We start from the raw sequence: 72,089 nt of genomic DNA on the forward strand, positions 1-72,089 counted from the left end.
ACTAGTGACACTCTGTTTGTCTATGTCTTCACACATGTACTAAGTTTCCGGTTAATACAATTCTAGCATGAATAATAAACATTTATCATGATATAAGGAAATATAAATAACAACTTTATTATTGCCCCTAGGGCATATTTCCTTCACACTAGCCCGTGGAGGCTGGAGGAGGTCGATGGTGGAGATGAACAATAGCCCGTGGAGTCCCGTTTTGCGGTAAGTCAAACCCCTCCCGATGAACAGGATCCCGTTTCGACCATGGCCGGTCGAACACAAGGTCGTTTCCTCTGTGGTAGGAGTAGGATGAAGATGGTCTCTCTCAAACAACCCTGCAACCAAATAACAAAGAGTCTCTTGTGTCCCCAGCACACCCAATACAATGGTAAATTGTATAGGTGCACTAGTTCGGCGAAGAGATGGTGATACAAGTGCAATATGGATGGTAGATAAAGGTTTTTGTAATCTGAAACTATAAAAACAGCAAGGTAACAAATGATAAAAGTGAGCGTAAACGGTATTGCAATGCTAGGAAACAAGGCCTAGGGTTCATACTTTCACTAGTGCAAGTTCTCTCAACAATAGTAACATAATTGAATCATATAACTATCCCTCAACACGCAATAAAGAGCCACTCCAAAGTCACTAATAGCGGAGAACAAACTAAGAGATTATGGTAGGGTATGAAACCACCTCAAAGTTATCCTTTCTGATCGATCTATTCAAGAGTCCATAGTAAAATAACATGAAGCTATTCTTTCCGTTCAATCTATCCTAGAGTTCGTACTAGAATAAAACCTTAAGACACAAATCAACCAAAACCCTAATGTCACCTAGATACTCCAATGTCACCTCAAGTATCCGTGGGTATGATTATACGATATGCATCACACAATCTCAGATTCATTTATTCAACCAACACAAAGAACTTCAAAGAGTGCCCCAAAGTTTCTACCATAGAGTCAAGACGAAAACGTGTGCCAACCCCTATGCATAAGTTCACGAGGTCAAGGAACTCGCAAGTTGATCACCAAAACATACATCAAGTGGATCACGTGATATCCCATTGTCACCACAGATAAGCACATGCAAGACATACATCAAGTGTTCTCAAATCCTTAAAGACTCAATCTGATAAGATAACTTCAAAGGGAAAACTCAATCCATTACAAGAGAGTAGAGGGGAGAAACATCATAAGATCCAACTATAATAGCAAAGCTCGCGATACATCAAGATCGTGCCAACTCAAGAACACGAGAGAGAGAGAGATCAAACACATAGCTACTGGTACATACCCTCAGCCCCGAGGGTGAACTACTCCCTCCTCGTCATGGAGAGCACCGGGATGATGAAGATGGCCACCGGAGAGGGATTCCCCCCCCCTCCGGCAGGGTGCCGGAACGGATCTAGATTGGTTTTTGGTGGCTACAGAGGCTTGCGGCGGCGGAACTCCCGATCTAGGTTTCTTTCTGGAAGTTTGGGGTTATATAAGAGGTGTTGGAGTCGAGAACAAGTCATGGGGGTCTCCGGGCTGTCCACGAGGTAGGGAGGCGCGCCCAGGTGGGGTGGGCGCGCCCCCACCCTCATGGGCAGCCCGGGACTCTTCGGGCCCAACTCTTTTACTCCATGTCCTTCTTCTGGTCCAAAAATAAGTTCCGTGAAGTTTCAGGTCAATTGGACTCCGTTTGGTTTTCCTTTTCTGCGAAACTCAAAAACAAGAAATAAACAAAAACTGGCACTGGGCTCTAGGTTAATAGGTTAGTCCCCAAAATCATATAAAATAGCATATAAATGCATATAAAACATCCAAGGTTGATAATATAATAGCATGGAACAATAAAAAATTATAGATACGTTGGAGACGTATCATACGCCAGGCCTCATTTCAATCGGCTGTTCTGTCCAAGCCAGTTAGCTCCCGATGAACATGACGATGCAGTTTCTCCATTCCAACTGATATAGGGTGGAACCCTAAGTGGAGATCTTTCATGAATTGGAGGGGGAATCCCCAAGAACAAGATGAACACAAGAGGGAAAACACTCAATTGACTAGATCCAATCACACATATGCTAGATCCAATCACACAAAGAGAGATACAATGATTCAAAGACAACAAAGGAAAGATACAAAGGCAAAGTTCATCCCAATCCTATGAGGAATGAGGTCTTGGTGATCCTATGATGGGGATCTATCCACTAGGGATCTTCTCCCTTAGGAGGTCTTGAGGTTGGTCACTCCAAGAGGAGGTCTTGATCTCCTAGTGGAGTGGATCCATGGAGCAAAGCTCTCATATGTCTATCATATCCTTTACTAACCCTAACAAATGGTCTAGGTACGGAATATATAGGTGGTTGGAGGTGAGGGACGAGGTGGATGAAGAGGAGGCCCAAACAGCAATCACAGCCGTCCGTCCTGTAGGGCCCGTGCGCATGGGGTAAGTTGGGCCCGTGCACACGGGGGTCCCGTGGGCACGGTACAGGCCTGTGCGCACGGGGTGCTCCGGTGCCAGCTCTCTGTGTAGCCCGTGCGCACGGGGTCTTCGTTGCCCATGGGCACGGGGTCGCCTGGGAGGTGCAGATTTGATCTTCGTGCACTCCTTCTTCTTCCTTGTGGCCTTGGGGTCCTTCTCCTTGGCTTCCGGGAAGCTCCTTAGCTGCTTGGCGGCGGTCGCTCTCGTACCTAATGATGCACAACGTTCTGTGGTGAGGTAGCGACCAAGTCCCATAGATATTCATGTAAATCTTGAAGAGGAGCGGGTTCACCTTAAGTCCGGTAGGTCCACTTTGGGCTTGATGTGCTATGAAGGTGTACATGGAGATGAACGTAGGATGCTCCGCATCATCTACCCCCCCCTTGGGAGAGATCCGACCTCGGATCATGATCCTCATCACCATGGAAACGGTTGTCGTCGACGGACTTGAAGTTGGACGGAGTTGAAGACATGGCGCAATCCAAGTACTCCAAGGTGTCTCCGTAGTGGTAGACATGCAAAAAGAGAAAACACAAGCGACACTCGGAAATACAATGCTTAGCGCACACAAAGTGTCCATCAAATAAGCATAAGTCCGTGCGGCAAGATTGTTTGTGACAAAGCGCATGAAGCTTATCAAGATGATGTAAAATGACATGTAAAGCATTCATGGGAGGAAAAACATTCATTGTGCACACAAATGTATTGTGAATGTGATCAATGCAACCACGGTGCAAAATGATGTCATAGTGAGACGGTTTATCAATAGCATGAATATGGTAATGGATGCTCAATGTGATATGATCATGCAATTGATGGTAGGAAATAAGATCATGATGTATGAATATGCCATCAAGAAAGATCACAACAAATTTGCTAAGGAAATGCACAAGCTCATATATCATGGACGACATGGAAATAGGTGCAACAAGGCAATTATAATGTGAGTCAATCCATGCATAAGATGCAAATTTGTTATGGGTGGTGTTGTACCATAGCTCAATGTTGTGGTAGAAGTGGTGGTCCGATGGTGAGTCCACTAAGTCCGAGCGCTCCTCAACTTGAAGGTTCATGGGTTCCATCTCCAATGTCAGTCCTCCATCCAATAGATGTAAGATGTAGACAAGAAGAAGGAAACAACAATGAAAGAGTGACCCATCCAATATGCATATTTGAGGATGATTCAAAGGGAAGGAGTTCACCTTTAGGAGATTCTCGCAAATGTTGGTGTTGCACATCGTGTATGCCTTCACATGACCAAATTGTCTCATGACGGTATCGCCTTGTGAATCCTTCAACATGAAGGAACATGACAAACACTCGGAAAAACAAATGAGGTTAGCGGAGATGCAAAACCTATCATTCGTGTGGTAAAATACCCAACAAGTGGATGCATCATGCTCATCATAAGAAAGTACAAGGGAGCATTTCATAGTATGGAGGCATATGATGCGAGAACAACCAAATACAATAGGCTCAATCAAGCAAGCATGCATCACAAGTAAAGTGTCCAAGTCTCCACGATCAATAGATGCAACAATTGGAGGCCAGTGACAATGAACAAAATATATCATGTGAGAGGCATGAACATATACGTCATCAACCCAAGAAAGCAAGTAAGAATGGAACATGGGTGATGCGACAAAACAAGCAATCATAGAGGTCAAATGTAACGCCCCGAGACCGATGTGCCAGGTGTCATCCAGTTATTCGCTGTTGTTTGCCTTGTCATTGCTTGCGTGTCATGCATTGCATATCATGTCATCATGTGCATTGCATTTGCATACGTGTTCATCTCATGCATTCGAGCATTTTCCCCGTTGTCCGTTTTGCATTCCGGCGCTTCGTTCTCCTCCGGTGGTCATTTCTACCTTTCTTTTGTGTGTGGGGATTAAACATTTCCGGATTGGACCGAGACTTGCCAAGCGGCCTTGGTTTACTACCGGTAGACCGCCTGTCAAGTTTCGTGCCATTTGGACTTCGTTTGATGCTCCAACGGTTAACCGAGGGATCGAGAAGGCCTCGTGCGTGTTGCAGCCCAACAGCCTTCCAAAGTGGCCCAAAACCTACCTAAACCCTCTCCATCATCTAGAGCGTTCGATCATGATCGCGTGGCTGAAAACCGCACCTCATTTGGACTCTCCTAGCTCCCTCTACCCATAAATATGTGGCCATCCCCGAAATTTTCGCGGATGAACCCTAGTGTCTTTCTCCTCGCGCCGCTGGACATGTCCGACCGCGTCGGACATGTCCAGCCTCCACGTCGCTCCGGCCAATCACAGTGTGCCAAGTCATCCCGCCGCCGCCAACCAACCGGAGCACGCCACCTCACCTCCCGCCGCCCTCTCTCTCTCCTTCCCGCCGCCGAAGCCCGCCGGCCCAGATCCGGCCCGCGCGGGGCTGAACCGGGCCAGATCCCGCGCCGCCGCCCGAGTGCCTCTTCCTCCCCGCTGCCTCTTCGCGCCGCCCGTCGCCGCCGGAAGCCGTCTTCGCCGCCGCCTCGGCTTCCGCCGGAGTTGCGCCGCCGTCTCCGCCGCGTGGCTCCGCCGCCGTCGCATGCGCCTCCCCGCACCGCCATCGGGGTCCGCGCCTCGCCGCCCGGGCTCGCCGAGCTCCGCCGCTGGCCGAACCACCTCCGCCGGCGCCCGCCTCGCCACTGCCGTCCCTCGCCGGAGTATTTGAGCTCGCCGGAGCTTCGCCGACCAGATCCGGTCCGGGTGGACCAGATCCACCGGGCCAGCCATCCAAACGACCTCACCTCGCCCGGATCTCCTCGTCCCGGGTCCTCCTCGTCCCGGTTCCCGCGAGGTCTAATTTTTCTACTAAGTCCCCGAATTCCCAGATCCATATGCCCATGTTCATCATGCTGTAACTTTGCATCCGTAGCTCTGATTCATGCATATAGCATATCAAAATGTTCATCTCAGAGAGCACATCATTTCATTCCATTGCATCATTTTCATTTGAGTTCATCTTGATGCCCGAAATGCTGTTAGAAGAGAGCTACTTGAGTTAATTGTCAGATCTGCTACTCCATTTAGATATTTGTCATTTTTGCCATGATTATTGCGTGCATGATATGCCCATGAGCTCTACATATGTTTTGTTAAAGGTTTTGCCATCTTTCTAGAGGTGCAACCCATGTATTTTTGTGATGTGTGTGGTGTCTAGCACAAGCTTGCAAAGTGAGGCACTTGGTAATGCTGATTTCAGGGACTTAGCATTTTCACTAAGTCCTTGAGCTGTTTATCTCATATGGTCATATGTTCATGTTGTTTCCTAGTGATCCGTGCCTCTTTTGAGGATGATCAGTAAGGATGTTTTGTTAATCTTGTAGTGCTCTATCCATCAATGTCTTTGTTTGCAATTATGGAGCACCCTAGCTTGAGTAAATCGAGCTCTACTTTTGCTACTTCGTGAATCTGGGCAGATTGTCTACTTGTTAGCGATTTTGCCGATGATGTTGTAGTTGATCCGTGCATGCTATGTTATTGTTCTTGCCATGTCTAGCTTGTATAATGTGTATTCTTGATGGGTGTATGCTTAGATTGTCATGCCTTGCTCTGTAGTGAGTGCATCGAGCTCGTAAACATGCCTACTTGATATCTGTTTCAGCATGTTCCAGTTTTCACTAAGTCTGAGAACTGATTATGTTTTTGCCATGTTCACATGCCTGCAATTGTATTTTATGATCCCTTTTGGCTCAAGGTCACTAAGGGACTTTCGTTAAGCTCTTTGTGTAGCTCCATGCCATGCTTTAATTTGCCATGTTCAGACCCTGTAGCATATAGATTTCATGCTCCAAAGAGTGCTATCTGATCTGAAATTCCAGACAAGTGTTAATTTCACCAAGTCTGAAATCTGTTTACCATATGCATTTTTGCCATGCTTGTTTGAACCTGTTAATGGATGAATTGGCCGTAGCTCAGTGCTAGACTTTTGTTAAGCATCATGCAGGCATCCCTGCCATGTATTTTGTTGTCATGTTTGGGTGCTTTAGCATGTTCATCTCGTTGCATTTAGATGGCTACTTGCTGTAAATCGCAGACCGTTGCCATATTTGTTTTGCTTGCCATTTCCAAACCGTAACTCCGATTCCGGCGTTCTTTATATCGTTTTCCAGCGATTTCATCTCATCTTTCCAATGGCACACTTGGATTCCCAAGTTGAGGCCAGGTTCATGCATCCCTTGTCAAATCTTGCACATGCATCCTGCACCGCATCCCGCATATCATATCATGTTCATGTGTTGGTTGTTTACTATGTTGTGTGCTTCTTTTCCGGTGTTTGCTTCTTCAGGTTGGTTCCGATAACGTCGCGTTTGTGAGGATCCGTTCGACTACGTCCGTTTGTCTTCTTCATGGACTCGTTCTTCTTCCTTGCGGGATTTCAGGCAAGATGACCATACCCTCGAAATCACTTCTATCTTTGCTTGCTTAGTTGCTCGCTCTTTTGCTATGCCTATGCTGCGATACCTACCACTTGCTTATCATGCCACCCATATTGTTGAACCAAGCCTCTAACCCACCTTGTCCTAGCAAACCATTGTTTGGCTATGTTACCGCTTTGCTCAGCCCCTCTTATAGCGTTGTTAGTTGCAGGTGAAGTTTGAAGTTTGCTCCTTGTTGGAACATGGAGATGTTGTTCCTTGTTGGAACATGTTTTACTTGTTGGGATATCACAATATATCTTATTTAATTAATGCATCTATATACTTGGTAAAGGGTGGAAGGCTCGGCCTTATGCCTGGTGTTTTGTTCCACTCTTGCCGCCCTAGTTTCCGTCATATCGGTGTTATGTTCCCGGATTTTGCGTTCCTTACGCGGTTGGGTAATAATGGGAACCCCTTGACAGTTCGCCTTGAATAAAACTCCTCCAGCAATGCCCAACATTGGTTTTACCATTTGCCACCTAGCCTTTTTTCCCTTGGGTTTCGCGGACTCAAGGGTCATCATTATTTTTAATCCCCCCGGGCCAGTGCTCCTCTGAGTGTTGGTCCACCTGTCAGCTGCCGGTGGCCACCAGGGGCAACTCTGGGCTAGCCTACCCGTACCTAAGACAATCTGAGTGTGCCCTGAGAAAGAGATATGTGCAGCTCCTATCGGGATTTGTCGGCACATTCGGGCAGTGTTGCTGGATTTGTTTTAACCTGTCGAAATGTCTTGTAGAACCGGGATACCGAGTCTGATCGGAATGTCTCGGGAGGAGGTCTATTCCTTCGTTGACCGTGAGAGATTGTCATGGGCTAAGTTGGGACACCCCTGCAGGGATTTGAACTTTCGAAAGCCGTGCCCGCGGTTATGGGCAGATGGGAATTTGTTAACGTCCGGTTGTAGAAAACCTGAAGTTGACCTTAATTAAAATGAATCAACAGCGTATGTTACCGTGATGGTCTCTTTCCGGCGGAGTCCGGGAAGTGAACACGGTGTTGGAGTTATGCTTGACGTAGGTTGTTCTAGGATCACTTCTTGATCATAGTTTCTCGACCGTGCGTTGCCTTCTCTTCTCGCTCTCATTTGCGTATGTTAGCCACCATATATGCTAGTCGCTTGCTGCAGCTCCACCTCATACTTTTTACCCTACCTATAAGCTTAAATAGTCTTGATCGCGAGGGTGCGAGATTGCTGAGTCCCCGTGACTCACAGATACTTCCAAAACTAGTTTGCAGGTGCCGATGAGACCGTGCAGATGACGCAACCAAGCTCAGGAGGAGCTCGATGAAGATCTTGTCCTTTGTGTTGTTTTTCATTCTAGTTGATCAGTAGTGGAGCCCAGTTGGGGTCGATCGGGGACCTTGTCGCATTTGGGGTTCTTCCTTTATTTTGGTTCCATAGTCGGACCTTGATTGTATCTGGATGATGTATTGCTTTATTCATGTAATTGTGTGAAGTGGCGATTGTAAGCCAACTATGTATCTCTTTCCCTGATGTATTACATGGGTTGTGTGAAGATTACCTCACCTGCGACATTGCTTTCAATGCGGTTATGCCTCTAAGTCGTGCTTCGACACGTGGGAGATATAGCCGCATCGAGGGCGTTTCATCAAATCAAGCAAGCTAGTAGTGCGAAGATGCAACGTACTAGGAGGAATCATGGCAAACATGTCATGGGTGCAAATAGTGTGCATGAATAATTCACATGACATAGCACCAGCATGAAAGCAAGATATGAAGAAGGTATCATCGTTGTATTGGCAAGAAGTCCTATGTAAATAGCAATGGAACATCATGACTCTCTCAACACAAGAATCAACACTAGCATGAGGCACATGATAAACATGGCAATAGCAACAAGGATCTCTACCAAGCATGCAAATACACATAGGAGTAACATAATTGTGAATCATGGGTAAATGCAAGCAAGGGTCACAATTGCATGGCAAAGACATAGAAGCAAGCATAACATGCAAAGTGAACACGGTAAAACGAGCAAGAGAGCGGTATATAGCCCATAGCTGTGCGAGAGCCAAGTGAGGGAGATGCGCGTAGTCGTTGCGCGAAAGGAATGGTGGTACGGATAGTTCACGGGATCCCAAGTCATCTTTGCTCTCAAGAGCTCGTTTCATCAACTCTTGGGATTGAGAGGTTGACGAGTATACGTGAGTACCTACACAAAGCAAAGACAAAGGGAAAATTGTGTGTGCGTGGTAGATGTACACATCATCCATCATGATGCGCACGTTCTTGTGTTGGTTAGCACAAAATAGCCAATGCTCAAATAAATGGGATGCGTGATATAGAAACATGTCATCCATCATGATAGGTTTGATGTTATGTATAGCATAATGGAGACTCAAATTGTGTAATGCATCACAAGAAATATGTAGAGCATTGTTATTCATGGAATGCATACGGTGCAAGCAATTATGAGAATCATGCAATGTATGGAATGCATCAAAATCTCCTAATATGTATGAGGAAACTATGGGGGTCTCCTCATGAGCATTGATGGAAACATCACATGGAGAATATTGACAACATTCAAAACAATGCATATTTGGAGCAATGTGATCATGGCATGTCACAGTAGATGAATTGCGCAAATCGTGTAAAGGAAGTATGGCAATATCATCACATGAAAAACAAAAGCCAATGACCATCATCTCGTCATCTATGCCATAAGTGCAAATGGGATTGATTTTAATGGGGCATGCATAGTTACTATGTTGAGATTGAAAAGATGCAATATGGGATATCTCACTCATAGCATATGACAAGTTTAATGGATTGTCAAACATGATGTGACCAAAAGAATTTTCACATGATATCCTATGGAGCATAGCATCATAACTAGGCAACTCAACATGCTCATCGTCATATTTATCATAAATAGGTAAGTCATGACATGAAGAAGTCGCACTAGCATGAAACATGGGTATAGGTGTGTCAACATCATGCAAGCAATCATTCGTAAAATAGTCCACTAGTGGGACAAGAGAAGCACCATCACCTATGTTACCTTTGGAGCATCACTCATGTGTTGTAGGTGAGGTGTCGAAGACCAAGTAGTGGTCATCTTCATCTTGATGGACCATGTGGAGGGTGCATCATCGTCCACCATGGCCATCATCATCTCCAGTGGAGGTATGGACTCGTTGAGGGTAGGCATGTCGTCATGTAGGAGACCTAGCACCAAAGAAGAAAACACACTAGTAGTAGCGGTTAAGTCGTTAGAAATCAAAGTGGCCTCACATGCCATGTCAACTACATCACTCACTAAGTGTTGTGGATCACTCACTCCCTCTCGGATGCTCTCGCTCATATGGTTGATGGAGTCACTCAAATGGCTCTCAACCTCACATAGGATGTGTGGAATGCTCTCAAGTGTGGGGCTAGTGGTGGTCACACTCATCCTCTCATAGGAAATGCTCTCAATGTCACGTGTGGTGGAGTCACTCATGTCACTCATGTGGTGGTGGCTCTCCTCACATGGCAATTGGGGCATCTCGTCACATGTTGTTGTCGGAGAGATGTTGGTGCAAATGTCTCCATGCTCAATCATGTCGTGGTCGTAGCCGTGGATGAAGGCCGAAGATGGCACATCATCACTCTCCTCGAAGACCAAAGATAAGGTCTCATGAGCGGTCTCGTAGCTTGACTCGAAGTATGAGTCCAATATGGGCGCCGTCTTCATGTTGTTGAAGAGGTTCGTGCTCGTCGCCGTGGTCGAAGAGGATGGCCCTTGCTCGACCTTCTTGTCGCCGTCTTGTTGTTGGAGGCCCAAATGATGTGGCACCTCGTAGCTTGTCTCCATGACCGAAGGGAAATTCCCATGCTGGGCCATCTTCCTTGAGGGGCTTCCGAAGATGGAAGTGTCTCCCTCACTCGTAGTTGGTCGCCTTGTAGTTGAATATGTTGATGTAGGCAAACTCATGGGAAGTAGGCGAAGATGCCCTACGTCCGAAGGCGAAGATGCCTTGATAGCACTTGGCGAAGATGCCGAAGTGGTGGTTGTAGCCGTAGCGTTCTTTTGGTGGTGCTTGTCTCGCGGTCTTCTCTTGTGGTCATGAAGTTTGGACTTGGCGTGAAGTAGGGCTTGTTGGGACTTGTAGGTAGGCCCATCTCGAGCATCTTCATGTTGATGGTGGCGTTGTCGCACTTGAGCTCGTAGGAGATGTCGTTCGTCGTCGTCGTGCACATGTTGCTTGGAGGTGACATGCCCTTCATGACGAGATGGATCACGAACGTGATGGTGGTCGCCATGGAGATGTGGACGTGGACGACTTGCGCTTGTGTCGCTTGGGCGCTCCGGAGAGGATCGATGTGCTTGCCGCCTCCTTGAAAATGACGAAGGGGAAGTAGACTTGATCAAGGCCCGAATCTCCTCCATCCTTGCATCTTGCTCCTCCTTTTGTGAGGAAAGCTTGTTGTCGATGTAGTCCCTTTTCCTCGCTTCGGAGTGGCGAATGTCAATGGAGAGGTTCTCGATGCGCTCTCGCAATCTTGATTGTGTGCCTTGCATTTGTCGTTGTAGATCGAAGATTAACGCTTTGGTGATGTAGTTGTTCACGCCGTCGTTGTTGTCGAAGACCGGAGATGAAATGCCTTGCCTATCCATCACAAGACTCGCGCAAATATGAGTGAAAGAAAGGAAAGAACTAGACCAATGCACCTTATACAATGTTGAAAATGGATCAATGATCACTCAATAATGTATCAAGGAAATAGCACAATTGGTACCGGATCTTGTCAATTCTCACACCTACACAAATAAGGCTTATGGTGGAGCTCGGTGAGGATAGTGGCACAAATTTCATGCAAATTGAAGTCCAAGATATTGTAAATGTTGAAATAAATCCAAAGGACTCAAAATGCAAAGCAAGTGATCACAAATATAGAGGAGGGAAATAAAGAAACACACACGGTGGGATAATGGGGCTTGTGCAACTATAGGGATGAGCAATACAAAATTGCCTAACGAAGACTAAGCTCGTGTTGCACAAACACCAAGAGAGCACTAGCTTGATTGCACACTTGGGCACGATTCACCACTTGGCACCAACCTATATGCATGCAAGCTAAATGTTTCCTATTCCATGTATCCTCATGCACAAGTATCTCTTTTCATGCTCAACTCTCTTTTTCTTATAAGCTTATGATCTTTCTCTTTCTTGCTTAAAAGCTTTTTTTTCTCTTTTTTGCTCTTCTCTTCCTTTCCACTTTGCTTATTGAGCCTCAACCAAACATGAGATAAGTATCATAAGATATGCACGGGAGCAAGCAATTGCACAATATGATATATCTAATGATGCAACAATATGATATCGTATCACTATGGTGCACAAGTTTTTGCGAAGCCCGGCAATACTCGGATAGCTAGTCTCAATAGGTATGAAGGTATTCACAAAGATGGTGGGGCTATCAAGATGTAATGGCAAGGAAGGGAAAGTTTATGACGAAATGGATACCTTCGTCACACTTAACCTTTCACAAAGTCGGGGGGGGGGGGAGGGGGTAACCGGCCTTGCTTTCGGTTGAAGATGGTCTCAAAGGATGGATGGTCGTCGTCGATGTGGAAGCTCGTGGAGGATTTAGTTGATGGACCGATACAAGTCACCGGTGGTGGATGAATATGTAACCGTCCCTAAGTAGCCAAAACACCTTAGGAGACTCAAATCACAACTCAAACAACCACAAATACTAAAGGAACCAAAATGGGTTAGTTTGCGGAAGTTGTGTGTGGTGGTGCGGAAGCTATGGCGGAGCCTATGCAAAAGATGCAAAAAGGAAGTAAATTTGATGGAGTCAAATGGTGGTAAAACCAAGATGAGCATCTCGGGCACGTCACTAGCTTTCCAATGAGCCAAAGAACACCCAAATCGGAGTTCAGGAGTGGAAGTTATGAGCAAAAATGTGAAAAGCTCGCGGCTGCTGTAGGGGGGCCATGCGCATGGGGTCCCGTGCGCACGGTACACGTACCGAGGACACGGGGTCACCAGAGACTTCGTGGGGGCCCGTGGGCACGGGGTGGGGAGCCCATGGGCACGGGGTAGGTGGAAAATTCGCGACTTTCTTGTCAAATTCGATGGGGGAAAGAAAAAATTGGGGTATGGGGATGCAATAGGAGTTAGATCTACTTGCTAGACACCAGATCCACGGATCAAAATCAACAAAAACTCACAAGAAAATTCAAATCACAAAAAAATTGTTATGGCTCTTTTTGTGGGGAATTTTCGAAATTGGGCAAAAACAAGCAAAATTAGGCTAGAAAAACAAAGAGGGGGCTCCAATTTCGTGATCAACCATGGCTCATGATACCAAAATGATGTAGAGTGGAACCCTAAGTGGAGATCTTTCACGAATTGGAGGGGGAATCCCCAAGAACAAGATGAACACAAGAGGGAAAACACTCAATTGACTAGATCCAATCACACATATGCTAGATCCAATCACACAAAGAGAGATACAATGATTCAAAGACAACAAAGGGAATATACAAAGGCAAAGTTCATCCCAATCCTATGAGGAATGAGGTCTTGGTGATCCTATGATGGGGATCTATCCACTAGGGATCTTCTCCCTTAGGAGGTCTTGAGGTTGGTCACTCCAAGAGGAGGTCTTGATCTCCTAGTGGAGTGGATCCATGGAGCAAAGCTCTCATATGTCTATCATATCCTTTGCTAACCCTAACAAATGGTCTAGGTACGGAATATATAGGTGGCTGGAGGTGAGGGACGAGGTGGATGAAGAGGAGGCCCAAACAGCAATCACAGCCGTCCATCTATAGGGCCCGTGCACACGGGGTAAGTTGGGACCGTGCGCACAGGGGTCCCGTGGGCACGGTATAGGCCCGTGCGCATGGGGTGCTCCGGCGCCAGCTCTCTGTGTAGCCCATGCGCACGGGGTCTTCGAGGCCCTTGGGCACGGGGTCGCCTGGGAGGTGCAAATTTGATCTTCGTGCACTCCTTCTTCCTTGTGGCCGTGGGGTCCTTCTCCTTGCCTTCTGGGAAGCTCCTTAGCTGCTTGGCGGCGGTCGCCCTCGTACCTAATGATGCACAACGTTCTGTGGTGAGGTAGCGACCAAGTCCCATATATATTCATGTAAATCTTGAGGAGGAGCGGGTTCACCTTAAGTCCAGTAGGTCCACTTGGGGCTTGATGTGCTATGAAGGTGTACATGGAGATGAACGTAGGATGCTCCGCATCACCAACCCAGCCATGTACACGAGCCCTGGCCATACGTATGCGAGAGTAGGCATTCGAGACCCCGCCCGTATGTACGTACGTGGCTGTATTTACTTTCTTGCACCCTGGCTGTACGTACGTGTACATGCTACGTCCACGCCTCTACTACGACACGTGCCCTTCCTTACTCGGCCACGGTTCATTGCCGCAGCCTGCAGACAGACCAATCGACCAGTATGTATGTACACGTTCGCGACCAGAATGACAACGCTACGTACGCTTCGACCAGGTGGGTCCCGACTGTCAGGCACTTCCTTGCGTGCGAAGATGTAGCTGGTGGGTCCCAGCAGTCAGGGGGAATTTTTTTTTGTGAAATACGGTGGCCCGTCCGGTGGGTCCCTGTTGTCAAGTGGAAGAATCTTTATTTTTTGTGTAATAAGGACGCACTTGCTGCGGCCGTGGGCCCAGCTGTCAGCCTCTCCACGTACAGTACTCTTCCGATGGAAGTCGTTCCTTGACCACGTTGACCACGCTGCACTGAGAGCACTAGGGTGATGGAAGATGGCGAGTCCTAGGAAGGGGACGACACGGAGCTGGGGAAGACGCGACAGTGGATGCCCATGTGGAGAGGAGTACGAGGGTTCACTGGTTCGGCTGCGGTGTGAGACTGCCATCGCCGTAGAATAACAGGGGGTGTGGGTGAGTAGAGGGATGGCCTGGCCAGCGGTGGGAGTAGTAGGGGGCGGTGAGGCCTTCGCGGCATCACAGCCGGCCACGGGAGGTAGGAGCATGCGGCACGATCGGCCCTGGTTTGGGCGGCTGGAGCAAGAAGACCAGAGGTTGAAGAAGCACTACGGCCGTTGGATGGACATCGTACGGTCACTGGAGCTAGAATCGTTCATATTGACTAAGTTGACAAAGCCCTCCATCCCCGTCAACTTAGTAGGCCCACAAGTCAGCCTCCCACTATGGTGGGTCCTAGCTAGCAGGGGGGGTATTCATTTTTGTGTGTAATAAGGAGGCACTTCCTTGTGTGCGAAGATATAGCTGGTGGGTCCGACTTGTCAGTGGGGGGAATGTTTTTTCGTGAAATACAGAGGCCCTTCCGGTGGGTCCCAGCTGTCAGGTGAAGGAATCATTATTTTGCGTGTAATAAGGAGGCATTTTCTGTGTGCGGCCGTGGACCCAGCTGTCAGCCTCTCCACGTACAGTCCACTTCCGATGGATGTCGTTCATTGACCACATTGACCACGCCGCGCCGAGAGCACCAGGGAGGGATGAAGGAAATATGCCCTAGAGGCAATAATAAAGTTGTTATTTTATATTTCCTTATATCATGATAAATGTTTATTATTCATGCTAGAATTGTATTAACCGGAAACTTGATACATGTGTGAATACATAGACAAAACAAAGTGTCCCTAGTATGCCTCTACTAGACTAGCTCGTTAATCAAAGATGGTTAAGCTTCCTGACCATAGACATGTGTTGTCATTTGATGAACGGGATCACATCATTAGAGAATGATGTGATGGACAAGACCCATCTGTTAGCTTAGCATTATGATCGTTGAGTTTTATTGCTATTACTTTCTTCATGAGTTATACATGTTCCTCTGACTATGAGATTATGCAACTCCCGAATACCAGAGGAACACCTTGTGTGCTATCAAACGTCACAACGTAACTGGGTGATTATAAAGATGCTCTACAGGTGTCTCCGATGGTGTTTGTTGAGTTGGCATAGATCGAGATTAGGATTGTCACTCCATGTATCGGAGAGGTATCTCTGGGCCCTCTCAGTAATGCACATCATTATGAGCCTTGCAAGCAATGTGAATAATGAGTTAGTCACGGGATGATGCATTACGGAACAAGTAGAGAGACTTGCCGGTAATGAACTAGGTATGATGATACCGACGATCGATTCTCGGGCAAGTAACATACCGATGACAAAGTGAACAACGTATGTTGTTATGCGGTTTGACCGATAAAGATCTTCGTAGAATATGTAGGAACCAATATGGGCATCCAGGTTCCGCTATTGGTTATTGACCAGAGAAGTGTCTCGGTCATGTCTACATAGTTCTCAAACCCGTAGGGTCCGCACGCTTAACGTTCGTTGACGATATAGTATTATATGAGTTATTTATGTTGGTGACCGAATGTTGTTCGGAGTCCCGGATGAGATCAAGGACATGACGAGGAGCTCCGGAGGTAAAGATTGATATATAGGATGATATGGTTCGGCCAAGGGGTGAAGCCCACGGGGCTTTATACGTCGGTGCAAAAGGAGTTTTGAGGAGGCCAGGGGGCCAAACGCCGGAGACCCTGGCGTCTAGCCCTGGGCCAGACGCCGAGGCCCATTGCGTCTGGGCCAGACACCGAGGACAGTGGCGTCTGGGCCAGACGCCAAGGACCATGGCGTCTGGTCCTGGAAGTCCGAGAAGGTCTCTTCCTTACGGGCAAAACCGACTTTGAGGAGGCTTTTACTCCAAGTTTCGACTCCAGGGCTCAACATATAAATAGATGGGCAGGGCTAGCACCTGGAACACATTAAGAATCACCAAGCCGTGTGGCGGCAACCCCGTCCCCTCTATTTTATACTCTGTCATAGTTTTCGTTGTGCTTGGCAAAGCCCCGCGGAGGTTGTTCTTCACCAACACCGTCACCACGCCGTCGTGCTGCCGGAACTCATCTACTACTTCGCCCGTTGTTGGGGATATAACTATTAGGTATGACCCACCCAAGAGGGGCCGAGTTATACCTATGGCGATTCATGAAGCCCAAGACAACTCCAGAAGTTGGCGGTTCAGTCAAGGGCCCAAGCCCAAAGGCGACTCAAGGCCCGTAGAGATAAACCGCCATATGTGCATAACTTGTATTATACGGCAGGGATAGTTAGAGACCGAGCCGGACACTGTTTATCAGCCGGCCGGGACTCTGTGAGCCGCTGGGCGTTGACCTCTGCATATAAAGGGACGACCCAGCGGCGGTTGAGGGAAAGTAAGATCAGATCGAAAGCTAGGTCAAGCGGATTCACTCCCTAGTAATCGAAACATAAGCAATACCACGTCAAACTGGATTAGGCCTTTACCTTCACCGCAAGGGGCCGAACCAGTATAAACCCTCGTGTCCTTTATCCCGTTTTAACCCCTTTAAGCTTCCTAGTTGCGATGGCTCCACGATTAAGTCCTTTCACTAGGACATCTGCCGTGACAATTCCACGACAGTTGGCGCCTACCGTGGGGCCTGCGCACGGTGGATTTGAGTTCTTGAAGGGCAGCTTTGAAGGGCTCAAGGGATACGCTGTGGGCCGGATGACCAAGAGTCGTCGTGGCAAGCTCTACATCGACGACGTAGGCTGGGGCCCCGATGCCGGCTCAATTGAGTTCGGGTACTGGGTCCCCTTCTGCTGAATCCATGTCTTCATCGGTCAGATCGGCGAGTCGGGCCGTGAGCCAAACATCTACACCGACATCGTCGAGACGGCTCAGTGTGCGAAACCCTCCCGGGCTCAGCCCACCATGAAGCGTGCCTTCGCGGGATGCATCCATGGAGGGGAATTTTCTGAAGGATCTGGTCCTGGCGGTGAGGTGGCCATCTTCTCTGATGGTGAGTCATCCACGGGTGAGACGGATTCTTTGTATCAACTGCAGGACGGTGGGCTTGGGGGTTGTTCTGATGGCAGCAGTATTTCAGACCCCTTTGAGCCGCCAAGCAGAGTGGGGATCTTCATGGCTGGCATGCAACCCGCTCAAAACTCTACGACTGCAGCAGCGATAACCTCCGGGTCAGCGGCAGCCGGGGCAGGAGGTCCTGTGCGCCCGCCGGCTCAGGTGCTGATGGAACTCATGGATAGGATGACAGCCCTGTTAAGCACTGTGGTTAATCCGCCGGATCAGGCTCAACATGATGCAGAAGTGGCACGATTACGTGAGGAGGTAGCACAAGCCAAGGAAAACCTTGCAGTGAAGGACATCAGGATGGCCATAGAGCGGGCGACTTTGGATGCTCGAGCGCAGCAGATTCAATCAGAGGCTTTCCAGCTTACGATGGATTTGAATGCATCAAATGAGGTCATGAGGAGAAGGCACCAGAAGGCTCAATCCCGTCTGCCTCTGACTTATGATTCTAGAAACCTCTTCCGCACACCCGATGCAGGCCCCAGTAACCCACCGGAGGTAAACCGGGTTGTAACGCCCGGGGTTGGGACGCCGGTTCAACCACGGGTGATGGAACCTCCTCGTATGAATACTGCTCCACCTCGTTATGTACCAACACCACCGGGTCATTATTCTAACCCTTTGGAGAACATGATCGCTGCGACGGCGCGATTGGCGGCTCTCCCATTGGAGGGCGACTCTTCGACGGCGATTGAAACCCGAAGGGTCAGAGAACTTCTTCATATGGCTCTGGTGCAGCAGGAGGCATACTCTTATAGTCGAGACAGAGTTCATTCGACCCCTCGCCCAAGCCGGAGCCCGAGTTATAGCAGGCACATAGATTCAGCAGCCGTTTCAAGCAACGCCCGGTGCCGTGACCAGCCGTGCGGGCATGACCCGGCGTGTGATGGAGCTCCTAACTTGGTTGACCAGCATAGGATACGCTAAGAGGCTGAGCAAGCGGCTCAGCGGGCGGGTTACCAGTCTTTTCCGGTTTATCCGACGACTTCTATTGAGGTAGGCGTGACCACGAGGACTAGAGGTGTCCCTTGCTTAGTGTCGGCTCTGTGTAATGAGTGTTTGCCTAAGGATTTCAAGGGGCCTCGAAAGGTGCCTAATTACCCGACCAATTTATAGCCCAGAGCATGGATTGAAAGTTATGAGATGGCCATGGAACTACTGGAGGTCAATGATGCTGCAATGGCCAAGTACTTCACCATGATGTTGGATGGGACAGCCCGCACTTGGTTAAAGGGGCTGCCACCTAATTCCATTGGTTCATGGGCAGAGTTAAAGGCCCGGTTTATTCAGAACTTCAAAGACACATGCAAGCAACCCATGTCAATTGTGGATTTGACTAATTGCAAGCAAGAGGAAGGTGAGTCCACGACCCATTAGGTGCGCCGGGTCAAAGCCATAATACATTCATCTGATAAGATGGATGCCATCTCTGCAGTCTTAATGTTGGAGAAAAATTGCCGTTTTACGCCTTTGAAACAGAAGCTGGGGCGGCTCAAGCGCGATTGTAATGACATGGGCTAGCTAATGGCAGCTCTAGTCAAGTACGCTGACTCTGATAGTACTAAGGATCCCGAGTCTGGCGATGAGAATACAGGGAAGGGAAAGAAGAATGGCAATGCCAAGGGTCATCAGCATAACCCGGCGAATCAAGGAGGCAATAATAAACGTAAGGACGACGGTAGCTCGGAGTTTGTGGCTAACACCAATGCGCAGGGAAACAATCAACGACGTAAGGGGAGACCACCTCCTCGGTCTGGCGGGTCAGGTCCAACTCTTGAGCAGCTGTTAAATGAGCCCTATCCAAGGCACGATACTCAGCAGAAATCGGCCACTCACCTATGGAAGGACTGTATGATCATGAAGGCTTTCAAGAACTGTAACATGTTCGATGGCAATCATGGGCAGGGCAGCGGCTCAGGTGGGGGCGGTTTTCATGGCCCGGGCGGCGGTTCAAATTCCAACTTTCAAGGCTCTCATGGAAATCAAGGCGGCTATAATCAGCAATCTGGCCAGGGAGGTCAGCAGCAGCAGCAGTCTGGATATCAGAGCAATCCAAAGCAGTTGAATAGTGGACAGTATCATGTGTTCACCACCAGTTTGTGCAAACTAGACCAAAAGCTTCATAAGAGGGTTGTGAACGCCGTTGAGCCGGCAGTTCCTCGTTATTTGAGATGATCTGCGCAGCCTATTCTATGGAGTAGGGAAGATCACCCTCCCCGGGTTGACAATCCGGGTCACCTGGCCTTGGTGGTGGCTCCTCAGGTTGGTGGATATAAATTCACTAAGGTGCTCATGGACGGAGGCAGTAGCATCAACATCCTCTATTATGAGACTTTCCGTCGCATGGGGTTGACTGACAAAAATCTTAAGACGTCCAACATTGTTTTCCATGGAGTGGTGCCTGGTAAGTCGGCGTACCCAGTGGGTAAGATTGAACTGGAAGTAGCCTTTGGAGATGAGCATGATTCTAGGGCTGAGAAGTTAACTTTTGAGGTGGTCAAAATCAAGGGCCCGTATCACGCCCTGTTTGGACGGCCGGCTTATGCCAAGTTCATGGCATGGCCGTGTTATGTTTATTTGCAGCTCAAGATGCCGGGTCATAAGGGCACCATCACAGTGCATGGGAGTCGGAAGATAGCCTTGGAATGTGAGGAAGGCGATGCTGCTTACACTGAATTTTTTTGTGCAACAGAGGAGTTGAAGTTCTACAAGGACAATGTTGACCCGGCGGACATGACGTCTTTGAAGAAGCCAACCACAGAACATGAGCCGGTGCTGAAGTTTAAGTCGGCTGATGACACCAAGCTTGTCGATTTTGTTCCAGGCGACTCATCTAAGCAGTTCAGTATCAGTGCTAATCTGGATTCCAAATAGGAAACCGCGCTCATCGAGTTCATCCGTGAGAACTGGGATATCTTTGCATGGAAACCTTCTAACATGCCGGGTGTATCGAGAGAACTCGCTGAGCACACTCTCAATATTGATCCAAAGTTTAAGCCGGTCAAGCAGTTTCTTTGGCAGTTCAATGAGGAGAGGCGTAAGGCCATTGGTGATGAAGTGGCCCGGCTCTTGGCGGCCGAGTTCATTATTGAAGTTTTCCATCCATAGTGGTTGGCTAACTCGGTGCCCGTGCTTAAAAAGAACGACACCTGGCGTATGTGTGTGGATTACACAGACTTAAACAAGGATTGTCCGGCTGATCCTTTCGCTCTCCCTCGTATTGATCAAATCATTGATGCTACGGCGGGTTGTGAGCGTTTGAGCTTTTTGGATGCTTATTCTGGTTATCATAATATCAAGATGGCAATTAAGGACCAGGAGAAGACGACTTTTATTACTCCGTTTGGAGCCTTCTGCTATGTGTCTATTCCTTTTGGGCTTAAGAGGGCCCAGGCAACTTATCAGCGATCTGTGCAGAACTGTCTTCACAGTTAGATTGGGCGCAATGTTCATGCTTATGTGGACGACATTATGGTGAAGTCTAGAGAGAAGGAGACCTTGATAGATGATATGGAGGAAACCTTTGATAACCTCCGGGTCTAAGATGATGCTTAACCCGGCCAAGTGTGTTTTTGGAGTGCCAGCGGGCAAGCTTTTTTGGTTTCTAACAGAGGCATCGAGGCTAACCCGGAGAAGATCAAAGCAATCACTTCTTTGGCTAAGCCAGCGTGTATCAATGATGTTCAGCGTTTGGTGGGTTGTATTGCCGCTTTAAGCCAGTTAGGTGAGAAGGCCATACCGCTGTATCAGATGATGAAGAAGACATGTGACTTTGTCTGGAGTGATGCTGCTAACGCTGCCTTTGAAGATTTGAATAGACAGCCCGCTGAGCCACCGGTCCTTGCTGCTCCTATTGATAAGGAGCCATTATTGTTATATGTGGCTGCTAACACACGTGCTGTTAGTGTGGCCATTGTAGTAGAGCGCAAAGAGGCTGGCAAGGAATATCTGGTTCAACGGCCGGTTTACTACATCAGTGAGGTGCTTATTGAGTCAAAGTAGAGATATCCACACTGGCAGAAACTCGTTTATGGGGTGTTCATGGCAAGCCGGAAGCTTAAGCAATATTTTTAGGGTCATCCCATCACTGTGGTTAGTTCTGCTCCTTTAGGAGATATCATTCAAAATAGAGAAGCCATAGGACGAGTTGCCAAGTGGGCCATTGAACTTGGGTCTCATGGTTTAAAGTATGTGCCACACACTGCTATCAAGTCTCAGCACTGGTGGACTTCATCAATGATTGGACGGAGCTGCAGATGCCTGAAGAGAAGCCGGACAACACATATTGGACTATTCATTTTGATGGGTCTAGGCAATTGGAGGGCTCGGGGGCTAGAGTTGTTTTATCTTCCCCTCGAGGTGACAAATTTTGTTATGTGCTACGGTTGATGTTTCCCTGTACTAACAATGTAGCTGAGTATGAGGCCTTGCTCCATGGCCTTCGGAAGGCTAAGGAGATGAGCTTAAGCTGGGTAAGGTGCTTTGGCGAATCAGATTTGGTGGCTCAACAAGTATCAGGCAAGTGGGATTCCAAGGATCCGCTCATGGCGGCTTATCACCGTGAAGTTGATGCCATTGCTGGACACTTCAAGGGTTACCAAGTGGAGCACATTGATCGCAGAAAGAATGAAGCGGCTGATGCTTTAAGCCGGCTAGGGTCTTAGTGTAAGCCGGTGCCACCTAACACTTTCTTAGATATTCTGCATAACCCTTCTATCAAGTTGCCTACGGAGGAAGACTTGGCTATTCCAGACCCGAAAGCACAATTGGTGGCGGCTCTTCACGTCATCCCAGATTGGACAGTGCCATATTTGTCTTATATGACCCGGGGCGACTTGCCTGAGGATGAAACATTGGCTAGACAGATAACCCGGCGGTCTAAATCAATGACAATTGCCAATGGTGAGTTGCATCATCGTAGTGTCACGGGGGCGTTTCAATGCTGTGTCTCTCCTAAGGAAGGTCAAGAAATTCTTTGTGAAATCCATGAAGGAGATTGTGGCCATCATGCCGATTCAAAGTCCCTTGTAGCCAAAGCTTTCCGTCATGGATTTTATTGGTTGACGGCTCACGCTGATGCGGAGGATCTGGTCAGTAAATGCGATGGTTGCCAGAAATTCTCACGACGGGCTCATGTGCCGGCTCAAGAATTGAGGATGATTCCAATTACTTGGCCGTTTGTAGTCTGGGGGCTCGACATGGTTGGGCCTTTCAAAAGGTCCAAAGATAAAAAGACTCACCTTCTGGTGGCGGTTGACAAATTCACAAAGCGGGTTAGTAAATGTGACGTAGCCACAATAGTTCAATTCATGGAAAAGGTGATCTTTCGTTTTGGCTTTCCACACATCATTATAACTAACAATGGCACTAATCTATCCAAGGGTGCCATGGAGGAGTTCTGTCAACGTGAGCCACCCGGCGGGTCAATTCTCTTGTTGGCCTAAAGCTTCCGGATCAACCCTTTTCGCTCCTTCGTCCTGTGCCCTGTCCTGGAAGGTTGATGATGCCCAGTCAATGCCATTCAAAGCCTCAAATTCAGCTTCATCATCAATTAGTCTGGCTGGGTCAACTTCAGGGGCGAAGGTATGCTTACGGATTGGAGGGATCAGGCTGGTCACTTTATAATGCGGTGCTGGAATCCTCTGATTTTCCGCGTCATAACCCGGCTGGTATTTGGTGAGATCTACCTCATCAGCAATCAGGGTGGCCACAGGGCGTATTTCCTTCACACAAGTGGCAAAGTCCTCCTATTCAAATGATGTGACATCCTCCTTAAAGCTTGGATATCCAATGGCGATGTCTGCCGGGTCTAACAATGGTAGCCACGCCTTGGCCCGGCTTAAAGTAGCCACGGCTCTGGCTCTTGCAGATGATCACTTTAATTCATTAAACCGCCGGGTCAGCACAGAAAGCCGCTTTAGCACATCCACCAGGAGTGTGGGGACTTCGTTTGACAGGGCAACTGTGGCCGCTGAGATCCAGTATAAAGTTGTTCCACGAGCATGTAAATCGCCTTCAGCTTCACCAGCATGTCCTGGTTGAGGTTGGAGCTCCTGGGGCCTGCATAGCAATATCAGGTGAGTTAATGACAGTTCATATGATCACTAGAAAGATTCAATATTTGATACTTGCAGGGCGACTTACCAAAGATTGCTGAGACCATCTGAGATACATGGCGTTTTAAGCCGGACAATTCAGTAGTCACCTCTTCAAGAGCCGTTTCTACTGTTTCAGCTTGTTGGGATAAGGCAATTTTTTCTTCTTCCCAGGCCTTCTTCTCAACCCCAAACTCGGATTTCAATTTCTCTTGTTCAGCCACACTGAATTCAAATTTGGAATTGGCCTTTTGAGTTTCAGTCTCCTGAGCCTCCAGACGGTTCTTCAATTCAGACAGTTCTAATTAAAGTTGAGTAGTGGTGGCCTGTACAAATACCTGGTCAAAAATCATGAATATTAGCATATAATATTAAGTCCCAAGCCTTTTGCAAGCAAGAGTACTTAGCACTTGGGGGCTAATGCATATTGCTATTAAATCTACACAAGGACTATATTCTGCACAAGCATGTGAAGGACCGGCTCATTCATGTTGATTAACCCGACCCTTGGGGACTATGGAGTAAGCCGGATTTTTTACAGGTTTGACCAAAGGATATTACTAATGCTTATATGTTTATTCTAAGTCTACAACATATTCATCATAAGCAATAGACTTGGGGGCTGGCATAGTAAGGATAATTCAGTGAAGGGAAGAGTTTATACCTCAAATCTCTGGTGCATTTGCTTCACCATATCAACTTCGAGGTCACGGCTGCTGTGCACTTGGCTAAGATAGCCAGAAAAAACTTCCCCAATGCTCATGTGAGTATAATCAGCAATGTCAAATCTGACCTTACGGCGTTCCAGGTGCTCCTCTTTGGCAGAACACTTGGCTAGCACAGTAGGTCTCCCCGGATCAGTGTAGCCAGTCTTGGTGATTTCAACATCAGCATCTTGTGGGTCGTTTGTATTGGCCGGGCTAGAGACTTCAGGGTTTTCAAAGCCATCGGCGGCTTGATCAACAGGTGGGTCAGCGGTTGGCATTGGCATATCATGAGACGGTTCAAGCGGCGGCTCAGGAACAGAGGCTTCCGGTGTGGCCGTATGGAGTTCTGACTCATTGATGGAGGGCTCTTCGGCCGGCTTGCTTTTCTTCACCTTCTTGCTGGGCTTTGCTTTTCCGCTGCATAAAGATCAAAATATTAGTACAAATATAAAGAATTGAAATGAATATAGGATAAGTAAATTATCATTACCCCGGAGCGGTCTTAAAAGTCGGCATGTTGGACTGGAGTGAATCGCTGGAGGAAGGTGAAGTTTCCTGATAATTCGAGTCGGAAGAGTTGAGTGGTTGACGAGTAAGACCCGCCAAAGGATAAAAAGGGGTTAAGTCAGAGGTGACCTCGTTCCGGCGCTTCCTTGGTGTATTTGGTAAGCCGGAGGAGAGTTCTGCGTCCTTGCTGGTCCGAGTCTGCCTCCGGCTCTCATGAATCTGTCGCTTCAAAAGAAATTGAGGATCTTGAAAGCTAAAGGATGTGGAAATCTTACTTTCCGGGTTACTCTTCGGATTTTCTATGTTGGCAAAGGCTCGGAGTCGGAGGAAATAATAGTTACCTCTTCACCCACTCCGTGACTCGTTCATGTGTCCACCTGATGATAATCAGTGTCAATAAGGTGGTTAAAAAAGGAGCGTAGAGAATCAAGAGCTACCTCCGACTCAGAGGTATCTTCTAGTCGAAGCAAATCAGAGGCGCTGGTCTTATTTCCTATCTTCTTGGCAGCGGTTTTTCTGCCGGCTCTCTTGGCCTTCCTGGCTCTCTTTGCAGCTTCATGGTCGTACTTTGTCTTCCAAAATTTGTCCTTAGCCTGTGAAAATCAGCAAAAGTCTAAGTAAAGACAAAACATCAAGGATGAAGGTAAAAATGCTCAATTTGGCGGCTTACCGCTGGAGCCGGGTTAGCTTTGCAGAAAGGGCTTAAGCCCACTTTGCCACAGTCTACTAGGCTTTCGTTCAAAAGCGACTTTGTCATATCATCAATGACGTCGTCAGGTAAATTGTCAGGGCTGTGCTGCAGAGGATCATTCAACTCGCCTGTGTAGGCGCACATCAAACCAGAACGACGGCTCAATGGAATGATCCGCCAGGCAAGCCAAACCCGGAACAAGTCGATACCACTTAAACCATTCCCCAAAAGAGCCTTGATTTTAGCCATGGTAGGGGCGAGTTTCTGGTGATTAGCAGCGGACAACTTGTCTGGTAGAGGATGGTTAGACTCGACGCACAGGGCACGAAAGCCGGGCAGAGGGTTCTCATCAGCCGGAGAAGTGTCTTGGCAATAGAACCATGTCTGGTTCCAGTCTTTGGGGTGACTTGGTTGATTCGCATAAGGGAAAATGGCGTCTCTCCATTGTTGGATTGAGACCCCACCAAGTTCCAAGCTAGGCCTGTTGGCACATTCATTCTGGTGGTTCAAATAAAATAACTCTATGAAGAGTAGCAAGCTGGGCTCTTCTCCAAGATACACCTCACAGAACACTTGAAAGTTGCAAATATTAGACACGGAGTTGGGTCCGATGTCTTGAGGACGGAGGTCAAAAAAGTGTAGGATGTCTCTAAAAAACTTTGAGCTGGGTGGGGAAAAGCCCCAGTTCATGTGGTCAGTGAAGACGAATACTTCCCCTTCTTTGGGCTGAGGCTTTTCCTCGATTGGATTAGGTGCATGGTAGGACATGACTTCCTTCTTTGGCAGATAGCTAGTCTTCACAAAGTTGTCAAGTGTACTATCTGTGACGATGGACTTGACCCAATTGCATGAAGTGGGTGTTTTGGGCGGCATCATGAAGACGGAAGCCTAACAAAGAGTGAAATTGCCGGTTCAAACTTAAGACGGAGAGGAAATATATTACAGTGCATATTCAAGATGGCGGCTTACAAAGGGGCCTAATGGTATATGACTAAATTATGTCAGGTTACATAAACCGCCATGAGCAGTGCAAATTATTTAAGCCGCCATGATAAGTTGGATGATGTCTGTTGAGTATTTCAATTTAAGTCGGCAATTTGAGCCGCCATGGCTAGATGGATCTAACAAATGCAGTTTTTGCCTAAGTGTTACATAAACAAGTTTCACAAGCTGCAGCTTATTTTGGATCAACAGCTGTGCAGGAAAAGAAAAACAAATCTATACCTAAAAACCAGTACAGATGAGTTCATGAGCTTTCACAAGATTTTTCTTCCAGGAAAGGGGATCTACTGATATCAAAAAGTGGAAATAAAACAACTACCACATTGGTTGAACACCATTTTCAGATCAAAGAAGCTCGCGGTACAGCCTGGAAGATGAACTACAATGAACTACGAAGAACACAGAGAAACTCGCAAACCCTAATGCGGATCTGAGGTATGGGAAGGCAGAAACTTACAGCTACAGATCTACTGCGAAGGGTCGCCGCCGTTCTATGGATCGACTCAGGTTGATGCAGCGGCCGAGGTTGAAGAAGACGAGGTGCTCTACAGCGGTGGAGGAGCTCAAGCGGCAGAAGGGTTGTGAGAGGAAGAAGACGCTGGAAAGGGGGATACTGAGGAAAGATCGGTCATGCCTATTTATAAGGAAAGACTCTTAAGTGGGCGCGAAAAACGAGGAGGCCAAAAATATGGTTATCCGGCTACCAGGATGCCTCGATTCTCGGGATGGTCATTAAGATAAGGATCCGTTGAGATACGTTGGATAAAGTGTGAAGTAATGACAGATGACGTCATGGCGGGTTATCACAAATCCAGAAGATGACGTCATGGCGGGTTACAAATTCTCGCACAATGAGGAGCAGAAGAATTTTCTATAAGTGTTGAAGATTGACATGAACCAGTTCAAATCAATCTGGGGGCTAATGTTGGGGATATAACTATTAGGTATGACCCTCCCAAGAGGGGCTGGGTTATACCTATGGCGATTCATGAATCCCAAGATAGCTCTAGAAGATGGCGGTTCATTCAAGGGCCCAAGGCCCAAAGGCGACTCAAGGCCCGTAGAGATAAATCGCCATATGTGCATAACTTGTATTGTATGGCAGGGATAGTTAGAGACCGAGCTGGACACTATTTAGGAGCCGACCGAGACTCTGTGAGCCGCTAGGCGTCGACCTCTACATATAAAGGGACGACCCGGCGGCGGTTGAGGGCAAGTAAGTTCAGATCGAAAGCTAGGTCAAGTGAATTCGCTCCCTAGTAATCGAAACATAAACAATACCACCTCAAACTGGATTAGGCCTTTACCTTCACCGCAAGGGGCCGAACAAGTATAAACCCTTGTGTCCTTTGTCCCATTTTAACCCCTTTAAGCTTCCTAGTTGCGATGGCTCCATGATTAAGTCCTTCCACTAGGACATTTGTCGTCGCAATTCCACGACACCCGTCTTGATGGATCAAGAAGGCGAGGACATCATCGAGCTGAACGTGTGCTGAACACGGAGGTGCCATATGTTTGGCACTTGATCGGGACGAATCGTGAAGGTGTATGACTACATCAACCGCCTTGATAAACACTTCCGCTTAACGGTCTAAGAGGGTACGCAGACACACTCTCCCCTCTCGTTGGTATGCATCTCCTAGATAGGTCTTGCGTGAGCATAGGAAATTTTTGAAATACTGCGTTCCCCAACAGTGGCATTCGAGCAAGGTCTATGCATAGATGTTATATGCACGAGTAGAACACAATGAGTTGTGGGCGATAATAGTTATACCGCTTACCAGCAACGTCTTACTTTGATTCGGCGGTATTGTTGGATGCAGCGGCCCGGACCACCATTACATGACCGCGTTCATGAGACTGGTTCTACCGACGTGCTTCGCACACAGGTGGCTAGCGGGTGTCTGTTTCTCCAGCTTTAGTTGAATCGAGTTTGACTACGCCCGGTCCTTGTTGAGGGTTAAAACAACACACTTGACAAAAAATCGTTGTGGTTTTGATGCGTAGGTAAGATCGGTTCTTGCTAGAAGCCCGTAGTAGCCACGTAAAACTTGCAACAACAAAGCAGAGGGCGTCTAACTTGTTTTTGCAGGGCTTGTTGTGATGTGATATGGTCAAGACGTGATGATATATAAATTGTTGTATGAGATGATCATGTTTTGTAAAAGTTATCGGCAACTGGCAGGAGCCTTATGGTTGTCACTTTATTGTATGAAATGCAATCGCCATGTAATTGCTTTACGTTATCACTAAGCGGTAGCGATAGTCGTAGAAGCAATAGTTGGCGAGACGACAATGATGCTATGATGGAGATCAAGGTGTCAAGCCAGTGACAATGGTGATCATGATGGTGCTTTGGAGATGGAGATCAAAGGCACAAGATGATGATGGCCATATCATATCACTTATTTTGATTGCATGTGATGTTTATCCTTTATGCATCTTATTTTTCTTAATACGACAGTAGCATTATAAGATGATCCCTCTCTAAATTTCCAGGTATAAGTGTTCTCCCTGAGTATGCACCGTTGCGACAGTTCTTCGTGCTGAGACACCACGTGATGATCAGGTGTGATAAGCTCTACGTTCACATACAACGGGTGCAAGCCAGTTTTGCACATGCAAAATACTCGGGTTAAACTTGACGAGCCTAGCATATGTAGATATGGCCTAGGAAAACTGAGACCGAAAGGTCGAGCGTGAATCATATAGTAGATATGATCAACATAGTGATGTTCACCATTGAAAACTACTCCATCTCACATGATGATCGAACATGGTTTAGTGGATATGGATCATGTGATCATTTAGATCACTCGAGGGATGTCTATCTAAGTGGGAGTTCTTAAGTAATATGATTAATTGAACTTAAATTTATCATGAACTTAGAATTGATAGTATTTGCAAATTATGTTGTAGATCAATAGCTCGCGATGTAGTTCCCCGTTTATTTTTTGATATGTTCCTAGAGAAAACTAAGTTGAAAGATGATAGTAGCAATGATGTGGACTTGGTCCGTGATATGAGGATTATCCTCATTGCTGCACAGAAGAATTATGTCCTTGATGCACCGCTAGGTGAAAGACCTATTGCAAGAGCAGATGCAGACGTTATGAACGTTTGACAAGATCGGTATGATGACTACTTGCTAGTTTAGTGCACCATACTTTACGGCTTAGAACCGGGACTTCAAAAATGTTTTGAACGCCACGGAGCATATAAGATGTTCCAAGAGTTGAAGTTGGTATTTCAGACTCATGCCCGAGTCAAGAGGTATGTGACCTCTGACAAGTATTTTGCCTTCAAGATGGAGGAGAATAGCTCAACCAGTGAGCATGTGCTCAGAATGTCTGAGTACTACAATCGGTTGAATCAAGTGGGAGTTTATCTTCCAGATAAGATAGTGATTGATAGAGTTCTCTAGTCACTATCACCAAGTTACTGGAACTTCGTGATGAACTATAATATGCAAGCAATGACGAGAACGATTCCCGAGCTCTTTGTGATGCTGAAATCGATGAAGTTAGAAATCAAGAAAACCATCAAATGTTGATGGTTGACAAGACCACTAGTTTCAAGTAAAAGGGCAAGGGAAAGAAAGGGAAACTTCAAAAAGAATGGCAAGAAACTTGCCACTCCCATGAAGAAGCCCAAGCTAGACCCAAGCCTGAAACTGAGTGCTTCTACCGCAAAGGAAATGGTCACTGGAAGTGGAACTGCCCTAGATACTTGGCGGATAAGAAGGATGGCAAAGTGAACAAAGGTATATTTGATATACATGTTATTGATGTGTACTTTACTAGTGTTTATAGAAACCCCTCAGTATTTGATACTGGTTCAGCTGCCAAGAGCAGTAGCTCGAAACAGGAGTTGCAAAATAAAACATAGACTAGTTAAGGGCGAGGTGATGATGTGTGTTGGAAGTGATTCCAAGGTTGATAAGATCACCATCACAAACTCCCTTTACCTTCGGGATTAGTGTTGAACCTAAAATAAATGTTATTTGGTGTTTGCATTGAGCATGAATATGATTGGATCATGTTTATTGCAATACAGTTATTCATTTAAGTCAAAGGATAATTGTTGTTATATTTACATGAATAAAACCTTCTATGGTCATACACTCAATATAAATAGTTTACTGAATCTCGATCGCAGTGATACACATATTCATAATATTGATGCCAAAAGATGCAAAGTTGATAATGATAGTGCAACATATTTGTGGCACTGCCGTTTAGGTCATATTGGTGTAAAGTGCATGAAGAAACTCCATGCTGATGGACTTTTGGAATCACTTGATTATGAATCATTTGATGCTTGCGAACCATGCCTCATGGGCAAGATGACTGAGACTCCGTTCTCCGGAACAATAGAGCGATCCACTGACTTATTGGGAATAATACATACTGATGTATGCGATCCGGTGAGTGTTGAGGCTCACAGCGGGTATCATAATTTTCTGACCATCACAGATGATTTGAGCAGATATGGGTATATCTACTTAATGAAACACAAGTCTAAAACATTTAGAAAGTTCAAAGAATTTCAGAGTGAAGTTGAGAATCATCGTAACAAGAAAATAAAGTTTCTATGATCTGATCGCGGAGGCGAATATTTGAGTTACGAGTTTGGCCTTCATCTAAAACAATGTGGAATAATTTTAACAACTCACACCACCTGGAACAACATAGCGTAATGGTGTGTCTGAACGTCATAACCGTACTTTATTAGATATGGTGCGATCCATGATGTCTCTTACCGATTTACCACTATCGTTTTGGGATTATGCATTAAAGACAGCTGCATTCACGTTAAATAGGGTACCATCTAAATCCGTTGAGACGAGACCATATGAACTGTGGTTTAGCAAGAAACCTAAGCTATCGTTTTTCTAAGTTTGGGGTTGCGATGCTTATGCGAAAATGTTTCAAACTGATAAGCTCGAACCCAAATCGGAGAAGTGTGTCTTCATAGGATACCCAAAAGAAATTGTTGGGTACACCTTCTATCACAGATCCGAAGGCAAGATTTTTGTTGCTAAGAGTGGATTCTTTCTAGAGAAGGAGTTTCTCTCGAAAGAAGTGAGTGGGAGGAAAGTAGAACTTGATGAGGTAATTGTACCTTCTCCCGAATTGGAAAGTAGTTCATCACATAAATCAGTTCTGGTGATTCCAACACCAATTAGCGAGGAAGCTAATGATGATGATCATGCAACTTTAGATCAAGTTACTACCGAACCTTGTAGGTCAACCAGAGTACGATCCGCACCAGAGTGGTACGGTAATCATGTTATGGAAATCATGTTACTAGACCATGATGAACCTACGAACTATGAGGAAGTGATGATGAGCCCAGATTCCGTGAAATGGCTTGAGGCCATAAAATTTGAGATGGGATCCATGTATGAGAACAAAGTATGGACTTTGATTTACTTGACCGATGATCGGTGAGCCATTGAGAATAAATGGATCTTTAAGAGGAAGACGGACGCTGATAGTAGTGTTACTATCTACAGAGCTCAAATTGTCGCTATCGGATTTCGGGTTCCGGCAAAACCCTTAAGGTTCAAACACTGGGTTGCGGGCGAAGATCTCTCCCTCACCGATCACGCCCTCAAGCACTTCTCGAACTCTAAGGCTAGCTCGACGAACTCGCAACACAAGGGACACAAGATTTATACTGGTTCGGGCCACCCGTTGCGGTGTAATACCCTACTCCAGTGTGGTGTGGTGGATTGCCTCTTGGGCTGATGATGAACAGTAGAAGGGGAATAACATCCTCCTGAGGTGAGGTGTTCTTGTGCTAGGTGAGTGTGTGGCTAGGTGGGATCTGAGATGAGGTTGATCCGGTCCCCCTGGTTGGTGTGGTGGCTAGTCCTATTTATAGAGGCCCTGGTCCTCTCCCCAAATATTGAGTGGGAAGGGAGCCAACAACGGCCAATTTGAAAGGGGACAGCTAGTACAAGTTATCCTGACAAAAGCAGTCTTCGCCTGCCAAAGGCGCTGGTGGTGACGCCGTCTTAGGCTCCACGGTGACCTCTGTCCTTTGGTCCTGCTGGTCTTGGTCTCGTTGCACCAATATGGAAACCTTTTCTTGATGCCTCAGTACTCTTCGTCTGCGCTTGCTTCCTTAGCACCACAGAGGAAACAAGGACACTATGAGCACTCGCGCCTGCCTAGCACCCGCCTGGTCTCGATCGGCATGGCTCACGTCATTGGAACCTCGCGAGGTTCACTTGGCCTTGATCTCTTCGCCCCTCGTGAGCCAACCTGGTGAGGCCGCTCTTGAGGAGGTCTTGTGTCGTCCACCTCACGAGGCTTGCCCCTCGCGAGGCTTGGCCCCTCGCGAGGCTTGGCCCCTCGCGAGGGTCTTGAATGCTTGTTGGTGAAGATGGGCCGTACGGGCCCGCTGGCAGAGCCACGCCGTGGGCCGCAGGCAGGCAAGTCTAGGGACCCCCGTTCCTAGAATGCCGACAGTAGCCCCCGGGCCCAAGGTGCCCTCAGGCTTGGCTTCGAGGCGAAGCCAAGGTGCAAGTACGGAGCGCCGCGGGCCCCAATAGCCTGCGGCCTTGGTCGACGCGTGGTGGTTGATTGGACGTGGGCGTCTCCGCTTCCCCATGCAGCCTCGGCAACTCCCCGACTGTCAAAAGGGTGGCGTAGACAGTGCTTGCCTTCACTGCTTCCTTTCGCCTTGCTTCAGATCCCCTTCTTGCTCCCTGCTTCCGAAATCTCCAGATCTACTCCCATCCTTTCCCGCATCAACGACCAATGGCGCCCCGGAGGGTCAAGCCCGCCTCGTCGCCGGCTTGGTATGAGCCCGCCCTCGATGTGCCCAACATCTCGGAGAAGAACCTCGCCGCCATGCGCTTGCTGACGGTGGGGGAAAGCAACGAGAAGGGGAAGACCGGGCTCCGGGCCGGCTCCGACGTGCCAGAGCCCGAGGGAAGCACCTTCTTCCCCCTCTTTACGAGCAGCATCGCCGCGGGGCTGGTGTCCCCCTTTTCTGACTTCTTCTACGAGGTCCTCGACCACTACGGGCTGCAGGCGCTGCATCTTCATCCCAAGTCTATCCTTCTCTTGTCGATCTTTGCCTACTAATGTGAGGCGTACCTTGGTGTGATGCCATCCGTGGCTCTGCTGTGCCACTTCTTCTCCCTCCGCATCAAGATGGCTGTACCTCCAGGTGTGCCAATTTCATTGCGGCCGACAAGGCCAACTCCATCTCGAAGACGGGGAAGAAGGCCGATGGCTTCAAGAGCAAGTGGGCCATGATGGATGCCAAGTGCGCCCACCCACGCATGATGCTGCCGACGGAGATGCCCCAGTCCGACAAGGGGTGGTCTGGCGCGAAGCTCATTGACGAGCGGGCGATGTTGGTGCTGGAGCAGATGAACACCGACCTGAAGCCAGGCAACGTGAAGGCGGCAAAGGTGACAGGGGCCATGCTCTTGAGGGAATTCATGATGCTACGCGTAGCCCCGCTTCAGGCGCGTACGCGCCCCTTGTGGGAGCTTGGGGACGAAGAGGACAAGGTTCGCCTGAGCCCGCAAGCCTTGTCCGATGATGAGCTGGCTATGGCTCTCCGCATCCTGGTTGGGGATGACCAGGAGTACCCACCAAATGTCTTCACTCCCTTGTTCAACCGCAAGGATGGGGCGCTGGTCGTGGCCTCCAGGCCGACCTTTGACGGGAGCGGACTAGTGCCGCCGGCGCCCACCGGGGCCCCTGTGTCGCCGACGCTGGTGGAGCTGTCTTCTGGTGAGTCCCGCGGGGAGGAAGAGGATGAGGAGGATGACTCGGAGGTGACCCCTGAAGGGATGGGGGAAACCTCCCCCTTGAGCAAAGCCGACATCCTCCGCACCCTTCCTGACGACGACGAGGTTGACGCCGCCTGGAGAAGGGAAAGCCGCTCGTCATCCCGACGAGGGAACGATTGACGTTGATCTCCCGGGATGCTGCTTCTGCTCCGACGCTGCCTAGAGCCGCTTCCGGCCCAACTGCTGCTCCTACTTCTGCTTCCGGAGCTGGCGCGCCCGTGCCTCGGGTTGCGAAGCTTTCCGGCTTCAAGCTCCCAAAGCGGAGGGACTATGTCACGGCGGATCAGTAAGTATCCCCGTCTTGCCTTGTTCTTGTTGTTGATGCTGGTTTCCGACTCTTTTTCCTTGTTGTGTAACCAAGCTGACACCTGCGGCGAAGAGGAGAAGGGAGGGCGAGGTGGTGCTACTTGAGTCCGGGCCGCCTCCTGCGACCGCGCCCCTCTCCATGAGCAAGGGTGGGGACGGTGCTCGTACTTCTCTAGCCCGATCATCGTCGTGAGGCTGGGTGGAGCATCCTCAGGAGGAGTCAGCCCCCGAAGCGTCACTGACTCAGGAGGTGCCAGCGTCCTTCTCGGGTGCTGATGTCCGAGAGGCTCAGGAGCTTCCTGCCTCCCAGGCCATGGTGATGACGACGCCTCTTCCTCCTTCTTTTGCCATGTTGCTGACCCCAAGTTCCTCCGCTTCTCCTGATGTCCTAGAGCGGGCCCTTTCTGAGATGGCCCGACTGCGAGAAGATCTCCAAAGCGTCAAACCCCACCCGGCGGCTGGTCGCCTGGAGCTGGTCTCTGGTTGGCTCCATTCTGACGTGTCCGTTCGGGCGGCGCTGAGCCAGGTCGTGGCGACCTCTGAGGGGGAGAAGCGAGCCGCAGCTCAGGCAGTAGCTACTCGCGAGGCGACGCTGAAGGACGCCGAGGCCGCCCAAGGTCGTTGCCAGGTGCTGGAGGCCGAGCTGAAGATCCTACGTGACAAGCGTGCTGAAGTTGCCCGCGGCCATAAGGCGGAGGAAGAGAGGATGAAGGCCCGGGAGGACGCCATCAAGGGTCGCGACGCCGAGCTGGAGCAGCTGGCGCAGGCGCAGGCCGCTGAGCGTGGCCGGCTAGAGGAGCTGGAGCAAAAGGTGCCGGCTAAAAAGGCCAAACTTGATGCCAAGGCGAAGGTTCTGGCCGAGGACCGCGCGGCGTTCGCGCTTCTGGAGAAGAGGTCTCACGAGGCCTTGAAGTCACTCTATGAGAAGGGCTTGGAGAAGCCATTGGCCACCAATGAGGACGGCCTCGCCCAGCTGCTTCCCTACTTGGTCGATGTGCTTGAGGAAGTCGTGCGCGGCATCGGCCCCATAGCAGAGGCAGAGGCTCGCGTCCTTTCTTGAGCCGCGCTGACGCGCGTCTTCAACCACCTCCATCTTCGCGATCCTGCCGGCCGCCTTGACGAGCTACTGGAGCCCGTGGCTGATGAACACTGCGTAGCCGCCGCCGCAGCCGTGAAAGGTCAGGTGGAAGACCTGCTGGAGAATTTCGACGCCTTCGCCCCCGTGCCTTCGACCGGTGGTGCAGGTGAAGGCGACGCCACCCAGGAGGGGGCACCTCTTGCAGGTGCCGGCGGTATCGAGGGATGACTGGCTTGCGGCTCCTTTCCTGTTGAAACTCCTGCAGCATGTAGCGTGCATCGTGGAGGCGTTTAAACTTGTGTTTGATATTCGGAGAACAATATGTCTTGTAATATTTTCTTTGAGATTTTGCGATTTCCTTCCCATTTTCTTTAAGTTCTACGTCGTCAGAGCCCGACCCCGCGCATACCTCAGCCGCCGTTGGGCCGACCGAATCACCAGGATGGTCCAAGGAGTGAGGGGCTACATGTTCAGTTAGGCTCCTGAGTCGCGATGCTCAAGAGTCCCCCTTGACGCGCAAACAGCTTGTGGAAAGGAGGTGTGATGGTAGGTCTTGTGTTCTATGTCGGCAGGGCCCGACCCCGCGCATACCTCAACCGCCATTGGTCCGACCGGATCACCAGGACAGGCCAAGGAGTGAGGGGCTACGTGATCAGTTAGGCTCCTGAGTCGCGATGCTCAGGAGTCCCCCTTGACGTTCAAACGACATTCATACCTTAGCTTCGGTTGGGAGGGCGTGCGACAACCAGGCCCGAGGGACCTGGCGAGGTGGCATACGCTTGGGCATGACCCGAGCGCAGCCCCCGTGCCCAGCCCCCTCACGTGGCTCTCCTGAGGGGAGGCGTTGCATTGAGGCCAGACACCGGCCCAGAGGGTCCTTGAGGTTGATACGGCCGTGAGGCCGCCCTCAGTTGTTTATCACCAGGACGTACCATGGTGCTTCCTCACTTGCATGGGCATAGCCGCTCCTTGGCAGTGCTGCTGCCAGCGCGGAGCATGGTGCTTCCACTGGTACGTGGGAGGGGACTCCCTACTGCAGAGAGTCCCCGGGGTGTGTACATCCCCGCCCTGACACGTGGCTTGCACGACAGGGCTAGACGAGGTGTGTTTGGGCAGTCGTGAGCCAGTGCAGGACTCACGAGGCCCTACCTCAAGGCGGGTTGCGCCTGGTCTTGATTCTTGTTTGCTGTGTTGGTCCTGCGAGGTGGTCAGACAACCTGCGCCGAACGAACCTCCTGAGGTTATCGCGTGAGAAAGCTAAGCACCAACGGCCCTAGGAGGTGACGTGAGCGGGGCCGGCCTGCCAAACAGAGCTCAGCTGTTGGATTTATCAACGCTGCAGGGGCGGACCCGAGCGCAGACGCAAAGGGTCCTGAAGAAAGATGACCGGCGCGCGGCTCCCGCGGTGGGCGACAATCAAGAAGGTGATAATCATAGATAGATTAAGCATGGAAGGCAAACTAGCTCAGGTAAATGCATGAATGATACACGCCACTGGGTCCGGCTCGAGCGGCTTGGGGATGATGCAGCCCGAGGGGCGCCCCCAGCAAGGTAAGCTAAAGACATGAAAAAGAAGGGATACATGCCACAGGGACGGACCCACACGGCCTGGGAATAATGCAGCCCCCTGAGCGCTCCCAGCTAAATAAACTTGGAAAATGTCACCTGGTTCCGTTGATGAAGGGGTGTTGAGGCTGCTGAAGGTACACGACGAAGGGGTAGCCCCTCACGAGCCACCGGAGCCCTGAGCCTCGGGAGGCTCTGGGGGTCCAGGCGGTTCCTTGAGGTCCATCGCCATCTCCGCCAGGACTGCGTGGTGCCTGGCCTCCTGACCCGCCATGACGTTCCGCAGGTTGCGCTGGAAGGCATCAGCCATGCTCGGCAGGCTGAACGCCATGTGAACGTAGCTGTGAGGTGGACCTTCGCAGCGTCCAAGACGCGAAGGCTAGAAGAGCTCATGAGATGCGGCTCGGTTGAGCCCTGGTATGTCGATGCAGACGCACAACACACCACTCTCGCCTAGGTGGGGAGCAACGCCAGGTGGGCGGCGGTCGCCGCGTATTGCTCTTTCTTCCTGAAGCTCCTGAGATACCTTGTTGATGAACTCCTGAGCGCCGGGCGCTCCTTACCCGGTGTCCTCCCGAGGGAGACGCGCCGCCAAACACGCCTCCAAGTGGTGCCCGAGCGCCTCCCTCGTGACGTTGGCAAGGTCTGAGGCCCTCTCGAAGAGATCCCCCAAGCCTTGCCCGAGGAGGGCGCCGGGCACGCCTTCCTATGCGACAGAGGAAGGCGCCCCAGGCGCTGATCCTGACGAGGTGCCACTTGCGGCGCTGCCCTCCTGAGGTCCGGCATGGAGTAGCTTCTTCTTCTTCTTGGGGACGACCTCAGGAAGGTACCGAGCTGCATTGTTGTCGGGGTCTTCGATTGACGCAGCTTGGAAGGCGCGCTCGAGGGAGCTGATACGTCTCCGTCGTATCTACTTTTCCAAACACTTTTGCCCTTGTTTTGGACTCTAACTTGCATGATTTGAATGGATCTAACCCGGACTGACGCTGTTTTCAGCAGAATTACCATGGTGTTATTTTTGTGTAGAAATAAAAGTTCTCGAAATGACCTAAAAATCAACGGAGAATTATTTTGAAATATATAAAAAATACTGGAAGGAAGATCCACGTCAGGGGGGCCACCACCTGTCCACGAGGGTGGGGGGGCGCCCTACCCCCCTGGGCGCGCCCCCCTGCCTAGTGGCCCCCCTGACGCTCCACCGACCTCAACCCTGACTCCATATATTCACTTTCGGGGAGAAAAAAACCAGGGAGACGGATTCATCGCATTTTACGATACGGAGCCGCCGCCAAGCCCTAAACTCTCTCGGGAGGGCTGATCTGGAGTCCGTTCGGGGCTCCGGAGAGGGGAATCCGTCACCATCGTCATCATCAACCATCCTCCATTACCAATTTCATGATGCTCACTGCCGTGCGTGAGTAATTCCATCGTAGGCTTGCTGGACGGTGATGGGTTGGATGAGATTTATCATGTAATCGAGTTAGTTTTGTTAGATTTTGATCCCTAGTATCCACTATGTTCTGAGATTGATGTTGCTATGACTTTGCTATGCTTAATGCTTGTCACTAGGGCCCGAGTGCCATGATTTCAGATATGAACCTATTATGTTTTCATCAATATATGAGAGTTCCTGATCCTATCTTGCAAGTCTATAGTCACCTACTATGTGTTATGATCCGGCAACCCCGAAGTGACAATAGTTGGTACCACTCCCAGTGATGACCGTAGTTTGAGGAGTTCATGTATTCACCATGTGTTAATGCTTTGGTCGGGTACTCTATTAAAAGGAGGCCTTAATATCCCTTAGTTTCCAATAGGACCCCACTGCCACGGGAGGGTAGGACAAAAGATCTCATGCAAGTTCTTTTCCATAAGCATGTATGACTATATTCGGAATACATGCCTACATTACATTCATGAATTGGAGCTAGTTTCGTGTCACCCTAGGTTATGATTGTTACATGATCGATCGCATCTGGCATAATTCTCTATCACTAATCCATGGCCTACGAGCTTTCCATATATTGTTCTTCGCTTATTTACTTTTCCGTTGCTATTGTTATCATCACTACAAAATACCAAGAATATTACTTTTGCTACCGTTACCTTTTGCTACCGTTACCACTACTATCATATTACTTTGCTACTAAACACTTTGTTGCGGATATTAAGTTTGCCGGTGTGGTTAAATTGACAACTCAGCTGCTAATAGTTGAGAATATTCTTTGGCTCCCCTTGTGTCGAATCAATAAATTTGGGTTGAATACTCTACCCTAAAAAACTATTGCGATCCCCTATACTTGTGGGTTATCAAGACTATTTTCTGGCGCCGTTGCCGGGGAGCATAGCTCTATTCTTTGAGTCACTTGGGATTTATATCTGCTTATCATTATGAAGAACTTGAAAGATCCAAGAACCAAGATTTATCCCTCTACTACGAGGGGAGGTAAGGAACTGCCATCTAGCTCTGCACTTGATTCACCTTCTGTTTTGAGTAAGCTTGCGACACATAAACCTGCTTCTGCTATTAATTATGATATGTCGCATGTTATTGATGATGCCACTTCTTCTATGCATGATACTTATGATGAAACTACTTGACACTACTGTGCCACTTGGTGAATTTCTTGATGAACAACTTGCTAGGGCTAGAGAAAATGAAATTATTGAAACAGATAATATTGATGAAAGTGATTATGAAGACTCTCCCCCTAGATATGAATTACCTATTGTGCCTGAGGGCTATGTTATGGATGAAGAAACTGCTAGAGATTTTCTTGGTTGCAATGATAGGAGTGATCTTAAGAAATTATTAGCTAAGCTGAAACAAAAAACTCTGAATGCTAGAATGAAATATGATCCTTCTTATGCTACTTCACCTATCTTTGTTACTGATAAGGATTATGATTTTTTTTCTGTTGATCCTGAGATAATTACTTTAGTTGAATCTGATCCTTTCTGTGGCTATGAATCTGAAACTGTTGTGGCACATCTTACTAGATTAAATGATATAGCCACCCTGTTCACTAATGATGAGAAAACTCGCTACTATTATATCCTTAAGATATTTACGTTCTCATTAAAGGGTGATGCTAAGATATGGTTTAATTCTCTTGATCCTGGTTGTGTGCGTACTCCCCAGGATATGATTTATTACTTCTCTGCTAAATATTTCCCTGCTCATAAGAAACAAGCTGCTTTAAGGGAAATATATAACTTTGTGCAAATTGAAGAATAGAGTCTCCCACAAGCTTGGGGGAGGCTTCTCCAATTACTTAATGATTTGCCTGATCATCCTCTTAAGAAAAATGAAATACTTGATAACTTTTATAATGGACTAACCGATGCTTCCAGAGACCACCTGGATAGTTGTGCTGGTTGTGTTTTCAGGGAAAGAACACAAGATGAAGCTGAAATTTTATTGAATAATATGTTGACTAATGAAAATAATTGGACACTTCCTGATCCAATTCCTGAACCAACTCCTAAGACAACTTCAAAGAAAAGGGGTATTCTATTTCTCAGTCCTGAAGATATGCAAGAGGTAAAGAAGTCTATGAAGGAAAAAGGTATTAAAGCTGAAGATGTTAAGAATTTACCTCCTATTGAAGAAATACATGGTCTTAATTTACCGCTTGTTGAAGAAATACATGGTTTTAATCCATCACCTATTGAAGAAATACATGGTCTTGATAACCTGACACAAGTAGTAAAGGTAAATTCTCTATAGATATGATAAAGTTGAAATCCCATTTACTAAGTTTGCTAGCCCATGCTTGGATGAGTTTGATGACTTTATGGTTAAGCAAGAAGACTTCAATGCTTATTTTGGTAGAGAATTAAAACGCAATGCTGATATGCTTGAACACTTGGGTGATTATATGGCTAATGTTAAAGGTGAACTAAAACTTATTAGTAAACATGCTTCTATGGTTACCACTCAAGTAGAACAAGTACTTAAAGCTCAGAATGATTTGCTCAATGAATTAAATAATAAGAATGATAATGTTGTTAGAGTTATGAATAGAGGTGGTAAAATGACTCAGGAACCTTTGTATCCTGAGGGCCATCCTAAGAGAATTGAGCAAGATTCTCAGAGAAATAATATTGATGCACCTAGTCCTTCTAAGAGGAAGAAAAATAAAAATGATAGGACTTTGCATGCTTCTAGTGAACCTGTTATTGACACACCTGAGAATCCTAATGATATCTCTATTTCTGATGCTGAAACACAATCTGGTAATGAACATGAACCTAGTAATAATGTTAATGATGATGTTCATGTTGATGCTCAACCTAGCAATGATAATGATGTAGAGATTGAACCTGCTGTTGATCTTGATAACCCACAATCAAAGAATCAACGTTATGATGAGAGAGACTTTGTTGCTAGGAAGCGCGGTAAAGAAAGAGAACCATGGGTTCAGAAACCCATGCCTTTTCCTCCTAAACCACCCAAGAAAAAGGATGATGAGGATTTTGAGCGCTTTGCTAAAATGATTAGACCTATCTTCTTGCGTATGCATTTGACTGATATGCTTAAAATGAATCCTTATGCTAAATATATGAAAGATATTGTTACTAATAAAAGAAAGATACCGGAAGCTGAAATTTCCACCATGCTTGCTAATTATACTTTTAAGGGTGGAATACCTAAGAAACTAGGAGATCCCAGAGTACCAACTATACCATGCTCCATTGAAAGAAACTATGTTAAAACTGCTTTATGTGATCTTGGAGCTGGTGTTAGTGTTATGCCTCTCTCTTTATATTATAGACTTGATTTGAATAAGTTGACACCTACTGAAATATCTTTGCAAATGGCTGATAAATCAACTGCTATACCTGTCGGTATTTGTGAGGATGTGCCTGTTGTGGTTGCAAACGTTACTATTTTACAGACTTTGTTATTCTTGATATTCCCGAGGACGATAGTATCTCTATTATTCTTGGAAGACCCTTTTTGAATACTTCAGGGGCTATTACTGATTGCACCAAAGGCAATGCCACTTTTCATGTTAATTGCAATGAGCATACGGTACACTTTCCGAGGAAACAACCTCAAGTTCATAGTATAAACTCTATTGGAAAAATTCCATCGATTATTTTTGGAGGTTTTGAATTTCCTCTTCCTACTGTCAGGAAGAAATATGATATTCTTATTGTTGGGGATGTGCACATCCCCGTTGAGGTAACCTAGTGTTATTCGAAAATTCTCCGGTTCCATGTTATTCGGAATGAGTTTGTTAACAAGACCTGATCAACCTTGTTAGTGGATTCCTTTTGATGAGCATGAGATGGATGAATTTAGAAAACACAACTCTTTGTACCCTCTTTTTACTTTCTGTTATTTATATTAAATAAAGCAAAAATAGTAATTTCTGTCTGTTTTCTGAATTATCCATGTAATAAAAAATACCCCGAAAATAAAAGTTCTCCAAATGCCCTAAAAATTAAATATGATTTTTTCTAAAATATTTGAGAATATCTGGCACTGAGAACACAGCAGGGGCGCAAGCACCTGTCCACGAGCGTGGAGGGCGTGCCCTACCCCCTGGGCGCGCCCCCTTCCTCGTGGGCCCATGGTGGCTCCCCTCCACTTATTCCAGCTACCACACACTCCTTCCTCCCACAAACATCACTAACCAGCTCAAACCCGAGTCCAAGCTCAGTTTGCTGCCATTTTTGATCTCCTTGCTCAAAGCACCTCTCACAAACTGCTTTGGGGGATTGTTCCTTGGTATGTGACTCCTCCAATGGTCCAATTAGTTTTTGTTATAGTGGTTTATTCATTGCATATTTTTGCTGCTTAGGTGACCCTGTTCTTGAGCTTGCATGTCAAATTTATATGGTCAAAAGTAGTTTTGATGCATGATATTGCCTCTAGGCACTTGTAGGAGTAGTTGCTATCAATTTTGTTGAGTTTGGTTCACTTTTATTTTGAAGTTACTAAAATTTCAGAAACTTTTCAGAGGAAGAAATATGTTTAGGAAAATGTACCAAGGTGGTCCTTCAAGGAAGCAAGGACCCAGGCTCGCAATACGCGATGCCGACGATGAACCACCGAGGGCAGCTCAAGTGTAGGCTTGTGAATGGCCTTTAGAGGACTTTATGGATCAAGCAGGAATCAAGGAAGAACTTAACGCATATGTGCGTAATGCTAATCTTGAGAGCTTCGAGGCAGATAAGTGCCGCCAGTACCACTATCTCACTGATTCCTTTGTGAGAAGGTTTGAATTTTCATCATCATGCAATTCTCAAACTGTCCTGTTTGATCTTTATGAAAATTCTTATACTATGACTTAGAGGATTTTAACACTGCTTGCAAACTTCCACAATGGGTAGTCCTAATGAACCTCGCATATCTGAAATTAGATATTTTCTTGCTAGTATAACTGTGGGGGAATCTAGAGATATAACGCAAGCTACCATAGGGAGCATTCATTTTCCTGCTATACATTATTTTGCTCTCTTCATAGGTAGATGCATTAATGGTAAAGATGAAGCATGTCACATGTGTGTGCCTGATCTTAGCGTTCTCAAAAGCACTGTTTTAGGAGATAAACAATACAACTTGGGGGCTATCTTTGCACGTAGGTTGCATAATAATAGATTTAATGGAGATTTCTTCGGTGGAATTTATGCAACCCGCCTAGCTAATTTTCTTGATATACTCATACGTGGGTATGATATTGAGTTGCCTCCTGTTTATCTTGATTGTGAGGCCATGGTTCGTCATCAGTTTGTTGAGAGGAACGATCAGTTCCTCCAGTACCGACTAATCTTTGACAGACGACGCACCTATCACGTCGCTCTCCCTGCCCCTGCTTTCTTTGAATCTCAGGCAAAAGGGAGATATGTTATAACCAGGGAGGAGGCGAACGAGTATAAGAGGAGGATGGAGACGGCCGATCTCCAAGCGGCAGCTCATGAGGCAATAGCTGCTGCATCTCAATACGATCCCAGTTACAACTTTGGATATCCGCCATGCTAGCCGTGGCCATAGACCAACTTAGGCCAAAAGCCTAAGCTTGGGGGAGTACGTATTTCTCACCGACATTACATTCATGTTCACCCACTCATCGCTAGTTGTCGGTGCTCATACTTTTTCACTGTATCATCCATGCTAGTTTATTTTCCTTTTTATGCTTTCTTCTTGTGTGTTTAATAAACCTTAAGAAAAACAAAAAAGAAATTAGTTGAGCTTTTAATTAGTCTACTTTCCATGCTTGTAGTAGTAACTAAAAAGAAAACCCCAAAATATTTCTCGTTCTTCTTTTGCTTGTTGGGAGCTTTCCCGTGTAAATAGTTTTATTTCTTTTCTTGGTCTCTGGGGGTCGAGAGGAGAAGACCATAATTAAAATGTTAAAGTGGCTCTTATATGCATTATCCTTGATCTGACAAAGAGCCCATATTACCTTGTCTTCTCTCTTGAATTGAATGCTTGCAGATTCCAGCTTAGTCCAATGCACGTGCACTATTATTATTATCCACACTATTCGGTCATGCAAGTGAAAGGCAATAACGATGATTATATGATGAACTTATTGAGATGAGAAAAGATGGTATGAACTCGACCTCTCTTGTTTTTGTAAATATGATTAGTCCATCGTTCATGATTCAGCCTATTATGAATAAACATGTTTGCAACGACAATTAGAGATTATAGTTGCTTATGCCATGCTTAATTAGCTAGGAGCTTATAATGGTTTACCTTGCGTGCCAACATGCTATTAAAATGGTTGTGATGTGGTATGATAGGGTGGTATCCTCTTTTGAATGATTCGAGTGGCTTGACTTGGCACATGTTCACGCATGTAGTTGAAACAAAATCAACATAGCCTCTACGATATTTATGTTCATGGTGCATTATATCCTACTCATGCTTGCATTCGGTGTTGATTAATTTTAATGCATGTTCATGACTGTTGTCGCTCTCTAGCTGGTCGCTTCCCAGTCTTTTTCTAGCCTTCACTTGTACTAAGCGGGAATACTGCTTGTGAATCCAATTCCATAAACCCCAAAGTTATTCCATATGAGTCCATCATACCTACCTATATACGGTATCTACCTGCCGTTCCAAGTAAATTTGTATGTGCCAAACTCTAAACCTTCAAATAAACATTCTATTTTGTATGCTCGAATAGCTCATGTATCAACTAGGGCTGTTCGTATCTTCCATGTTAGGCGGGTTATTCTCAAGAGGAGTGGACTCCGCTCCTCACTCACGAGAAAATGGCTGGTCACTGGGATGCCCAGTCCCATGCTTTATACAAATCAAATCAAAATAATTGAAAACAAAACTCCCGAGGGACTGTTGTTAGTTGGAGGCACTTGTTGTTTCGAGCAAGCCATGGATTGATGCTTGTTGGTGGAGGGGGGGGGGGTGTAAACTTTACCATTCTGTTTGGGAACCGCCTATAATGTGTGTAGTATGGAAGATATCACCATCTCTCGGTTGTTATGTTGACAATGAAAGTATATCGCTCAAAATATTATTCATATCTATTTCAAAAACGAGCTCTGGCAACCTCTACAAATCCCTGCTTCCCTCTGCGAAGGGCCTATCTATTTTCTTTTATGCTGAGTCATCATCCTGTTATTAAAAAGCACCAGCTGGAGAGCACCGCTGTCATTTGCATTCATTACTGTTTGTTTACATTGAGTATGACTTGACTGGATCTCTTTTACCATGAATTACAATGTCTAGTCAGTCCTTGATCTTTAAAGATGCTCTGCATTTATGTTTTGCGGTCTCAGAAAGGGCTAGTGAGATACCATCTTGTTATACCATATCATGATTGTTTTGAGAAAGTGTTGTCATCCGATATTTATTATTATTGCTTGCTAGTTGATTATGTCATTGATATGAGTAAACATGAGACCTAAATGTTATTGTGAATATGGTTAGTTCATAATCTTTGCTGAAAACTTGAATGCTGGCTTTACATATTTACAACAACAAGAGCAAACCGAGTTTGTAAAAGTTTTTCTTTATCACTTTCAGTTTATTAACTGAATTGCTTGAGGAAAAGCAAAGGTTTAAGCTTGGGGGAGTTGATACGTCTCCATCGTATCTACTTTTCCAAACACTTTTGCCCTTGTTTCGGACTCTAACTTGCATGATTTGAATGAAACTAACCCGGACTGACGCTGTTTTCAGCAGAATAGCCATGGTGTTATTTTTGTGCAGAAATAAAAGTTCTTGGAATGACCTGAAAATCAACAGAGAATTATTTTGGAATATATAAAAAATACTGGAAGGAAGATCCGCGTCAGGGGGGCCACCACCTGTCCACGAGGGTGGGGGCGCGCCCTACCCCCTGGGTGCGCCCCCTGCCTAGTGGGCCCCCTGACGCTCCACCAACCTCAACCCTGACTCCATATATTCACTTTCAGGGAGAAAAAAACCAGGAAGAAGGATTCATCGCGTTTTACGATACAGAGCCGCCGCCAAGCCCTAAACTCTCTCGGGAGGGCTTACCTGGAGTCCGTTCGGGGCTCCGGAGAGGGGAATCCGTCGCCATCGTCATCATGAATCATCCTCCATGACCAATTTCATGATGCTCACCGCCGTGCGTGAGTAATTCCATCATAGGCTTGCTGGACGGTGATGGGTTGGATGAGATTTATCATGTAATCGAGTTACTTTTTTTAGGGTTTGATCCCTAGTATCCACTATGTTCTGAGATTGATGTTGCTATGACTTTTCTATGCTTAATGCTTGTCACTAGGGCCCGAGTGCCATGATTTCAGATCTGAATCTATTATGTTTTCATCAATATATGAGAGTTCCAGATCCTATCTTGCAAGTCTATAGTCACCTACTATGTGTTATGATCCGGCAAACCCGAAGTGACAATAGTCGGGACCACTCCCGGTGATGACCGTAGTTTGAGGAGTTCATGTATTCACTATGTGTTAATGCTTTGGTCCGTTACTCTATTAAAAGGAGGCCTTAATATCCCTTAGTTTCCAATAGGACCCCGCTGCCACGGGAGGGTAGGACAAAAGATGTCATGCAAGTTCTTTTCCATAAGCACGTATGACTATATTCGGAATACATGCCTACATTACATTGATGAATTGGAGCTAGTTCTATGTCACCCTAGGTTATGACTGTTACATGATCGATCGCATCTGGTATAATTCTCTTTCACCGATCCATTGCCTACGAGCTTTCCATATATTGTTCTTCGCTTATTTACTTTTCCATTGCTATTGTTATCATCACTACAAAATACCAAAAATATTACTTTTGCTACCGTTACCTTTTGCTACCATTACCACTACTATCATATTACTTTGCTACTAAACACTTTGTTGTAGATATTAAGTTTCTAGGTGTGGTTGAATTGACAACTTAGCTGCTAATAGTTGAGAATATTCTTTAGCTCCCCTTGTGTCGAATTAATAAATTTGGGTTGAATACTCTTGAGGGAGTCCTGGATTAGGGGGTGTCCGGATGGCCGGACTATACCTTCAGCCGGACTCCTGGACTATGAAGATACAAGATTGAAGACTTTGTCCCGTGTCCGGAAGGGACTTTCCTTGGCGTGGAAGGCAAGCTTGGCGATACGGATATGTAGATCTCCTACCATTGTAACCGACTTTGTGTAACCCTAACCCTCTCTGGTGTCTATATAAACCGGAGGGTTTTAGTCCGTAGGACAACATACAGAACCACAATCATACCATAGGCTAGCTTCTAGGGTTTAGCCTCTCCGATCTCGTGGTAGATCTACTCTTGTACTACCCATATCATCAATATTAATCAAGCAGGACGTATGGTTTTACCTCCATCAAGAGGGCTCGAACCTGGGTAAAACTTCATGTCCCTTGCCTCCTGTTACCATCCGGCCTAGACGCACAGTTCGGGACCCCCTACTCGAGATCCGCCGGTTTTGACACCGACATTGGTGCTTTCATTGAGAGTTCCTCTGTGTCGTCGCCGTTAGGCTTGATGGCTCCTACGATCATCAATAGCGATGCAGTCCAGGGTGAGACCTTCCTCCTCAGACAGATCTTCGTCTTCGGCGGCTTCGCACTGTGGGCCAATTCACTTGGCCATTTGGAGCAGATCGAAAGCTATGCCCCTGGCCGTCAGGTCAGATTTGGAAGTTTAAACTACACGGCTGACATTCGCGGGGACTTGATCTTCGACGGATTCGAGCCACTGCCGAGCGTGCCGCACTGTCACAACGAGCATGATCTAGCTCTGCCACCGAACAGTGCCCTGGAGGCCGCACCCGCATCGGCTTCGACCCTTAATTCAGAGCCAACTGCGCCGATCGAGGATGGGTGGTTGGAAGCCGCCTCGGGGGCTGTGATCCCAACGGCGATCGAGCCGAACACCAGCCCCGCACTCCGCGAGACTCGTGACACCAAGGAGCCGGACTCCTCTCCGGACTCCGAACCCTCTGCTCCCCTGCCGATCGAATCCGATTGGGCGCCGATCATGGAGTTTACTGCCGCGGACATCTTTCAGCACTCGCCTTTCGGCGATATTTTGAGGACACTAAAGTCTCTCTCTTTATCAGGAGAGCCCTGGCCGGACTACAGTCAGCAAGGTTGGGATACGGACGATGAAGAAATTCAAAGCCCACCCACCACCCACTTTGTAGCCACTGTCAACGATTTAACCGACATGCTCGACTTCGACTCCGAAGACATCGACGGTAGGACGCCGATGCAGGAGACGATGAAGAACCAGCGCCTATTGGGCCCTGGAAAGCCACCTCGTCATATGACATATACATGGTGGACACCCCAAAAGAAGGAGATGGCGATGGAACAGCGGAGGATGACCCCTCCAAGAAACAGCCTAAGCGCCGGCGTCAGCGGCGCCGCTCAAAATCCCGCCAAAGCAAATATGGTGATCCAGCACGGGAGATAATAATACTCCGGAGAGTGCCGAATAAAACCCCCTCCAGCAAGATTCAGCATAGGAGGATGGAGAAGCCAGCCCTCATGAGAGAGCGGCAGACAAAGAGGTCGAGGACGATAATTATATGCCTCCCTCCGAAGACGAGGCAAGACTCGACAACGACGAATTCGTCATGCCAGAGGATCCCATCGAGCAAGAGCGTTTTCAACGCAGGCTTATGGCCACGGCATGAAGCTTCAAGAAAAAATAGCAACAACTTAGAGCTGATCAAGATTTGCTAGTCGACAGATGGACTGAAGTCCTTGCGGCCGAAGAGCATAAACTCGAACGCCCCTCCAAGAGCTACCCAAAGCGCAGGTTGCTACCCCGATTAGAGGAGGAAGCACTTAAACCTACATCACCAGCACTTGATACGGCCGACCGGCCACCTCGTGGCCGCGACAGAGAAGCCTCTCGGCCCTCCACTCAAGCCGCACCCCGTACCAAGGCACGGGAAAATGCGCCAGACCTGCGAGATATGTTGGAGGACAAGGCAAGGCAAACAAGATCGGTCTACGGATCGCGTGGGCGCCCCACGACTCGAGATAGTAACCGTCACACCGGACACAAATCCGGTAGGGCCGAACACAGTAGACAAAGCTCATTGGAGCTACGTCGTGATATAGCCCAGTACAGAGGCGCCGCACACCCACTATGCTTCACAGACGAAGTAATGGATCATCAAATCCCCGAGGGTTTCAAACCCGTAAACATCGAATCATGTGATGGCACAACAGATCCTGCGGTATGGATCGAGGATTATCTCCTTCATATCCACATGGCCCGCGGCGATGATCTCCACGCCATCAAATACCTCGCACTCAAGCTTAAAGGACCAGCTCGGCATTGGCTTAACAGCTTGCTAGCAGGATCAGTCAGTTGTTGGGAGGACCTGGAAGCCGCATTCCTCGACAATTTCTAGGGCACTTATGTGCGACCACCAGACGCCGATGACCTAAGCCACGTAAGTCAGCAGCCAGAGGAATCAGCCAGGCAATTCTGGACACGGTTCCTAACAAAGAAAAATCAAATAGTCGACTGTCCGGACGCAGAGGCCCTAGCAGCCTTCAAGCACAATATCCGTGACGAGTGGCTTGCCCAGCACCTTGGACAGGAAAAGCCGAAATCTATGGCAGCACTCACGACACTCATGACCCGCTTTTGCATGGGAGAAGACAGCTGGCTTGCTCGTAGCAACAATATGACCAAGAACCCTGGTAATTCGGATGCAAGGGACAGTAGTGGCAGGTCGCGTCGCAACAAGCAGAAGCGCCGCATTAACGGCGACAATGCTGAGGATACGTCAGTTAATGCCGGATTCAGAGGCTATAAATCCGGTCAGCGGAAAAAGCCATTCAAAAGAAATCCTAGGGGCCCGTCCAGTTTGGACCGAATACTCGACCGCTTGTGCCAGATACATGGCACCCCCGAAAAGCTGGCCAATCACACCAACATGGATTGTTGGGTGTTCAAGTAGGCAAGCAAGTTAAATGCCGAAAATACCGACAAGGGGCTGCATAGCGATGACGACGAAGAGCCCCGGCCACCGAACAACAGTGGACAGAAGGGTTTTCCCTCACAAGTGCGGACGGTGAACATGATATACGCAACCCACATCCCCAAGAGGGAGCGGAAGCGCACGTTAAGGGATGTATACGCGGTAGAGCCAGTCGCCCCAAAGTTCAACCCATGGTCCTCCTGCCCGATCACCCTTGATCGAAGGGACCATCCCACTAGCACCCGTCATGGCGGATTCGCCGCATTGATTCTAGACCCAATTATTGACGGATTTCATCTCACTAGAGTCCTTATGGACGGCGGCAGCAGCCTGAACCTGCTTTACCAGGATACAGTGCGGAAAATGGGCATAGATCCCTCGAGGATTAGGCCCACCAAAATGACCTTTAAAGGCGTAATACCAGGTGTAGAGGCAACTGTACAGGCTCAGTCACACTTGAAGTGGTCTTCAGATCTTCGGATAATTTCCGAAGCGAGGAGATAATCTTCGACATAGTCCCATTCCGCAGTGGCTATCACGCACTGCTCAGGCGAACCGCATTCGCCAAGTTCAATGCGGTACCTCACTACACATACCTTAAGCTCAAGATGCCAGGCCCTCGAGGAGTAATTACGGTAAATGGAAACACCGAACGCTCCCTCCGAACGGAGGAGCACACGGCGGCCCTTGCAGCGGAAGTACAAAGCAGCCTCGCCAAGCAGTTCTCCAGTCCGGCCATTAAACGTCCGGACACCTTCAAGCGCGCCCGGAGTAACCTACAACAAGACCACCTGGCACGTTCCGAGCAGGCGTAGCAATGCGGCCCCAACCCCAGCCCTCGCAAAAATGCGACGCCAGTGCTTCGCGTACATAACTACGCTCTAGAAATACCATGGGTACAGGGGGAGGGGCACCATCACGGCATGCCTGAAACACGTCTTAAACCGCACCAGGGGTTGCCGAGTTTTTAATTTTCTCTTACTTTCAGGACTCCATTCTTCGGAAGGCCTGTTCGGCAGTTCAATTGCCGCACAAACGATGCAAGAACCAGGGAAGCAGACAAGCCATGCCGCATTACGGAACTCCCAGGTGGTCTCTATCACGAGCAGTATACCTGTTTCGCATACCATTCCGCAACCTGCCCCTGGAACGGACATGTTAAATAGTCCAACCTTTTGCTTATCGCATTATTTGTATTGTTCTGCTTTGATCGCAGCCCTTTTTAATAAACAATGCATAGCTTTTGTCTATTTTTGCATTACTCTTTTTTTTACAAATATATGTTCCTTAACGACATGTTGCACCCGTACACTTTGGTACGGCCAAAATACGCCATGGGCTTTAGTACCCCTCAATATGGTGTGAGAAGTCCGAACACTTTAACAAGTGTGGCACCCTGAACTTATAGCATTATATGCATCGGCTCCGAATCATGTCTTGGGTCAATAGTTGGGTTTGCCCGGCTCCTATGTTTTGGTGCCTTACGTTCCGCTGTGTCGGCTAAGGTAGCACTAGGAGAACTACTACGATTGTGCCCCAGTTGAGCTGGGTTGAGCACCTCAGTAGAGAAAGCTAAAACTGTCTGTCATGATGAAGCGAGAGCTGGTCGCTGTTCGAGAGGTTTTTGGAGTCCCTAAAGACTTATGCCGCTTAGAGCGAGGAGCCGGCTCTGTCCGGCCAAGGCGTGGATAGCGCCCCGAACTCGGTCTTCCGAATACCAAGGGCTTCGCCGAAATTTAAAATTATAGAATTCTATGGCTAACTGAGAGTGTTCACACATTATAGTCCGATTTCCTTGTTCGTTGTGCTGAGCGCCTCCCTCGAAGGACCCAAACATGGGAAAAAGAGCGCTCAGGTTTATCCCCGAACACCCCAGCACTAGCGGCACTGGGGCAGAAGCCGACGACTCGCCATCTCTCAAAATTGATAAACAGCCACACAGAAGGTAATATTTTAAATTCCAACAGCATTGCTTAGCGCATATGAACAAGTTTTCAGCGCACAGGACAAAACGAGCGAGTTTTTACTCAAAAATTACATCCCTGGAACATTCATCCGCCACAAGGCGGGCACCCTTCAGAACATCCGTATAATAATTCTCGGGCTTGCGATGCTCTTTCCCCGGCGGTGGCCCATCCTTCACAAGCTTCTCAGCATCCAGCTTGCCCCAGTGCACCTTAGCACGGGCAAGGGCCCTACGGGCACCTTCAATGCAGACGGAGCGCTTGATGACTTCGAGCCTTGGACAGGCCCCCACCAGCCGCCGCACCAGCCCGAAATAGCTCCCAGGCAGAGCCTCTCCAGGCCACAGCCGAACTATGAGGCCCTTCATGGCCTGTTCGACCGCCTTGTGGAGCTCGACCAGTTGCTTCAGCTAGTCGCTCAGGGGCACGGGGTGTCCGGCCTCAGCATACTGAGACCAGAACACCTTCTCTGTCGAGCTGCCCTCCTCGGCTCGATAGAATACGGCGACATCGGACATGCTACGGGGAAGATCTGCAAATGCTCCTGGAGAGCTCCGGATTCGGGTAAGTAACAAGTAACTCATGTTTATGTGTTTGCTTTGCATAAAGAATGCCTTACCCACCGCTATCTTTTTCACCGCATCCAACTCCTGGAGGGTCTTCTGGGATTCGGCCTTGGTAGACTTGGCATTTTCAATAGCCATCGCGAGCTCGGACGCTCGCGTCTTTGAGCCAAGCTCCAAACTCTCATGTTTTTTCATGAGCCTGGAGCTCTTGCCACACCTTGCCAACCTGGGCCTCATACTTCTCCCGCTCGGTGCGCTCCGTGGCCGCCCTCTTCTCGGCCTCGACCAGCGCTTGCTTAAGGGTCGCCACCTCAGACGTGGCCCCTACAATAGCCATGATAATCCTGTCATTTTTTGCAATTGCACTTTTTTATATATATTTAAACAAGGTATTTCTTACCTTCCTTGTCCTCAAGATGCTTCTTGGCACGCCCGAGCTCTTGCTCGGACTGCTCGAGGTTCTGCTTTATCGTGTCCACTTCCGCAGTCAGTGCGGCGGACGCCAGCAGAGAAGCCTGCATACGCATATTGACTCCTTTTTGTTAGACTCCTGCGAATTTCATTTGATCCTCTATTCGGCTTTTCTTCCCGAATGCCAAACGGAGCATCAGGGGCTACTGTCCATGCGGTAATATTATTTACACATTCTTTACTTACCTCAAAGCCTGTTAAAAGGCTAGCACAAGCTTTAGTCAGTCCACTCTTGGCGGACTGAACCTTCTGGACCACCACACTCATAATGGTGCGGTGCTCCTCGTCGATGGAGGCGCCTTTGAGCACCTCCAACAGATTGTCCGGCGCCTCCGGTTGGACGGGGGTCACCGGCACGGTGGGCTTGCTCCTCTTGGAAGGAGGTCGCCCGCTGGACTCTGGAACCTTTGAAGGTTCCGGAGCGGTGTTCGGCCTAGGGCCGGACTTGGAGCCCTGGAGGTTTTTATCCCTTTACTCCTGGAGTCCGGGAGGTCGCCTTGCGGCGCCTCCAGGACCACCTCCTCCTAGCTTGGAACCTGTTGGGACAATACTTCGGCGTCGTCCGTAGGGCGGGGGGAGGTGGCCGTCGGAAGCGAATTCATATCCGACGAGTCCAGTGAACCGCTCGACGACGCGTCGAGCCGGTCTTTGGGTAGGCTGCATAATCATATTCGACATAAGGGAAAGCTGTGCAATAAAGGAATACTATGAATTACTCTGGTATCCGGATACTTACGATTTCGCCAGGGGCTTGGCCCTGAGCGGCCACTCCTCTTCGCTGTCGTCGGTGGAGTAGTCCGGAGGAAGGGTTTTCCCCTTCATGGACCCTTCGGCCTCCCCAGTGAGGGCGGCCTTCCTTTTCTTCTCTCCCCTCACTGGAGGGGGAGAGGTCTCTTCTTCCTCCTCCTCGTCTTCATGGGAGGAATGCGCCTTGGAGCCGTCGGATGATGAACCCGACACCTCCTGGCGCCAGGCACTTTTTTGAGTCCCCGTGGCCTTCTTCGTGGCCTTCTTCTCCGGCACCACATAGGGTGCCGGAACCAGCAGCTTCGCCAAGCGGGCATCGGCTGGGTCTTCGGGCAAAGGAGCCGGACAGTCGATCTATCCGGACTTCGCCTGCCAAACCTGTCAAAGGTAAGGGAGCTTAGATCCTGCATAGAGTTAAACTATGAAAAACTAATACCCTATAAAAGGTACAAACAACTTACCGCGCTAGCGTGATGCTGCGCGCTGAATCCGCGATCCTCGGTAGCGGATGCGGGAGCCTCGGCGTCCTTGAAAAGCACCTTCCAGGCATCTTCGTACGTCATGTCGAAGAGCCTGCTCAGAGTTCGGTGCTGCACCGGGTTGAACTCCCACAGATTGAAGGCCCGTTGTTGACACGGGAGGATCCGGCGGATGAGCATAACCTGGACTACGTTGACAAGCTTGAGCTGCTTGTCCACCAGGGTTTGGATGCATGTTTGCAGTCCAGTCACCTCTCCTTTGCTGCCCCACGACAGGCCCATCTCTTTCCAGGACATGAGCCGCGTTGGGGGTCCAGACCGGAACTCGGGGGCTGCGACCCACTCAGGGTCGCGCGGCTCGGTGATGTAAAACCACCCCGATTGCCACCCCTTTAGGGTCTCCACAAAGGAGCCCTCGAGCCATAAGACGTTGGGCATCTTGCCCACCATGGCGCCTCCGCACTCCGCCTGGTTGCCGCGCACCACCTTCGGCTTGACATTGAAATTCTTGAGCCATAAGCCGAAATGGGCGCGGATGCAGAGGAAAGCCTCGCACACGACGATAAACGCCGAGATGTTGAGGATGAAGTTCGGGGCCAGATCATGGAAATCCAGGCCGTAGTAGAACATGAGTCCCCGGACGAATGGGTGGATAGGAAAGCCTAGTCCGCGGTGGAAGTGGGGAAGGAACACTACCCTCTCATGGGGCCGGGGTGGGGAGGAGCTGCCCCTCTTCGGGAAGCCGGTACGCGATGTCGTTAGACAAGTATCCGGCCTTCCTCAGTTTTTTGATGTGTCCCTCCGCGACAGAGGAGACCATCCACTTGCCTCCCACTCCGGACATGGGTGGAGAAGGTTGAGGTGGGGAGTGCGGACTTGGGCGCTGGAGCTCGAGTGCGCGAAAATGGATAGGCAAAGGAGGAAGAAGGCATAGGTGAAAAGGTGGATCCTTATCCCCTTATATGGGTGGACGCAACTACGTGTGCCCACCAGCCTGGTAAAACTCGCTTATCTCCAAGCACCGTAATCAATGGCGCGGTTGGGTTACCCACGCCCGTATTGATAAGAATCCCGGAATAAGGGGACACGATCTCTGCTTTAACAAGACGTGCCAAGGAAACCGCCTCGCATGACGCGCTGAGGTGGGACAATAAAACGATTCGAATAAAGGCTTGGCTGTGGTGCGTCACACTACGGAATACGTCAGCAGATTAGATTCGTGTAAATATTATTCTCTCTATGGCAATATGTGGAAACTTATTTTGCAGAGCCGGACACTATCTTTGTGTTCAAAATCTTCTATGAAGTACTTGGAGGAGGAACCCGCCTTGCAATGCCGAAGACAATCTGCGCGCCGGACTCGTCGTCATTGAAGCCTGGTTCAGGGGCTACTGAGGGAGTCTTGGATTAGGGGGTGTCCGGATGGCCGGACTATACCTTCAGCCGGACTCCTGGACTATGAAGATACAAGATTGAAGACTTTGTCCCGTGTCCGGAAGGGACTTTCCTTGGCGTGGAAGGCAAGCTTGGCGATACGGATATGTAGATCTCCTACCATTGTAACCGACTTTGTGTAACCCTAACCCTCTCCGGTGTCTATATAAACTGGAGGGTTTTAGTCCGTAGGACAACATACAGAACAACAATCATACCATAGGCTAGCTTCTAGGGTTTAGCCTCTCCGATCTCGTGGTAGATCTAGTCTTGTACTACCCATATCATCAATATTAATCAAGCAAGACCTAGGGTTTTACCTCCATCAAGAGGGCCCGAAACTGGGTAAAACTTCATGTCCCTTACCTCCTGTTACCATCCGGCCTAGACGCACAGTTCGGGACCCCCTACCCGAGATCCGCCGGTTTTGACACCGACAACTCTACCCTCGAAAACTGTTGCGATCCCCTATACTTGTGGGTTGTCAGGAGCACACCGCATCTCTTTCTTCGCAGGGGACTGTGATGATCCCGCCGCTTCCTGGCATCTTGAGGACGTTGTAGCCGTGGTGCGTCATTGCCATGAACTTGGCCAGGGCCGGATACCCGAGGATGGCATTGTACGACTGACGAATGTGGGCGATGTCGAAGTCGATGAGCTCGGTGCGATAGTTGTTGCGTTCTCCAAAGGTGACTGGGAGGCGGACCTGACCTATCGGCATGGTGGAGCCGTCGGTCACTCCTGAGGAAGGCTTGGTAGGCTGAAGCTGATCGTATGGCACTTGAAGGTTGTCGAACGTCTCGACGGACAGGATGTTGAGCCCAGCGCCGCCGTCGATGAGGGTCTTGATGACTTGCACATTGCTGATGATGGGTGAACAAAGCATTGGGAGAGCGCCAGCGGTGGCCGCGCACTTGAGCTGATCTGCTGAGCTGAAGGTAATGGCGCACTTGGACCACCTGAGTGGGCATGTAGCCTCAAGCTTGGGGAGGACTGCGTTCACCTCGCAAGCAAACTCCTTGAAGATAAGCTGTGAGGCTGGGGCCTGTGCTCCGCCCAAGATGCAGGCGATAGCACGCGGCTCCTGGAAGCCCCCAGCCCCCTCGTCCTGGTGGTGGTCGTCATTCCTTCTTGGTGGCGGCAGTGGAGGAAGCCCAGCATTGCCCTGAGGATGGTCCTCGCGAGGCTGATCCCTCCAGGCACCTTCGCGAGGCTGATCCTGCCAGCGGTCCTCACGAGGCCGGTCGCGCCACTCCTGGCATGGGCCTCGGTCGTCCCAGCGTCCTCCACCGCGTCCTCCTCCTCGACCGTAGCCTTGATCGTTGCACTCGGGGCGTCGACCGAAGCGTCCGTCGCGCATGGCTCTGAGCTCTTGGCAATCATTGGTGTTGTGGCTGTGTACGTTGTGGAAGGCGCAGAATGGTCGGCTGCCCTTGGATGACTCAGGCTGGTCCCTGCCGCGCTTCGTGTCTGGCTCTGCCGGAAGCACGATGACTCCCTTGCGCTTCACGTCCTTGGCTTTGGATTTCTTCTCCTCCGGGTCGGCAGCTGGGAGCTCAAGGAGAGAAAGGCATCCCTCCTCAGCCCTTGCGCACTTGGTCGCCAGGTTGAACAGCTCCAGGGATGTGCACAACTCCTCATGGATGGCAAGCTCCTCCTCCATCTTGATGTCACGGACGCCATCGGAGAACGCAGAGATGATGGCCTCGTCCGTCACCTTGGGGATCTTGAGACGAACGTTGTTGAAGCGCTGGATGTACTTCTGGAGGGTCTCCCCTGGTTGTTGCTTGACGCGGCACAGGTCACCCACGGCCGGGGGGCGGTCGCGAGTGCCCTAGAAGTTGGCAACGAAACGGTCGCGCATCTCGTCCCAAGAAGAGATGGAGCCAGGAGGCAGGTTCAGGAGCCAGGAGTGGGCGCCATCCTTGAGAGCCATGGGAAACCAGGTCGCCATGACTTTCTCGTCACCGCTGGCCGCCTCAATGCTCAGCTCGTAGAGCTGTAAGAACTCTGTGGGGTCAGGGGTGCCGTTGTAGCGCGGAGGCAGGTCTGGCTTGAACTTTCCTGGCCAGGCGACGCTACGCAGCTCGGGGGTGAAGGCGCGGCAGTTGGCCATGGTCACCGGGGCTCGCCTTGGAGGTGGAGCCTGGTCGTGGTGCCCCTGTGCCGCCATGGCAAGTGGCGCATGGCCCTGTCGTAGCAAGCAATCCTGGTGTAGCGGAGCTAGGAGTTGTGGAGCACTTCCTTGGGGACGGGGAATCTCTTGGCAGCTTCTTTCCTCGTGCGCTGGCACACGGCGCTATGGGTCGCGCCGCTGGACCGCGCGCCTTGGAGCGATGACGCCACCCTGGCACGGGGGAGGCTGAGGTGCTCCCTGAGCCGCTTGCCTTGGTGCAAGGACGCCATCTTGTTGTGGAGGAGGCGGAGGCACCCCGTGAGCCACGTCTCCCGCAGCTGGCGGAGGGCGAGGCATCGAGAGGGACGGTGCAGGAGAGCCTCCCGCAGTGCTGACGAGCTCGGTGATGCGGTCCAGCTTGTCCTTGTAGAGGTCGTCGACCGGGCGGTAACGCAGGAGCTTGCGTGCCATGAGCAGCACGACCTGCACGTTCGTGGGGGCACGACGAGCGGGAGATGACAAGCCGGCCGGAGTCAACGATGGGTTGGCGGTGTGGCCGTCCCAGCGCACGGAGGGATGCAGTGAAGAGGCTTGCTGCTCGTTTGCCGCCGGACCGGTGATGGCGTTTGCGGCGGGTGACGGGGAACGACGGGGAGGCCCGCCGACGGGAGCCGTCTGAGCAACACAGGCAGCAAGGGCCGTCCGATGCTCAGCGCGAGCTCGGCGAGCGTCGGCCATGAGCTTGGTGGAGTGACGAAGCGTGGGTCGATGAAGAAGAAGGCTTCGGAGCACCCCTACCTGGCGCGCCAAATGTCGGATTTCAGGTTCCGGCAAAACCCTTAAGGTTCGAACACTGGGTGCGCGCGAAGATCTCTTCCTCAACGATCACACCCTCAAGCACTTCGCGAACTCTAAGGCTAGCTCAACAAACTCGCAACACAAGGGACACAAGATTTATACTGGTTCGAGCCACCGTTGTGGTGTAATACCCTACTCTAGTGTGGTGTGGTGGATTGCCTCTTGGGCTGATGATGAACAGTACAAGGGGAAGAACAACCTCCTGAGGTGAGGTGTTCTTATGCTAGGTGAGTGTGTGGCTAGGTGGGATCTGAGATGAGGTTGATCCGGTCCCCCTGGTTGCTGTGGTGGCTAGTCCTATTTATAGAGGCCCTGTTCCTCTCCCCAAATATTGAGCGGGAAGGGAGCCAACAATGGCCAATTCGAAAGGGGACAGCTAGTACAAGTTATCCTGACAAAAGCAGTCTTCGCCTGCCAAAGGCTCTGGTGGTGACACCGTCTTGGGCTCCACAGTGACCTCCGTCCTACCGTCCTGCTGGTCTTGGTCTCGTTGCACCAATATGGAAACCTTTGCTTGACGCCTTGGTACTCTTCGTCTGTGCTTGCTTCCTTAGCACCAAAGAGGAAACAAGGACACTATGAGCTCTGGCGCCCACCTGGCACCCGCCTGGTCTCCATCGTCATGGCTCACGTCATTGGAACCTCGCGAGGTTCGCCTGGCCTTGATCTCTCCGCCCCTCGCGAGCCAACCTAGTGAGGCCGCTCCTGAGGAGGTCTTGTGTCGTCCGCCTCGTGAGGCTTGGCCCCTCGCGAGGGTCTTGAATGCTTGTTGGTGAAGATGGGCCGTATGGGCCCGCTGGCAGAGCCACGCCGTGGGCCGCAGGCAGGCAAGTTTGGGGACCCCCGTTCCCAGAACGCCGACATTCGCAAAAGGTTTTCGACAAAGTTCAAGGTGTTGACTATGATGAGATTTTCTCACTCGTATCGATGCTTAAAGTCTGTCTGAATCATGTTAGCAATTGCCTAGGTTTATGAAATCTGTCAAATGGATGTCAAAACGGCTACCTTAATGGATTTCTTAAAGAAGAGTTGTATATGATGCAACCAAGAGGTTTTGTCGATCCTAAAGGTGCTAACAAAGTGTGCAAGCTCCAGCGATCCATCTATGGACTCGTGCAAGCATCTCGGAGTTGGAATATACGCCTTGATGAGTTGATCAAAGCATATAGTTTTATACAGAATTACCGTGAAGCCTGTATTTACAAGAAAGTGAGTGGGAGCACTACAACCTTTCTGATAAGTATCTGTGAATGACATATTGTTGATCGGAAATGATGTAGAATTTTCTGGAAAACATAAAGGAGTGTTTGAAAGTATTTTTTTTCAAAGAAAGACCTCGGTGAAGCTACTTACATATTGGGCATCAAGATCTATAAAGATAGATCAAGACGCTTGATAAGACTTTCGATGAGTACATACCTTGATAAGATTTTGAAGGAGTTCAAAATGGATCAGTCAAAGAAGGAGTTCTTGCCTAAGTTGTAAGGTATGAAGTTGAGTAAGGCTCAAAACCCGACCACGACAGAAGATAGAGAGAGAATGAAAGTCATTTGTAACATCCCAAATTTTCAATTTGGAATGTTATACATTAGATCATCATGCATATCATGTTTTATTTGCATTTTGGTTGATCCTAGAAATTCTATGCAACTCAATGACCCACGGAGAGAGTTGGGGATTTCGTTATTTTCATATTTGAGTTTTCTCAAATTTTGAGGATAGGATCATTTGATTTTATTTATTTTATCATCAAATATTTCTATTACAAAAATATGAGAGAGGGAATAAAATGACTTTCCCAAAATAAAGAAATATTGAGGATTTAATAATAAAATCAAATACGATTTTATTTTGGAGTTTTTCGGTGTTTTATTTGAATTTAGGAAAAAGTGCGTTTTTCAAAATTGCAATTAGGTCCCAAATAAATGTTCACCTAGTGAGGCTTGATTTTAGAAGCCCGTGAAAATTTATTTCGGAATTTTTGGAGTCCGTTTAATATTTCTTTTTATTTTTTCTTCTGAGCGGAATAATTAAAAAAATGAACCGACCTAACGGGCCGTGTCCGACTAGGACTCTGGCCAGACTAGGCAATATAAGTCGGCCCAGCCCCAGGGAGGAAACCCTAGCCGCCAGCCCCGCCTGCCCTTGGTCCACGCGCCGCCGCCGCCGCCCCACCGCCCCGCCTCCACCCGACGCCGCCGCCGCGCCGCCCGCCGGTCGCCGTCGCCGTCGCCGAGATTCGCCGCCGCCTCGTTTTCCATGCCGTCTTTAAAAAAACCGATCGGTTTTCATCGGTTTTCGCCGGTTTATTAGATTCGGTTTTTTTAAATAGATCGGTTTTCCGGTTTATTTAGTTTAGCGAGCATTCGTCGTTTTTCTTTTTCTCGGATTAAATCCGCGATTTTTCTCATCGTGATTCCTGATCCGATTTTCGTTTTAGTATAACTTTTCGCTCGTTTATCGGAATCAGGCGATTCAAGCGCCTAGAGTTTCGTCTCGAAACCCTCTATTCGTTTAACCAACTTAAACAAGATTTTGCTACTGTAAAATTTGCCCTAGATCCAGATTACTAGAACAAAGTTGTTTTCTTTCGCCATTTGACTTTCGTTGCTTCGTTCGATTTGATTCTTTTTGCCAACCGGAGTTCTTAAGTTGAACTTTCTGGTTAGATCTCTTATTTGAGTTTTACCTGTGCATTAGATGAGTACTTATTGTATGCTTGTTTGTTTGTCTGTGATAGAATACCCGGAGTGCGCCGACTGTTACTTCGAATCGTTAGGTTTCGCGGATCATCAGCAAGGCAAGTAACACTTTGATCATACCTTTTCTACTACCCAGTTTTATTGCATTAGATCAAACCTCACACATTGCACGATTAGGATCTAATTAAATTGTGGGATGGGAAGTAGATGAGGTAGTACCTATTTCCAGTTTATTATCAAACCTTTGGGAGTTACTTCTGCGTTTGCTTATCATGCCATGCTATGCTAGTAGACGTGGATTGGGTGAGTGAAATCCATGACAGATGTGAGATTGTTAATTAATGGTTTATCTAAGGTGGCAACTTAAACACACATCTGGGTGGATTGAGGCACCTGGGTATTCCAGGACTTGCCTGTTTTCTTTTGGACCGCCACCCATGCTCAAAGGGATCATAAGACTATTCATACTAGAAACTTCCGTGTGCAGCCACAAGCTATTATGGGCTCTAGCATAGTTGACTAAGTCGTGCGAACTCTTACAGTGGTAGACTAGCAGATGTAGGGGATGTAAGTGGTACGGTCTACCCGATCGTAAGGTGCTAGCGCTTCTGAAAGACTATGTCTCGGTCATCCGTCTTCTCAAACACCATGTAGTGCGAGAAACCAAACGGAGGCGATCGAGTCTTGTGGGGAAAAGTGCGCAAACCTCTGCAGAGTGTAATAAACTAATCATGATTAGCCGTGTCTCCGGTTATGGACATCTTGAGTATCTAGTACCTGGATTTTCATGTGAATCTCAACATGTTACTCTAAATTAATTTTGTTGGGTTATGTTTAATGATGATGCTTAATTGGGATTGAGAATGCTGTCAACCATTCTCAATGTTTAACAACCACCATGATAGTAATTAAATTTATTCCTTTGAAGTAGGGAAAAATTGGCTTTACACAAAACTGTAACCATAGAGCTTTCCACCAGCCAAATATGCATATAGTATAGCTGTTTCATTCCATTACTCTCTATGTGTTACCTTGCCAGCATATTCCATGTGCTGACCCGTTTCAGGCTGCAACGTTAATGTTGCAGACTTTTCAGACGACGATTAAGGAGTTTTTAGGTCATGGTTCTATACTCAGTGATGCCGTTGGAGGTGATGGACTCACTTATCTTCCAAGCCTTCCACTGTTATCGTTATTAGATGGCCTTAAGCCATATTTATTGTAATAAGTTCTCTTTTGAGACACTCGATGTAATAAGTGTGTGATTGCTACTCTGCTATAAATCCTCCGAGTACTGTGTGGTGTCAGCATTACTGATCCAGGTATGACACCGGAGCACAGAGATCAGACTGTTTGAGGTCTGGTAGCTACATCATTCCCTATGACTCAGCCATAGGTTCTATAAAGTATGTCATGTTGTATACCAGACCTATTGTATACCTTGCCATGAGTTTGGCAAAGGGGTACAATAGTGATCCAGGAGTAGAGCACTGGACAGCTGTCAAAATTATCCTTAGAGGACTAAGGAAATATTTCTCAGTTATGGAGGTTATAAAGAGTTCATCGTAAAGAGTTACGTCGATGCAAGCTTTAACACCAATGCGGATGGCTCTGAGTCTTAATCTAGATACATATTAAAAGTGGGAGCAATTAGCTAGAGTAGCTCCATGCAGAGCATTGTAGACATAGAAATTTGCAAAATACATATGGATCTGAATGTGGCAGACTCGTTGACTAAACTTCTCTCACAAGCAAAACATGATCACATCTTAGTGCTCTTTGGGTATTAATCACATAGCGATGTGAACTAGATTATTTACTCTAGTAAACCCATTGGGTGTTGGTCACATGGCGATGTGAATGGGTGTTAATCACATAAAGATGTGAACTATTGGTGTTCAATCACATGGCGATGTGAACTAGATTATTGACTCTAGTGCAAGTGGGAGACTGAAGGAAATATGCCCTAGAGGTAATAATAAAGTTGTTATTTTATATTTCCTTATATCATGATAAATGTTTATTATTCATGCTAGAATTGTATTAACCGGACACTTGATACATGTGTGAATACATAGACAAAACAAAGTGTCCCTAGTATGCCTCTACTAGACTAGCTCGTTAATCAAAGATGGTTAAGTTTCCTGACCATAGACATGTGTTGTCATTTGATGAACGGGATCACATCATTAGAGAATGATGTGATGGAGAAGACCCATCTGTTAGCTTAGCATTATGATCATTGAGTTTTATTGCTATTGCTTTCTTCATGACTTATACATGTTCCTCTGACTATGAGATTATGCAACTCCCAAATACCGGAGGAACACCTTGTGTGCTATCAAACGTCACAACGTAACTGGGTGATTATAAAGATGCTCTATAGATGTCTCTGATGGTGTTTGTTGAGTTGGCATAGATCAAGATTAGGATTTGTCACTCCGTGTATCGGAGAGGTATCACTGGGCCCTCTCAGTAATGCACATCACTATGAGCCTTGCAAGCAATGAGACTTGCCGGTAACGAGATTGAACTAGGTATTATGATACCGACGATCGAATCTCGGGCAAGTAACATACCGATAACAAAGGGAACAACGTATGTTGTTATGCGGTTTGACCGATAAAGATCTTCGTAGAATATGTAGGAACCAATATGGGCATCTGTAGGATCGAAAGTATGTCTAGAGGGGGGTGATTAGACTACTTGACCAAATAAAAATCTAGCCTTTTCCCAATTTTAAGTCTTGGCAGATTTTAGCAACTTAGCACAAGTCAAGCAATCTACCTACACATGCAAGTCTAAGAGTATAGCAGCGGAATGTAAAACATTTGCATATGAAGGTAAAGGGAGGAGTTTGGAGGGAGCAAACACAATGTAGAGACAGAGATTTTTGGCGTGGTTTCGATAGGTGGTGCTATCGTACATCCACGTTGATGGAGACTTCAACCCATGAAAGGTAATGGTTGTGTGAGTCCACGGAGGGCTCCAGCCATGAAGGGTCCACGAAGAAGCAACCTTGTATATCCCACCATGGCCATAAACCATGAAGGACTTGCCTCACTAGGGTAGATCTTCACAAATTAGGCGATCTCCTTGCCCGTACAAACACCTTGGTTCAACTCCGGAATCTTGTCGGAGGATCCCAAGTGACAACTAACCAATCTAGGAGACACCACTCTCCAAAAGGTAATAGGTGGTGTGTTGATGATGAACTGCCTGCTCTTGTGCTTCAAATGATAGTCTCCCCAATATTCAACTCTCTCTCACTTATTTGGATTTGGTGGAAAGATGATTTGAGTGGATAGCAACTTGGGGAAGGCTAGAGATCAAGATTCAAATGGTTGGAATGGAATATCTTGGTCTCAACACATGAGTAGGTGGTTCTCTCTCAGAAAATGAATGATGAAGTGTAGGCACGTTCTGATGGTTCTCCTTACCAATGAAGGAAGGGTGGAGGGGTATATATAGCCTCCACACAAAATCTAACTGTTACACACAATTCACCAAACTCGGTGGGACCGAATCAGGAAACTCGGTCAATCTGATTTAGTTCAAAATGTGAATGTTAGGCTTTTTGGTGGGACCGACATGTCAAGTCAGTGGGACCAATTCCATTTGGGTTAGGGCATAACATAATCTCGGTGAGACCGATTACACAAATTAAGTGGAACCAATTTTGGTCATAAGCTAACTAGAGAGTTGGTCAGGCAAACTCAGTGGGACCGAATCGCTCATTTCGGTGAGACCGAAACGTTATGAAAGGGAAACAAAGAGTTTGCATTGCGAACTCGGTGGGACTGATCGCTCATCTCAGTTGGACCGAAACGTTACAAAGGGAAACAGAGAGTTTGCAATCCCATCTCGGTGAGACCGAGATCCCTATCGGTGAGACCGATATGACTAGGGTTTCTGGCAGTGGCTATGTTAAGTGAACTCGGTGGCGCCGGATTGAACATTTCGGTGGGGCCGAGTTTGACTTTTGGTTTGGGACATATGTGGATATGAGAAAGTGGTTGAGGGTTTTTGAAGCATATCACTAAGCATTTTGAGCAAGTAAGTCATTAAGCAACACCTCATCCCCTTTTAATAGTATTGGCTTTTCCTATGGACTCAATGTGATCTTGGATCACTAAAATGAAAATGTAGAGTCTTGAGCTTGAGCCAATGTGTGTCCTTAGCATTTTGAGGGGTCCACATTCTTAATCCATGCCATGCCAATCATTGAACTTTCTGAAATGATCATCTTGAAATAGTATTAGTTCAATGAGCTATATGTTGTTAGTAATTACCAAAACCACCCAGGGATAGTTGCACTTTCAATCTCCCCCTTTTTGGTAATTGATGACAACATATAGATCAAAGCTTCGACAAATGATAATAAGATTTAAATACATCGTCGCTTTGAGAGGTATATGATAAGCAAGAGCTCCCCCTAAATTTGTGCACTATTTAAGATTTGCTTTTGAATGTAAATGCACAATCGATTAGGATCATGGGTCACTCTTCCATGTCACATACATCTTGGTGGAGCGCTCAAAATGATATGAATTAAAATATGCACTCATCACCAAGCAAAGTGAATGATCATGTAAGGATATAAAGGATAATGTCATCCAAGCAAACGTTAAAGTACGATATGATCATACAAGTATCTCACACAGACATAAAGTATCAAATGGGCACACACACAAGTTCAACTAAAAAGCAAGAAAGCAAGAGAGACAAAGCAGCAAAACACTCTCTCTGGAAGCCTATGATCTATACATTTCTCCCCCTTTGGCAACAAGTTACCAAAAAGTTCAATAATGCATAGTGCTATGCGTCTCGCAGGCTTGGTCTTCGGGTGGTGTAGTTAGAACTCCAAGGACGAAGGCATCAGTGGACGATGTTGGAGCTGGTGGAGTAGGTGCTGGAGGTGGCACTGAAGCTATTGCTCGTGCAGATGAAGTGGCTCTTGTATCTGATACTGGCACTGCAGCTGACCTCTGACTCCTTGGCACTCGCTGAAAAGCATCCGTAGTTGCCTTCCCTCTCTTCTCCCCAGCTTCCTCCTGGAGCTGCTCTACTGCAGTCTGTATCTCAGTCACCTTGAGGTCAAGATCATAGAACTTTCTCTCAATGATCCTTTCCAAGCTCTCCTGATTCTGAGTCAGGGTGTGTCGGTTCTATATCCGGCACATCTCATAGTAGGGGTCCTAAGCTAGGTGTCTTGGAACGATGGTAACACGGACGCAGGTTTTACCCAGGTTCGGGCCCTCTTGATGGAGGTAAAACCTTACATCCTGCTTTTGATTGTATTCGTATGGGATAGTACATAGTACATGTGTCTACCACGAGATTGTTCTAATGAATATTAGATGCCTATTTGACTAGCCTGGCCTCGGTTTATATAAGACATTGGAGGCCTAGGGTTTTAGGAGAGTCCTTGTCTTGGGCGCCATGTCTTGTGGAGTATTCCTTGTATGCGGCATGGGCTGTCCGAACTGGCCCAATAGTGAACCACCATGGGGGTCCTCGACCCGATCTAGCTAGTCGGGAGACGACATGGCGAGTACCCCCTAGTCCAGGACACCGTCAGTAGCCCCATGAACCGGTCTTCAAGTTGGGGACGCTCCTCAATTCTTCTGAACTGTTCATCTTTGGTCGTCGGTCTTGAAAACTGGTTCAACAAATCTTCCCATCTTCGATCTTGAGGATCGCCAAAGTGAATCCTAAGAGTTTGCACATCAGGTATCTGAAAGCACAAGTGCTCCCTGGGTGATTTTGATAATTAATGACAACATATCTCTTGTTGTACTAATACTTTTACCTAGTATGTTTCAGACAAGTTCAACAAATTAAGTGGCATGGACTAAAGGATGTGGAACCCCTTCAAGATGCTAAGGACAAAGGATTGGCTCAAGCTTCAAGATCAAGACTCTACATTTTATATTTTAGTGATCCAAGATCACATTGAGTCTATAGGAAAAGCCAATACTATCAAGGAGGGATGAGGTGTTGCCTAATGGCTTGCTTGCTCAAAGTGCTTAGTGATATGCTCCAAAACCCTCAACTACCTTCCCACATCCACACATGACCTAAACCAGAAATCCAACTCGGCCCCACCGATTCTTACTATCTGGAGCCACCGAGTTCAGTTGACATAGCCACTGCCAAAACCCTAAGCAATTCGGTCTCACCGATGGGATCTCGGTCTCACCGAGATGGGCTTGCAAACTCTCTGTTACCTATTGCAATATTTTCGGTCCCACCGAGATATGCAATCGGCCCCATCGATTTTGCTTGGCCAACTCTCTGTTTCACTTATTACCCAAATCGGTCCCACCGAGTTTGAGTAATCGGTCAAACCGAGTTTTGAATTTACCCTGAGCCTAGCACATTGGTCCCACCGAGTTGATCCAGTCGGTCCCACCGAAAATCCTAATGGTCACTAGGTTTGCTAAATCGGTCCGACCGAGTTTTTTAATTCGGTCTCACCGAGATTGGTAAATTGTGTGTAACGGTTAGTTTTTGTGTGGAGGGTATATATACCCCTCCACCCACTCTTCATTCATGGAGAGAGCCATCAGAACATACCTACACTTCCAATACATATTTTTTGAGAGAGAACCACCTACTCATGTGTTGAGGCCAAGATATTCCATTCCTACCATATGAATCTTGATCTCTAGCCTTCCCAAGTTGCTTTCCACTCAAATCTTCTTTCCACCAAATCCATATCCTGTGAGAGAGAGTTGAGTATTGGGGAGACTATCATTTGAAGCACAAGAGCAAGGAGTTCATCATCAACACATCATTTGTTACTTCTTGGAGAGTGGTGTCTCCTAGATTGGCTAGGTGTCACTTGGGAGCCTCCGAAAAAGATTGTGGAGTTGAACCAAGGAGTTTGTAAGGGCAAGGAGATCGCCTACTTCGTGAAGATCTACCGCTAGTGAGGCAAGTCCTTCGTGGGCGATGGCCAAGATGGGATAGACAAGGTTGCTTCTTCGTGGACCCTTCATGGGTGGAGCCCTCCATGGACTTGCGCAACCATTACCCTCCATGGGTTGAAGTCTCCATCAACGTGGATGTACGATAGCACCACCTATCGGAACCACGACAAAAACATCCCCGTCTCCAATTGCGTTTGAATTCTCCAACCCTTCCCCTTACATTCTTGCAAGTTGTATGCTTTACTTTCCGCTGCTCATATACTCTTTGCATGCTTGCTTGATATGTATTGTGTTTGCTAAACTTGTGCCTAAACTCCACTTCAACTTAAGAAAATTAAAAACTGCAACTTTTGGTACTTAGTGTCTAATCACCCCCCTCTAGAAACCTCTTCTCGATCCTTTCAATTGGTATCAGAGCTTTGGTCTCCATTGCCTTGGTTTAAACACCATTGGAGGAAGATGGATGAGTCTACTTTGGGGAGTCTTAGACATAGAGTGCCTATTCTTGATGGAGAATATTTTCATGATTGGAAAAATGAAATGCTTGAGATTTTCAATGAATGTCACTTGAACAAGTATATTGCTAGCCCTTGTGCACCTCATGTTGATCTCACACATCCTACCCTTGATGAGTCAATTGACATGATTCACAATCTTAGAACTGTCAATCTTATCACTAGAGGCTTGCCTAGAAACTTGATTGGGTGTTTGCCTACTCTCAAGTGTGCCTACACCATATGGAAATTTCTTGAGGAACTCTTTCCAAATTATTCCTTGAAAGATCTAGATGAAATTCTCCATAAGTCTATTGCCTTGATTAAGATGAGTTCCAATGATCCCAAATTTGGTGACTGCTTATTTGAGCTTACTAATCTTACGAGTGCCAAAGGGGATGTTGGAATCATTAGCAATATGATTTCCAGAGCTATTAGAATTCATAAAGATAACTATAGAAATGATCATTTATCTAATGAATTACCCTCTCTAGGAATTGATCAATCACAAGATGATGTTGAACATGGATACTCTGATGAGGATGATGATGATAGGGACTATGATCTCGATGATGCAATGAGACACTTTGGTCTTATGGAAAATCTTCGTGGCTACATGGCTGTAGGAAAGGAATGGGTCCTTGATAGTGGATGTACTAATCATATGACCGGAGATAAAGACATGTTCCGTGAGCTTGCTGAAAACGAGGGCCCTCGAAAGTATGTCACTTTTGGTGATAATTCAAAGGGTAAGGTGGCGATCTCACATGATAGCTCCATACAAAATGTCATGCTCGTTGAATCTCTTGGCTACAACTTACTTTCAGTATCTAGACTTGCTGATTTCTGTTTCAATGTCCTATTTACTAAAGTAGACTGCTAAGTGTTTCGTAGAGATAATCATAAAATGGTCTTTACCGGTATATGTAGAGGAGATCTTTACATTGTTCATTTCACTAAAAAGGCTCAACCTAAAACTTGCGTAATTGCTAAATCTTCTAAAGGCTGGTTGTGGCATAGAAGGCTAGGCCATGTGGGCATGCGAAACCTTGACAAACTCATTAAAGGAAATCATATCCTTGGCGTTAACGATGTCATATTTGACAAGGATAGACTTTGTAGTGCTTGTCAAGCAGGGAAACAAGTTGGAGGGAGTCATCGCGCTAAGAACATCATGACCACAAGAAGACCACTCGAGCTACTTCACATGGATCTCTTTGGTCCAAATTCCTACAAGAGTCTTGGTGGTAACTCATTTGGTCTAGTCATAGTTGATGATTTTTCAAGATTTACGTGGGTGTTCTTTCTTGATGAAAAATCGCCGGTCCAAAAGATCTTCAAAAACTTTGCTAGGAAGGCCCAAAATCAATTTGACATGAAGGTCAAGAAGGTTCGGAGCGACAACGGAACGGAGTTCAAGAACGCAAATGTAGATACCTTTCTTGACGAAGAAGGGATCGCACATGAATTCTCGGCTACGTACACACCTCAGCAAAATGGAGTTGTTGAGAGGAAGAACCGGACTCTTATCGAGATGGCAAGAACGATGCTTGATGAGTACAAGACGCCAAAACACTTTTGGGCGGAAGCGGTTGAGACAGCTTGTCATGCAACAAATCGCTTGTATCGCCACAAGCTACTTGGCAAGATGGCATACGAGCTCCTCACCGGTAACAAACCCCAAGTTGGATACTTTCGAGTATTCGGCTCAAAGTGCTACATTCTTGATAAGCATCGTCGTTCTAAATTTGCTCCTAAGTCTCATGAAGGTTTCCTACTTGGTTATGGCTCAAACTCTCACACATACCGTGCTACAACAATTTCACTCGAAAGGTTGAAGGAATGGTAGATGTGAAGTTTGATGAATCTAACGGCTCGCAAGTAGAGCAATTGCCAATTGATGTAGGAGACAAAGATCCCTCAGAAGCAATCCAAGACTTGTCTATTGGCAAGATTTGTCCAATGGAGGTGAAGGAGAGTACCTCGTCCGTCCAAGTGGAAGCTTCTACCTCACGACAAGGTGAACGAAGAGTTGATACAGAAGCATCCACGAGTGGGACACACCAAGATGAAGAAAAAGAGGAAGTGCACCAAGACGAACGTCAACAACCTCCTTCTGCACCACGACAAGAGAACGACAATGCTAACAATGAAGAAGGACAAGAAGAAGAACAAGATGAAGAAGATGTTCAACAAAGACCCAAGCAAAAGCTTTCATGAGTTCGAGCAAGAATTGCTAAAGATCATCCCGTGGAGCAAATCTACAATGATATCCAAACCGGGAGAATCACTCGCTCAAAAACTCGTTTAGCTAACTTTTGTGAACACTATTCATTCATCTCTCGCATTG

General features: G+C 47.8%; 1 protein-coding gene and 1 pseudogene across 1 annotated transcript; both read right to left on the reverse strand.

Annotated features, from left to right (window-relative positions):
- Positions 1 to 24,531: 24,531 nt before the first annotated feature.
- On the reverse strand, positions 24,532 to 26,027 carry LOC147970882 (uncharacterized). The gene is made up of 4 exons (XM_087523699.1): positions 25,758 to 26,027; positions 25,465 to 25,680; positions 25,071 to 25,312; positions 24,532 to 24,997 (listed from the first exon to the last, which is right to left on the reverse strand). The coding sequence occupies exons 1-4, from the start codon at positions 26,025 to 26,027 to the stop codon at positions 24,532 to 24,534; spliced, it is 1,194 nt and encodes a 397-aa protein (XP_087379825.1).
- Positions 26,028 to 36,028: 10,001 nt separating this feature from the next.
- Positions 36,029 to 58,498, reverse strand: LOC147970883 (uncharacterized; annotated as a pseudogene).
- Between the last annotated feature and the right edge of the window lie 13,591 nt (positions 58,499 to 72,089).

This window comes from Triticum urartu, chromosome 5A (genome assembly GCF_056163025.1).
Source record: "Triticum urartu cultivar PI428250 chromosome 5A, HENAU_Tu73, whole genome shotgun sequence".
Taxonomy (NCBI): domain Eukaryota; kingdom Viridiplantae; phylum Streptophyta; class Magnoliopsida; order Poales; family Poaceae; genus Triticum; species Triticum urartu.

What these genes read in the sequence shown, in the direction of transcription:
- LOC147970882 (XM_087523699.1), bottom strand. Translation starts at nt 26,027, where the DNA reads ATGGCTAAAATCAAGGCTCTTTTGGGGAATGGTTTAAGTGGTATCGAC. An exon ending in AAGCTAACCCGGCTCCAGCG is followed by an intron (nt 25,681 to 25,757) that starts GTAAGCCGCCAA and finishes TGATTTTCACAG; the next exon opens with GCTAAGGACAAATTTTGGAA. An exon ending in TTGACACTGATTATCATCAG is followed by an intron (nt 25,313 to 25,464) that starts GTGGACACATGA and finishes TTTCTTTTGAAG; the next exon opens with CGACAGATTCATGAGAGCCG.